The 72,089-nt window shown below is 32.6% G+C and overlaps 5 protein-coding genes across 8 annotated transcripts; 3 read left to right on the plus strand and 2 right to left on the minus strand.

Moving 5' to 3' along the window:
• Nucleotides 1-2,642: 2,642 nt before the first annotated feature.
• Nucleotides 2,643-11,270, plus strand: LOC114284661 (large ribosomal subunit protein uL30z). Of its 2 annotated transcripts, XM_028227601.2 has the most exons (7): nt 2,670-2,926; nt 7,107-7,147; nt 7,233-7,426; nt 8,597-8,694; nt 8,784-8,921; nt 10,587-10,689; nt 10,800-11,270. In XM_028227601.2, the coding sequence occupies exons 3-7, from the start codon at nt 7,244-7,246 to the stop codon at nt 11,013-11,015; spliced, it is 738 nt and encodes a 245-aa protein (XP_028083402.2). In that variant the 5' UTR covers nt 2,670-2,926; nt 7,107-7,147; nt 7,233-7,243; the 3' UTR covers nt 11,016-11,270. The 2 variants fall into 2 exon arrangements, with proteins under 2 accessions (XP_028083401.2, XP_028083402.2); XM_028227600.2 differs by lacking the exon at nt 7,107-7,147 and having other exon boundaries at nt 2,643-2,926.
• A 10,597-nt stretch (nt 11,271-21,867) lies between these two features.
• Nucleotides 21,868-29,413, plus strand: LOC114284663 (factor of DNA methylation 1). Its single transcript, XM_028227602.2, has 8 exons — nt 21,868-22,182; nt 24,434-25,339; nt 25,793-25,974; nt 26,701-26,790; nt 26,902-27,189; nt 27,689-27,904; nt 28,130-28,367; nt 29,105-29,413. Exons 2-7 carry the CDS (start codon nt 24,439-24,441, stop codon nt 28,355-28,357), a joined length of 1,905 nt encoding a protein of 634 aa, XP_028083403.2. The 5' UTR covers nt 21,868-22,182; nt 24,434-24,438; the 3' UTR covers nt 28,358-28,367; nt 29,105-29,413.
• A 410-nt stretch (nt 29,414-29,823) lies between these two features.
• Nucleotides 29,824-32,773, minus strand: LOC114284664 (putative CCR4-associated factor 1 homolog 7). 2 transcript variants are annotated; one of them, XR_014356790.1, is made up of 3 exons: nt 32,424-32,773; nt 30,378-32,297; nt 29,824-30,291 (listed from the first exon to the last, which is right to left on the minus strand). XR_014356790.1 is itself a non-coding variant. In XM_028227603.2 (2 exons), the coding sequence occupies exon 2, from the start codon at nt 32,172-32,174 to the stop codon at nt 31,350-31,352; it is 825 nt and encodes a 274-aa protein (XP_028083404.2). In that variant the 5' UTR covers nt 32,175-32,297; nt 32,424-32,773; the 3' UTR covers nt 29,824-31,349. The 2 variants fall into 2 exon arrangements, 1 of the variants encoding a protein (XP_028083404.2); XM_028227603.2 differs by having other exon boundaries at nt 29,824-32,297.
• An 11,373-nt stretch (nt 32,774-44,146) lies between these two features.
• LOC114284665 (small ribosomal subunit protein eS12) lies at nt 44,147-47,132 on the plus strand. Of its 2 annotated transcripts, none has more exons than XM_028227606.2 (5): nt 44,147-44,459; nt 45,504-45,548; nt 45,714-46,014; nt 46,731-46,796; nt 46,875-47,132. In XM_028227606.2, the coding sequence occupies exons 2-5, from the start codon at nt 45,541-45,543 to the stop codon at nt 46,932-46,934; spliced, it is 435 nt and encodes a 144-aa protein (XP_028083407.1). In that variant the 5' UTR covers nt 44,147-44,459; nt 45,504-45,540; the 3' UTR covers nt 46,935-47,132. The 2 variants fall into 2 exon arrangements, with proteins under 2 accessions (XP_028083407.1, XP_028083408.1); XM_028227607.2 differs by having other exon boundaries at nt 45,507-45,548.
• A 1,414-nt stretch (nt 47,133-48,546) lies between these two features.
• On the minus strand, nt 48,547-52,984 carry LOC114284666 (stromal cell-derived factor 2-like protein). Its single transcript, XM_028227608.2, has 6 exons — nt 52,315-52,984; nt 50,281-50,421; nt 49,999-50,139; nt 49,397-49,446; nt 49,182-49,311; nt 48,547-48,925 (listed from the first exon to the last, which is right to left on the minus strand). Exons 1-6 carry the CDS (start codon nt 52,408-52,410, stop codon nt 48,842-48,844), a joined length of 642 nt encoding a protein of 213 aa, XP_028083409.1. The 5' UTR covers nt 52,411-52,984; the 3' UTR covers nt 48,547-48,841.
• Nucleotides 52,985-72,089: the final 19,105 nt, after the last annotated feature.

Raw genomic sequence — 72,089 nt, forward strand, 5'->3', positions numbered from 1 at the left:
TTTATTTTCTCACCAAAGTACAAAATTACAATTATCTCTTTTCCTTTTTCACCTCACAATGCAACCAATCCAACTGGAGTGTTAATGATGAAGTAAAATTGTAAATCTCAAGAATTTTTATTTGAGATAGGTTTCGCTCTAGTCCATAAAATGGACTAGACCATATTGTTGGGCTCATTAAGCTTATTACGGGTTTTGTTTTGATAATTCGAACCGTACAATGTGTAGAGCTCGTCGAGTATTTCTTTCTAAAAAAAAAATCACGTTAATTAGATATCGATAACCTGTTGATCGGAATACATTTTTGTTAATAATTTATTTTTAAAACCATATGTGCTATTGAAAAAAATGTGTTCGATCAAGGGATTATCAATATTCGATTAACGTAATTTTTTACAGGAATGAAATACTCGAAGAGCCCTACATATTGACAGTTTGAATCATTGAAACGGGACCTGTGATGCACTCCACGAATCCAACAGTACAATCCAGTTTGAAGAGAAGCCGATCCCTTTGTATTTTTAAGAAATTTTTAGGGATGTATTTGTAATTTTTCTTAAATAAAGCCTTCGTTTGGCATAAGCTAAAATGAGGTGTTTTGGCCAAAACAGCCACAAAAAGATAAAATAGATTTTTTAGATCAGTAAGACAAAATGTCACATCTAAATTATAATCATTTCATTTATTTTTTTTAAAAAAATCCAAAAAACTAAAAAATATATTCCAATCAAATTTTTTTAACCTTAGGCTAAAAAATTAAAAAGCTAAAAAATCATGGCCATTTCCCTAAATAAGCCAAATTATCAATTCAATTTCCAAACTAAGCTTAGTCTTGAAAGAATTCCCAAAATAGGCTAAAACGTGGTTCACAACCACGCTTTCAACGTTTGTCCCGTGAAAATGGCGAAATCGTAAAAGCGTGGTTACAAACCACGCTTTTAATTAAAAAAACGTTGTTCTTAATCACGCTATTAAATAAATAAATAAATTTTAAAAACGTGATTTCTAACCACGCTTAAAAAAAAAAAAAAAAAAACCCGTAATTTCTAACCATGCTTTTAAACAAAATTGTGTTATAAAGAAAGCGTGGTTAGAAACCACGCTTTCAACACTCACAACCCACGCACTCACTCACAGCCACACCACACGCTCTCTCTCCCTCTCTAACACATCACTCACACACAACTCACATCAAAATAAATATAAATAAATTTAAAAAATTAAATAAATATAAATAAATAAATCATATTTAAAAATAAATAAATTTTAAGAATTAAACCCTAAATCTTAAAATAAAATAAAATAAAAAATTTATCCCTAAACAGTAAAGTAACGTTTGATAACATTTACGTTTTTAGTTTATGTTTACAAAAATAATTAAAAAAAATTTAATTGAAAAACAATTGAATTGAAAAAAATAATAATATTTGAAAAAAAATATATTTCAAATAATTTTTTTTCAATTATTTGAAATATATTTTTTTTCAAATATTATTTTTTGTTCAAATAATTTTTTTTTTCAATTATTTTTTTAATTAATTTTTTTTTCAATTTAATTTTTTTCAAATATATTTTTTTTTCAAATATTTTTTTTTCAATTAAAATTTGGCCTAATTTTCAAATAATAATTTTTTTTTTCAAATAATTTAATTGGAAAAAAATATATTTCAAATAATTGAAAAAAAAATTATTTGAAAAAAAAATTATTTGAAATATATTTTTTTTCAAATATTATTTTTTTCCAATTAAATTTTTTTCAATTATTTTTTTTAATTAATTTTTTTTTTCAATTATAATATGTGTGATCTCATTGTCATAAATAATAAATATAAATATAAATGTTTTAAGCTTGAAAAAAAAATTATTTGAAATATATTTTTTTTCAAATAGTATTTTTTTCCAATTAAATTTTTTTCAATTATTTTTTTTAATTAGTTTTTTTTCAATTATAATATGTGTGATATTATTGTCATAAATAATAAATATAAATATAAATATTTTAAGTTTGAATAAACATATTTTTTAGTTTATGTTTTTAAATTTTTTAAAATATTTTGTTCAAACTAAACGCATTTGTAATTTATGTTTTTCTAAAAATAAACAAAAATCAGTTTATAAAATTTTTGTAAACATAAACTAAAAACGTAAACGTTATCAAACGTTACTTTACTGTTTAGGGATAAAATTTATTTTTTTTATTTTAAGATTTAAGGTTTAATTCTTAAAATTTATTTATTTTTAAACATTATTTGTTTATTTATATTTATTTAATTCTTAAAATTTATTTATATTTATTTTGATGTGAGTTGTGTGTGAGTGTGAGTTGTGTGTGAGTGATGGGAGAGAGAGTGTGTGGTGTGGCTGTGAGTGAGTGCGTGGGTTGTGAGTGTTGAAAGCGTGTTTTCTAACCACGTTTTTTTTACAATACAGTTTTGTTTAAAAGTGTGGTTAAAAATCACGTTTTTTTTTTAAAAAAAATTCTTTAAAAACGTAGTTAGAAATCACATTTTTTTTAAAAAAAAAATTATTTAAAAGTGTGATTAAGAACAATACTTTCTTAATTAAAAGCGTGATTTGTAACCACGCTTTTATGTTTTCGCCATGTTCACAGAACAAATATTGAAAGCGTGGTTGTGAATGACGTTTTAGTTTATTTTGAAAATTCTTTTAAAACTAAGCTTAATTTAGGGATTGAATTGATAATTTAGCTTACTTAGGGAATGGCCCAAGAATCAATCCGCGAATCCAAAAACGAGTTGGGCTTGGGCAGGCTAGGGTTTTAGGGTCTTTCCTCATCCCTTCTCCGCTGGCTACAATTGGAGAGTGATTGAAGGCTCTCCAAACTCTACACTGAAGTCTCTCCCGCGAAATCGATCTTCTCCTTCGGCGTCGTCTGCAACTCCCTCCATCTGACCTCTTCCTCAAGGTATGGATCCTTCTATCTCTGCGAAAGCCCCTTCCCAAACCCATCTTCGAACCTCCATCCATGCTTGTTCGTCTATTATCTGCATGTTATTTTCTTTGTTTTTCACATGTATGTATCTGAGATTGGCAGTCTTGTATGCTGCTGTTGCTTAGATTCATGTATGTGAAAATATCGCTGATTTTAATTGGTTGAAATCTTTTTTTTTTTTCTACATTCAATTATCTTAAGACGCCAATTTGATGGGTTTTGGGAAAGATCAAATTGGGTTTGTTTTCCTTTTATCTAGTTCTTTGATTTGCAGGTTATGTTTACGTGTTTTGATTGGGTTTTGAGTAAAATTTCTGTGATATTTTGAGGTGGTGTTACCCTAGTTCCTTCAATATAGATGATGTTTAGTTTGGTGGGGAGTGTGTAATAGATAGTTCGACAATTGTTATGTCTAGTTGAAGAGGCTGTCCTAATTGGTGTGTTTTACTTTCAATGATCAATGTTAGTTTTTGATGTGTCCTTGATAACCATGGAGAATATAGCCAGTCCTATGCAAATCTCAGCATAGTTTTTTGGCCTCCAAATCAGAGAGAGCAATGCCCTAGTAGGGAAGGTTGGACAACACATTGAACTAGGGGTGAGCACCGGATGTACCGATCCACCAAAACCGACCGAACCGAACCGATCCGCCGCATTTTGGACGGATGCGTGATGACGAGCGGATGGTTGCGGATTGATTTTCTCCAATCTGCCAATCTGGCGGACGGATGGCGGATTTGAGATTCCTTTGGCCACAACCGAACCGCCAAACCGCGAGCACCCCTAGTAATTTATAAGATTTTGTGTTTTTAGTTTATTTAAATATTTTGTTTGTGTTTTCAATTAAAAAAGAGTTTAAATATTCTGTTGAAAAAAAGTTTACTTGAATATCTTTTTTGAATTGAAAAAAATAAATGTGTTATTTATCTATATTTTTTAGTTTTTAAATCTATCTCTAAAAATAATAAATAGAAAATATGATATATGCTGGTTGGTTTTTGTTTTCAAAAACAGATATAGATGTAACAATACAGAGACATACAATCTCTACTACTGCTATGTTTATGGTTTTGGTGGTTTGAATTGTTTTTATATTTTAAGAACCACAGATTGTAATACTTTATGTGGATGAGACATGCGGTGATTATGATATTCTAAAGTTTCAAACTTTCTTACTGTGGATGAAGCATGCAATGATTGTAATATTTTTTTAAATCATTGATTGTAATACTTCTTCTTCTTTTTTTTTCTTTTTTTTTTTGAGGAAGTGCAAAAGTTGAATTATATTGAAAATTTATAAAATTTTAAACCGCCAAACCGATTCGCATCCATCCACCAATCCGCTCAATCCACATCCGCCGGATTGGCGGACGGATGCGGATTGATTTTCTCCAATCCGCCAATCTAGCGGACGGATGGCGAATTGAAGGTTCTGTGGCCGCAACCGACCCGCACAGCCAGCACACAAATGTGCAGCCCCAATATAGTTTAAGCATTGACCTGTTCTTGATATTCTTGATAATCACTTCAGCATTCGACTCAATAATTACTTGTCAAAAATTCCATTCGAGGACAGAATGAAAATTGCAATCCTTGATGACTGGAATAGCAAATATGGAGATCATTAAAATGCAGGGAAACAATATGGACAATGCTTCACTCTCCCTCCCTCTATATCTACAAAATAGGTTTCTCTCTATAAAAATTGTATGCTCCATTTAATTTTTTTTTTTCCCCCCATGCGTAATAAGATCTCTTTCAACATAGATAGCTAAATATATGAGGAACAAATTACAGAGAGACACAATAGCTAATCAATTGCTAAAATAAAATTTGTTTAAAAAAAATTACACTCTTTCTCCAAAATTATAGCAAGGCATGAAGAGAGATTTATTGTTATTCATAATTTGCATAAAAAGAAATGTCAAACAGGTAAAGGAAGAAACCAAAAATAGAAAGAAATTAAGGGAACAAAAGGAAATTTTTGGAATTCAGAAGATCAAACATAACTATTTATAGATTTTTTTAAATTGAGAGTCAAATCGGATTCCAAGCATATCTTGGAAGCAGCCTAGAGAGAGAGAGAGAGATAGATGAAAAGGGTACCAGCAATTCCAGCTGCATTAGTGAAAGCCGAGTAAGTGGAGAGCAGCACAGTTGGGAGTCATTGATCTCTATCTGTTCAAACTTCATTCATCACCCAAACAAATCTCTCTTCTCTGCTCTCTCTCTCAATTTTGAATATGGAACATTGCTGTTAGGCTTTGAGATATATATATATATATATATATAATTTATTATAATAGAATGGAACAAATTAATGGTGTAAAGCCAAAAGATAATAATTAATGGTATAGATTTCTTTTTAGCTTAGCTAGTCCATTGGAGTTTTTCATGGAGTTGTTACATGGCCAACATTTTAACAAGAGTCCCATTTTTATTTTTGTGTATACTTTAGCATATTTATTTTTTAACTTAGTACATAGATGGTCTTATGAAGTTTGAGGTCTCAATTTTTAATGTACAAGCTTGATATTTATTTCAGCCTTTGCTTGTGGAAGCAAAGGCTGGAAAGGGTTCAGCAACACTCTCAATGGTGTAAGTTTGGGTTGATATTTACATGTTTGTTTTATGGGTTCTTAGATACACAGGAATCTGTATGATTGGTGTTATGACTTCAAGTTGATATTTTGATGAATGGATTGGACGGTGTGATGGGATTTTGATGACCTTTGCCCAGATTTTAAATATTTTGATTAGAGCTTGTGAATAATCTACAGTGGATGATTGGAAGGTTAAACACTAGTTTTATGCTCCTGAATACATTTTCATTTTACTTGCTTATGTTTGAGATTTTAAGAGACATTGAATTAGCAGTCATTCATCATGAATTTTGGTGAATTGTGGCTAGCTTTAAGGTATATGGTCAACTAAATTGTGTCACGGGATAATACTTGCAGACTAGTTTGAATAGCTGAAAAACATGCTTCTCTTTTCTGAATTGTCATAAATTGCTAAAATCTTTCATGAAAGCTCACTCTGGTTTAATTTTTAATTTTTAATTTTTATCTCTTGAATTTTCTACACTTCCTGTGTTGATGTTTGGTTGCTGCATTTATGAAGTGACACTAATCCATGAAGTATGTTATTCATTTAGTTCTGTTGTTTTTCCCCTTGTGAATTGGTACTGCTCTTGTTAAATATCATTAGAGAGTTGGTTGCAACTGTCATTGAAACCCTTAAAGTTATTATGAAGGCATATATAATATTGCATAATAATAATATGATTGTTGAGGATGAGCGAAATGAACAAAATATAGACTGTAATTATGATGCAATCGATGAAAGTCTCCCTTCAGCAGTGTCGCATGAGTGCACACCCAAACTTTATGAATTCATTCAAAATCATCATCGTATCAGAGATAGACAAACTTATTCTAAACTCCAAGCCGACCTAGTTGAGCATTTGTGGCATCAACATGGAGATTTGTAACAACTTGAATTAGAAATAGTTTATTTATTTTGAAATTTATTCTTAACTTTGCTATTTATGTTTTTTTTTTTTTTTTCTTATTTTATTCATTGACCTTTGTAAGGTTTTTGATTAGTTAATTTGTGTTCTTTCGGTTCTTAATTTGATAAATTACAATGATTGAAGAACTTCCTTTGTATTGTTATTTTTTAAAAAATTCTTTATTGTTTTCTTTTATTTTTCCCCTCCCTTCCCCTTCTAGATGGTTCCACAAAATTCATATGTTATTATACATTTTATAAAAAAAAATTAAATATTAGTTAAAAATTAATTTTTATAATATTTTTAAAAATATTATCGCAAATGTCACATTGACAACCATATTAGCATTTGGTGCGTATGTGGCATTTTATGAAAAATACAGTATATATATAGCATTTTTTATTTTGAAAATTGGTTAAGTTAGTTTGAATGACTAGTTAAAATAAAGAGTATGGTTGAAACACACAATAGCTAAACTAATTAGGTAAAATAAAAAGTGTACTTTTTTTATACTTTAGCTAGTGAAAAATAAAGAGTGTGGTTGGAGTTGCTCTAACAACAGCTATCGTCTTGCTCGTCATCGAGATTTAGGGCTTAGCAATCATCGTCTCTCTCATATCTATGTTCATTGAAATCTAGGGTTTGTATCGAAGGATTGACGTTTGTTCTGTAGAGAAAAGGTACGTATATATGTATAAATATATAGATCTATTTTGTTGTTGATTGCTGTGTTTTTTATTGTGTGATGTGTGGTTGTGAATGAAGAGTAAAGAAACATGGCTGATGAGGAACCGAAGCAGCTGAATTATATACCGGAAGTGATATTGAAGAAGAGGAAAAACAATGAAGATTGGGCTATTCGAAGGAAGCAACAGTTGGAGCAGAGGATTAAGAAAAGCAAGGGTGATAATTTCGTTATCAAGAAGCCTGAGCAATTCATTAGGGAGTTCCGAGACAAAGTAATCACTTCAATTTTGCTTCTTTGTAGTAGTTTGTTTTTATTATAGTATCTATGAATTTCGATGATTGTATGAGTTTATTGATTGATTGATTTCTTTAATTGCTTGAATTATCATTGTTTGTGTTTGAAAATGTGAAAATTTTGGATGGTGGAGATTGATTTGGTCTAGCACATAGCATGTTGAACTTTGATTATCAATTTTAATGGGATTTCAAGGCATTAGGTGTAGGTGTTCTGGTGTTAAATTTGTCAAATTCGATTTATTTTTTCTTTTTTATTTTTATTTTATTTTAATTTCTAGGAAGATATACATAGGTACATCATTAAAAAACCCTCTCTTTTTTTTCTTCATTTTTTTTATTGAGTTTTGTGCCCTCGGAGTAGGATGTAATGAACTATCTATTAACTCTGAGGGTTGTCCTAAGTGGTTGGTGGGTGTGTTGCTTTCCACACAATTACTCAGGGTTCAATTCTTGGAGCGAGGATGTGAGAAAGTAATTCCTTGTGAATTCCTTAGTCCCAGCATGAAGCCTTTGACCGGACCAAGGAGAGGATTAGTCAAGGTTCACGTAAGTTGGCCCAGACACCCTTGACCACTGAACCAAAAATAAAAAATAAAATGAACTGTCTATGTAATACATTGAGCTTGATGTAGGTATTGTGTGAAAGGTTGGCATCTACTAGACGTAGAGGAACAAATTATAAGTATTCTCTTATACGTATTGTGAACATATTGTGTGATCCATACATACTTATATGTCCTGTTCTAAATAACACATCTAATAACTTCTTTTGTTTATATTATTGATCATACCATCCAAGTTTATAGGCATTACATAGGGTCTTTTTCACAATTAACAATTGATTATGAAGAGTGATAGTTGAACTTCTAAAACTGTTCAAGTGGCATGTTGAGAAGATTGTAGGCTGTACTTATTTACAAATTTGTTAATTCATAACTCACTTTGTAGATTATTTTTACAAGAAATACGTATTCCGTAATAAGATGGTGCTTCATTTTATGATGCACACACCTTTTCTATTTCTTAAGGCGCCTGTCTTGTTAAACGAAGGTCAATTGGAAATCTGATACCAAGTGTGTTTTTTTCTACATCGCTAGTCTTTTTATGTTCCAATTCAGCCCCTGATAAAACCATATCTCACCCAGGAATTGGACCTCATCCAAATGAAGCATAGGACAAAGCGGCAAAGACGAGCACTTGTAACACCAGAATCCAAGTTGCTTTTCATCATCCGCATACGGGGGTAAATTTATTGTTGTAATGGTTGCAATATTTTCCCGAGTTTTCTGCTATTTGTTACTTTTAATTCTGATATCCACTAATTCTTTTCAGGAAAAATGACATGCATCCCAAGACTAGGAAGGTTTTATACTCTCTAAGATTGAGGAAGATATTCAATGGTGTCTTTGTGAAGGCAAATGAAAGGATTATGGAAATTTTGCAAATGGTGGAGCCTTTCATTACATATGGGTATGACAAACAAATCTTTATTGCTATTATTTGCTACAATAACATGTGATAAGGGATTGCTCTCATGCTTATTTATGTTTTGCTCGTGAATTAATCATCCTATAAATCTACCTGTGGAGATAATGGAATGATTCATATTGGTTGTTTCTACGACTTTTATCTTTTTTGTATCCACTATTTGCTTGTATTGCATATCCTTGCTTGTGATATGATAGAATATATAGTTCTGCTTAGTATAAGGCTTCCCCCAATCTTGATATACACCCTTGATTGGTTCTCGAACAAACTGAATGAACAACTTTCTTGGGTAGAGCATCAGATGCTTTTCCCAGCGTGATGATGCAAGGTTGTTCAAAATTAATAAATTTCAATGAAGTCATTATACTAGGTTTGAATTCATGGTTCTTCTTGAGGCTTACATGGGTGCCTTTATGCTCTTTGTGCTACGCTACCCCCTTTGGATTACCTAATTTATTTTTATCTTCTCTTTTCTTTTTTGTGTAATGAGCAAAGGCAATCTGATTTTTCATCTAAAACTCAGCTTGATTTAACTTGGTTTGAATTGAAGCCAAGACCTTATCTTCATGTGTGCGCACTTGCAACCATGCTGTTGGGTGTGTAGTAGATTTCGTCAAGTTGGAACCTGTTCATGAGCATATGCTATAAATTTAATGAAATAACTACTAAACAGGTAAAACTAGATAAGTAGATATGCTTCATGGAAAATTGATGCAACATTTGAGGACTCCTATCTCAAAATTCTTCTTCTCTAGCTTCTTCAATTGGAAAAAAAAATATTTAAAATTTTTTTGTGAAATCTATTGCCGTAATGTATGGAAATATGTAACAATTTTATTGCTTTCTTAACATTTTAAATATTTTAATTTTTAGGTATATAATTTGTTGAAGTGATGTGTTTCTACTTCCTACAACAGTTCACAAGCTTGGTCAGTTTGATCGCTGTCTAGTCTTAAGCTGACTACTGTTTCTGCTCATGAGTGTATTCAACATGGGTTGATTGTTTGGGCATGTTAACAAGCTTGAATGAGCTATGAATGGTCCATGTGCAGAGCGCTTCTATTCATCATGCTTATAAACTAATTTCATTTTTTTTTTCCGATTTCATTCTCTTATCCTGATATTATAACAAAGGAAATAAAAATAAATAAAAAATTAAAGTTTTCTTTTTGTTCCTTGCGTCTATATTTCAATTGAGTAAATACTGCTACCAGGAAAAGTAGAAAAGCATTGATGTTCATCTACAATGCAGAAGTCGTAATGTTATTGATGACACAAGTCTTATTTTCTTGAATGATTTGATATTAGATGAATGGTGTTAGGCAACAATTAGTTCTGTACCAAACCTATTGCTATCATTGATTCCCCTATTGGTTTAACAGATTTATAGTTATGGAATCAACTTATAAGAAAATAATAATAAGCAGCAAAATAAAATAAAATATAAAATATTTATAGCTGGGAGGAAACCCCCTAAAAAGTTGTTATTTGAATGCCGTCATCTCTAGACCTTGCATTAATGCATTCAACTCAGAAAAAATTAGCTAGCTGAGTGTTAGTTACTGCAAGCATCTTTGTGTTTTCATATTTTCCCCATTAAATGATGCCAGGGTTTTTAAGAAGAATTTTTATTTTTTATTTTTGAAGATGCCCCAATCTGAAGAGTGTGAAGGATCTGATTTACAAGAAAGGCCTGGCTCAAATTAGCAAGCAGAGAGTTCCTTTGACAGACAATAACATCATTGAGCAGGTAATCAAAATATGTCACTAAATTGTGTTGTATGGTTTGCTTGTCTCACTTGTTGGCAAGTTGTCTGATGTTCTAATATTAGCATTATTATTATTTTCATTGCTTGGCAGGAACTGGGGAAGCATGGTATTCTGTGCATAGAAGATATTGTAAATGAGATTGCAACTGTTGGTCCACATTTTAAAGAGGTTACTAGTTTTCTATGCCCTTTTACTCTCAACAGGCCTGAAAAGGCATTGCAGGGGAAGAAAAAGCTTTACGAGAATGGAGGAGACTCTGGAGATCGCAAAGACAACATCAATGAACTAATCAGTAAAATGAACTAGCATTTAAGCAAATCGGACCTACTTAAGTGATCAAATTATGTTGACTGTAGTTCATGTATTTGAGATTGAACCTCAAATGGGTACTAGCATTAAATTCCTATTTTTTCTTTTTCGTATTCTTTTTGATATCATCTGACAGTTGTGGATGTCTTGGAATAGTGTAACCATTGTAGTGCCTTATCTGAGGGACTTTATGGATCTTGGTGAATTGATTATCTGTGGGTGTTTTAAGATAGCTTAGCATTGGATTTCTTACTCTCTTTTTCTTTTTCTTTTTCTTTTTTTAATTATTTTTTACATATATAAGTAGAATGGAGATAAATTTAGGTCTTGTTTATTAATTATACATTTTAGTCAAAAAGTCATCATAAGTTGTCACATCATTCTTTATTTTTTTTAAATTTTTTTTTTATTTTTATAAAAAGCTAAAAGGTTACTAAAATATCTTATTTCCAATCAAGGTCTTAGAGTAAGAGTAGCAAATTCACATCAATTAGAGGTTGGGGTAGGCGCGGGTCGGTAGCAGCTACGGAACCTTCAATCTGATATCCGTCCGTCAGATTGGTGGATTAGAGAAAATCAATCTGCATCTGTATGTCAATCCGACGAATGTGGATTGAGCGAATTGGCGGATGGATGTGAATCAGTTTGACGGTTTAAAATTTTATAAATTTTTAACATAATTCAATTTGTGCACTTCATTGGGAAAAGAAAAAAAAGTATTAAAGTCAATAACTTAAAAAAGTATTATAATCATGGCATGTCTCGTTCAAAGAAAGAGAATTTGAAATTTTAGAATAGGGCAATTTACACAAATAGTCCCTATAGTTTGGGGTTTGTGTCACTTTAGTCCTTGACTTTTCAATTGTAACACATTTGACCCTGAATTTTGAATCTTGTTCAAAATAAAGACAATTGAATATATAATTAGATTTTTCAAGAGTAAAATTGTCAATTTGATAAAATATAAACTAATTTGACAAAAATAAATGCAAACAAATATTTTTGAATTTTTAAAAATTATTTTTACCTACTAAAAATAAAATTATGTGAAATTGATAAATCTTTTAGACATTTATTTTGTTTTTACCAAATTAATTTTTATTATGTGTTTGGATGATGATCATGTAAAATTAATTTTAAAAATTAATCATGTAATTTTTATTAATTTTACATAATTTTATCATTGGTAGATAAAAATAATTTTAAAAAAATTAAAAATATTTTTTGATATTTATTTTTGTCAAATTAATTTATATTTTATCAAATTAACGATTTTACCCTTGAAAAATCTAATGATATTTTCAATTATCCTTATTTGGAACAAAATTCAAAATTCAGGGTCAAATGTGTCACAATTGAAAAGTCAGGGACCAAAGTGACACAAGTCTCAAACTATAGGGACTATTAGTGTAATTAACCCTTTAGAATATTACAATCACTAAATGTCTCATCTACATAAAGTGTTACAATATGTGATTTTTAAAATATAAAAACAATTCAAACCACCAAACCATGAATAGAACAGTACTAGAGGTTGTATGTATCTGTATTGTTACATCTATATCTATTTTTTAAAACAAAAACCAACCAGCATATATCATTTTTTTTATTTATTATTTTTAGAGTTAGATTTAAAAACCAAAAAATATAAATAAATAATACATTTTTTTTTTCAATTCAAAAAATATATTCAAGTTGAAAATTTTTTTTCAATAGAATATTTAAACTTTTTTTTTCAATTGAAAACACAAAATCTTACAAATTAATAGAGGTGTTCGAGGTTTGACAGTTCAGTTGCGGCCAAAGGAATCTCAAATTCGTCATTCGTCCAAAATGTAGTGAATCGATTCAGTTTGTTGATTTGGGCGGATCAGTATTGTATGAGAGGGTTCAAGAACGTCGTTGGAATATTCGAAGACCTTTGAAGAAGACTCGAATTCCTTTAGAAATGGTGAGAGGCTTAGATTCTTCAATAGTTTCAACTAAGAACACAAAAAAAAGGAAATGATGGAGATAAAAGATTGGGTGAAGAAGAAAGCAAAGTAGCTAAAAAGAGAATAATGGCAAGGCTTTTCCATGGATATCCCACTTTCACTCTCAAGGTTAATAATGGAGAAGAGAAATTAGTTCTTTCCCAAGAGTTTTCTCTCCAAAATCCATCCCTTGTAAAGTTATGGGTGGGTGTTATTTATAGGCATCTCATGATGTAGGATGGAGCCCATGTGCGAGGCACATGGGGAATATTCTCTAACCACCTTGTCCAATGAGGTGACCTCTCCGAGGATGGGGAAAACCCCGAAGAGGAGATCAACCTTTCAGCGAACCCTTCTTCTTACCCACACCTAACCAATGATCCCCAATCATTCCAAAGGGTCAGAGGTAGTCTTAGAGGACGTTCTGCCGTAGAAGGGTCAGGAGTAGTTCAAGAGAACGCCCTGTCGCAAATATTACCGAGTCTCAGAGACCCCCTAGATCGTGCCACCTCGCACCAGGTATAGGCTAGTTTAACCGAAGAGCGAATTTATCTCCACTCACCGTTCTCGGGATCAGGTCCTTTGTTCGGACTCCATTACGCTTATGGTTCTGGTACGTAGATCCCGGAAAGCTCCGAGTCCGCAAGTGTTTTGGGACTCATTAATGGAGCGGCTTCTAGATTGCGTCTGAATCCGTTCGAAGCCAAGTGCTTCGGATCTCTAGGTTCGTGGATTCGAACCCTTTCAAGTCCGAGCCCAAATAGTCTCTAAGTTCGTGGATTCGAACCCTTTCGAGGCTTAGAGCAATTCGGCCCGTTTGATGCCGATAAATTCGGGCCCACCAATCTTGGACTTGCGATAAACTCGGGCCCACCAACCTTGGACTATTGGGCCTTATTAATTTAGTTGGCTCAAATTGACTCCTCTTACAAGTATATCAACTGCTTACTCCTAATTAGAGGATCATCCGTTACAACACAAAAGCGAGGGAGGGGGGGAATGTTAGGGACAAAAAAGATTGGGGAACACAGTAATAGAGAAGACTAATACAATATGTACCAATTAGTACACTAACTAGTATACCAATTGATGATGTGATATAATTTAAGATATTTTTGATATTTATAATTTGTATAATGAGTGAGGTCAATAATAATATTATAATTAATATTAATATACTAATTGGTACATGTAATCTCACTTAATAGAGAAAGGTGATAAACATCATCATTCAAATCAAATGGTTTCATTGTGATTAATACTCTTCGTTTGGCTGAGATTTTTAAGTTTGTTTATTAATTTAAGGTCATATTTGATTCATGAGACTAATAGTGAAGTATTAATAATCCTATTAAATTAGTGTGGTATTCACTATCCAATTGGATTATTATCTATTGGATTAATAATCTCACCCCTACCCCATTACTAATAATCCTATAAATTTGTTGGATTAATTATCCATTGGATTAATAATCCTAAACCAAATTGTTAAAACAAATATAGGATAATTGAGCCCACGTATTAATAATCTCAATCCTATGTTTCAATCCACCCAATCAAACATGCCCTAAAAGAACTATTTTTTTAAATAAAGTTAAAATTCATTTGATAAGCTTAATTTCCCGTCAAAAAGTTCACTTTAATTAGGCTGCGTTTGGTTATGTATTTGTAGTTAAAAAAAATTAGTCTAAATTGTCATCATTTTGTGCATATAATTTTTGTAAAAAATTAATTAAAATAGTTAATTTTCAAACGAAAATTTACTATGAAAAATTATTAGGAAAGAAAAAGACAAAAGAAAGAGTAAAGAATATATCAACTTATAAAAAAAAAAATTAATAATAATCTATACTATTATTAAGTGAATACTTCAATTAGTATAGTAAAGTTTTACTTTCATCGTGCCACGTGATAATATTTTTTAATTTTTTTTTTTAAAAAAAAGTTTAACAAAGAGATGGACAAAACTTAAATCGAATTTAGGCCCTGTTTGATTCTAAGATACAAAAGGCGGGATTGAATATTATATACTGTGGGATCCATATATCCCATGTTTGTAATTTTTTTTTAAAGAGGATATAATATACTATGAGATTGTATATTTCAAAAAATTGGAGGATGTACAATACCACCATCCCCCATTATATCATATCCTATAGGTTGTGATATGATTTAAAAAGTCCAATTTATCCTCTTGCCTATCTAATATAATATAATTAATTTTTGAATTTAATATAATGTTATTATTGAATTGAATAATTATTGAATTTAATTTAATATTATTGAATTTAATATAATATAATATAATTTAACATAAATTTTGAATTTAATATAATATAATATTATTGAATTTAATTTAATTTAATATAATATAATTTAATATAAATTTGGAATTTAATATAATATAATACAATTTAATATAATTTTTGAATTTCATATAATATAATTCTTTTATCATTATCAGGTTGACATTAATATAATATAATTTATTTTTTTCTTGAAAAAATTATTGAATTTAATATATATCTTTAATTTATTCTAATAAAAAATAATATGAATTTTTAATTTGTTTATTTGCATTAGTTCCAATATGGGTATTTAAAAGATATTATGAGCGCAAGCTTGAAAATTACTTGTTTATATCCCACAATATATTTTATAAAACAAACATGAATAATACATATCTAGTCTTATATATCAAGTCAACAAACATAAATTAGGAGATATATTATCTAATACATATATCATATTCATTATATATCCTAACTAAATCACACATCATATTATATCTCTCATTTTGTATCTAGCGAAACAAACAGGGCCTTAAGGTAAGACGATGTAGTAACCCAAAAATTAAATTATCCTTTAACTTTCATATTAGTATTATTTAATTATAAATTAAGCTTAAAAAAATAAAGAAAATAGATATAGATCAAGATGCTTATCCTTGCGGATAACCATACAATAAGGAAGAGTCATGTGGTGGATACATGTGGTTCGTTGGGGAGGGAGGTAGTGGCTTGGAGAAGAAGAAAGACACCTATATAAGGGTGTCTCGGGTGAGAAATGAGAAGCAAAGAAAAAGTAGTCGGTTAGTAAAGGAGGATGTTTCGGTACGATATTAATATACATGTGAGTTATATTATATATTGATTTACCATTATATGTTTTACGCATGTTTTGAATTATTATAGTTTACTTTATGTAAATTGTGTTTTATAAATTATATTCACTTTGCTTGTTTTCATTTTTCAAAAAATAATTTTTAGAAAATTCTACTATCTTATTTTCCCTATTTTTTTGTTTTTACTGAATTTTTTTAATATTTTAAATAATTTTTTTACTTTTTAGACACACCTAACATAAATACACCTAAAAATTAAAAAAATTATAAAAAAAACATTTTAAAAATTCACTAAATACCAAAAAATACAAAAAAAATTACAAGAATTCAGTACATTTTTTGTATTTTTATATATTTATTAATTTTTTAAAATATTTTTTCACAATTTTTTTACTTTTTAGATACATCTAAGTAAGGTGCATCTAAAAAAGTAAAAAAAATGCTTAAAATTTTAAAAATATTCACTAAAAATAAAAAAATACGAAAACCAAAAAATTTAGTTTTTAAAAAACTTAATTCAGAAAACTCAAACCAAACACACTGATTAGCATTTTTAATTTATGAATCTTATTTTATATAATAAGGAAAACACATGGATATAACTGTTTATTAAAACGTGTTTTGAGTAATTATTTTATAAGTACCACCACGGGGTTTCATGCCTCAAGAGACTTAAATAACCATTGGCCCTCTAATTGTTCATTTTGTGACACTGTCTGTCACGAATCCACTGACACTCTAATTTATAGTGTGGAGTAAAGTGTTGTACGGAGCTAAGTATTACACTATTGTGGAAGCCACCTCTAGAGTTTGTACGAGCTACCTCTTGAGTCCATACATCTGTTCTGTTTTGTACTGTGGTTATGATTTCTAGTGTGAAGCAAAGTGCTGTACGAAACTAAGTGTTACACTATGATGGGAGCCACATCTAGAGTTCGTACGAGCCACATCTTGAGTCCATACATCTGTTCTATTCCGTTCTGTACCGTGATTATGATTATTTTGTTTATATGATTTCTGTATTATATGTCAAATGATATCTGTATTATATACTCTGTATTTTAATATCAAGCTTTGTTTAGCCAATAATTATCCATGATGAATTTTATGCCTTTATGCTCTTAGTATAATATTTCTCACTTTGTCATGTGCTTATAGCTGTTTACCAATTTTCAAGAAACAATATAATTTAGAAATAGTTTTTGAATAGTCTTAGACGCGGGGCTACGGAATCGCCACCCTCACCGTTTCACTCGAATTCATTACTCTCACATCTCCATTTCTTCAGATCTACCACCCTCCTCCACTATCTCTCTCAAATCCGTCGTCTCATCTACTATTTCCTCCCTCAAATTTGTTCAATGCCGTTACCATAATACAACCTGTTGTGACTTGACCAACCGCACCACTCTTAGTTTCGAAACGGATTCCTCATACCTTTGATCCTTTGTTTGGCTCTTGTTGGGGATCTTCTTCTATAAATATTCGAATTCAACCATAGCATCTCAGAGCTCATACACCTTGATCAGCGATCTCCTCTTGACTGGATGGCTGATGATTCTCTCACTTGTTGAGTTCGCCATTCCGACGATAAAAAGGTGGTTTAGTTGGGCGGTCGATCAATGGCTACATCGGCCTAACAGAGAGAGAGAGAGTATAAGGTAGAAAGAGATTAGAGAAAGAGAGAACAGCGAGAGAGAGAGAGAGAGCCGATAGAAAAAAAAAAGAAAAGAAAGTAATTTAGAAATAAAATAATTATAATAATTATGAACGAATCAAAAAGTGACATGTGTATCAAATAAGTATAAAAAGAACCGAAATAAATGGAACCAGACGGAGGGTTAATATTGGAACACTTTTAAAAATTCAAATTTTAAATTGTTAAAATTAAAATGTTAGGATTTAATGTGAAAAATATTGGGATTTTTTTTTATTTTTTTTTTTATAATTTGCCCTAATAGTAGTTAAGTGGCCAACATGAGTGACAGAGTAGTACAACCCTACTGCATGCGCGTGAATCGATTTGTAAATGGATTTTTGTCACCACATTATTTTTTGTTGACCTAAAGGCTATTGATAAAAATATATTAGTGGGTGAAACATGATAGGTGTATAATTTAAATAAGTAAAAATAATAAAACAATAAAAGTTTAGCCTTTAGTTAATAACAGTATTAGCGGATGAGACACATGATGCCTATATAATTCAAGTAAGAATAAACTAAATATTATAAAGTATACTTATCTTAAGTAATATGAGTTTTTCTACCTTAATGTCATAGTTATGGGGGTTAAAGCCTTATTCATCTTTTTGTATAATTTTTTTAAAAAAAATAAAAAATACTGCCACGTAACATGAGGAGAGCAAATACTTCACTACACTTAATAATAATATAGATAGATAGATAGATAATGCCAAAAACACTTTTAATTTTAATACACGTTTCACATATTTCAAAATAATTTTTTATGTTTTACACATTTCAAACAATAATTCTAAAAAAAAAAAAAAACACTAACCATTTTTCTTATTAAATAACTCATTAACTTATATGTAAAGTTCATGTCATTGATGTTTTAATTGAATAATGCTATGTGTACTAATGTATACACTAGTAGGGGTGCAACTCGGGCGGGTTCAACCCGAGCAATCCGTGCCCAGCCCGAGTTTTTTTAGGACTTGGGCAACAATATCTTGTAATTTGGACGAGCCTGGACAGATTTTTGATACTTGAATTGTAATTTGGGTCGGGCCTGGGTAGAATCAGTGGCTAAGCCGAGCAACCCGAACCCGAATTATATTTAATATATTATATAAATTATATAATATATGTATAAATTAAATTAAATAGATGCCTTTAATTATTTATTTATTTTTTGGCTGGTATTTCACCCTTGAATTGACATCTTTTATTTGGACCATTAGATTAAATTTAAAAAGAAAACCCTACCTTATGTGTGGAATAATGAAGCACTATTTGTTATATGGAATAATAAACCATTGTTTGTTAATTAATTGCAATCGAAGAAACTTTCAATTCTGTTGAAGTTTGTGGCTGGTCTACCATTTCTAGCATATCTAGCATTTATATGTACCAGTGTTTTATGCACCAGATGTGAATGGACTTGTGTATATATATAATGAAGCATTATGATGCTGTTTGTGAATTTCGGGCAATTCGAACTAACCCGAGTTCAAATTATAAAGCTTGATCCGGGCTTGGGCAGCCATGCTCGGGTTGATGGTCGGGCTTGGGCACTGCCAAACACAATTCAGACTAGACTTGGGCAAACTCCCAATCCGTCCAAACCCGCCCGAGTTGCACCCCTATACACTAGTCTACTAACATATAATGGCACCGTTTGGGAAGTAGTTTTGTGGGCTTTTTTGACTAATTTAGTCACAAAAGACAAAATAGGCTATTTTAACCACAACAAACAAAACATCACATCCAATCCATAATCATTACACTCTTCTCTCACAAAAAATGTCAAAAAAATCAAAAAGTCAAAAAGTCCTTCCCAAACCAACCTTTTTAGCCCAGGCTAAAATAGCCAAAAAAGTCAAAAAATTAAAAAGTCAACCCACTTCCCAAACCAACCCAATGTGACATCATTTATATAATTTTAAATATTTGTAACTTGTATAATAAATATGATCAATAATAATATCATAACACTAATTAATTCACTAATTGATATATGTAACACTACGATTTTTTATTACCAAAATGTTGATATCAGTTTGTGTTTATGAAACCACACAAAACGCTGACTTCATGTCATTAATATTATAGAGGGTTTTAGAGCATATCCACTAAAACTTTTAAAAATTGGTAGGCTAATTTTTTTTGACTGTTTAGGTGAAAATTAATATATATATATATTTTTGACATTTATAAAAATATATAATAAAAAAAGCACTTCAGTTAATATGTTAAATTTTTATTTTATTATATTTTTACTTTAATCAAGTCATATTCACATGCCAAATTTTTGTAAGAATAAAAAAAAAATCATAAAAAAGAATTGACATCCATTTTATCGTATACTAAATTTAACATTGAAGAAATCATACGTAGACATTTGGCTATTCAATTGAAGCTTATTGCAATATTAATTTTTACATATTTTTTAAATGTTAAGTAGAATTTCAAGATATTGATTAATTGGGTAAATTACATTGTTCTCTATAATACATTTCAACATAATTATATTATATATTTTTAATATTTTAATTTATATAATATTATTTATTTTTATCAAGAATTTGTTAGTTTATAATGATTAAATAATTTTAAAATATATATATATATATAATTAATTTTGTTTATCTTTATATTTTTGTACTATTTATATCAATTTTAATATAATTTAATATTTTTTATAATTATATTAAAATTATAAAATTTATTAAATTTCAAAATAAATTATTTTGAGTGCTGGTCACATCACATCAAAATTAACTTTACATGACATATGTATGTACCTTTGTAGGGTATATCACATCCATGTACTCTTGAAAGGAATATATTCATCTATTTTTACTGTCCAATATAATCATGATTAATGTTTTATTCATACAAATTTTCTCGCTCAATTTCTTTCAAATGTGTTTCTCATCGGTAAAAATAAGACTTTTACCAGTAAAAAATTATTTTCTTATTGACCAGAGTCTTATTCAAGATAATTTGAGAAATTTTTTTTTGTGGATTTAGCATTAGGATAATATTATTGATGTTAAATTTTTTACTAAATAAATGATTAAATACCTTATATGGGTGTGGGTTTACACTTTTATTACTCCATATCTATATTAGACATTTGATCATTTAGATCTTGTTTGGCAAGTAATTTTTTTAAAAAGTCATTAAAAAAATAAAAAAACTAACAATCTATATCAAAAAGTCAAAGATTCTCTTTTCTCTCTACTTTTTACATATCTTTTCATAAAAAATTAAAAAATCATTCCAAAATACTCATTTTTTTGTATCATATTTTAGTTCAAAAAATTACTAAAAAAATTTGTTCCTAAACCAGATCTTGTTTAGTAAAAAATTTTGTATTCCAAATATTATCCAGAGCATTATTGTTTAATCATTTACTAATTATTTTATGACTCACTTTAAAAATCAACATCAACAACATCATCTATTTCTTTTCCAACACTGACACAGTCAACGCTATTCCACTGACGACGGGTTATTTTCAGAATAGGATTAAAAGTTAATTTTTTTTTAAAAAAATAAATAAAAAATATAAAAAAAGATATGATTTAAAATAAATTAAGCCCCCATTTGGGAAGTGGGTTAGCTTTTTAACTTTTTGACTTTTTTGGTTATTTTAGACTGGGCTAAAAAGCTTGGTTTGGGAAGGACTTTTTGATTTTTTGACTTTTTTGACTTTTTTTGTGAGAGAAGAGTATAATGATTATGGGTTGAATGTGATGTTTTGTTTGTTGTGGCTAAAATAGTCTATTTTGTCTTTTGTGATTATTTTAGCCCAACCTTGCTCGCCAAACGGACCCTAAAAATTAAAAGATTACTATTAAATATGGGTTGGCTTACGGTATCCTAAATAAATATATTTTTTAAAATTTTTATGAAATATGGATTGAGTATGAATTGAAATTAAAATTATATGATATAAAGGTAATGTGATTTAAATAAGATGATGTAATTTAAATAAGATAGTGACTTTTTAACTTTTTAAATTTTTAAATTTTCTAGTTTATGCCAAACAACGCCTAATTTACTGGTCACAACAACTTTTCATTTGCTGAGATGTAGAGCATTCTTCCCCACCCCCCTCCCCCTCCTCCAAACCCCAACTCTCCATTTACTAGAGCTTTCTCTTCTTCTTCTTCAGAGAGAGAGAGAGAGAGAGTGTTCTCTACAGAGAGATCTCTCTCTCTGAGGTAAATATGAGTGTTTGTACAGCTGATCTTTTTACCATTCCTTGATTTACAAGATCTCTCTCTCTCTCTCTCTCTCTGTGTAATCGCCATTGTTGAGCTCAGGGCAAGTACAGAGCTGGTGGTTTATATCTCAATCCTTTCGCTAATTTCGGTATGTATTAACATTCCTGTCACTCACCTCGGTCTATCTCTAAACGCATATCTGTGTTTTAAACGATCTGAGTGATTTTGTCATGTTAGTCTCTCTGATGAAATGTTCCTGTTTTGGTAATTAGAAGGCATAGATGTCCTTTTGCGTTAGAGAATCGATCTGCTGTTTTGTGTATATGTGATTTAGGAAATTTGGTTCGTTTGGATGGATAATATGTGATTTCAAATACATGAATTGGATTTTTGTTAGCTAGTTTTTTTTTTGTTTTTTTTTTAAAAAAAAAAAAAAAGAGAAGAAGCTAATATATGAAGAAACTCCACTAAAAGAAACACTGAAAGCAATTTGGATTTTTTAAAAATAGTTTTTTGAGTTTTCAATTCATATTTTTTTTATTGAATTTTTTAAACATTTTAATTTTTTTTTTCAAAGATCTAGATACACTTAAAAAGTATTAAATTTATAATAAAAAAAATTATTGAATACAACTAAATATGAAAATATACTGAATTTTTGTATTTTTTTTGTATCAATGAAATTGTGAATGATATTTGTACAAATTTTATACTTTCTAACTGTATCTAAATAAATTAAATCTAAAAGCTTTAAAAAAAAATGATTAAATTTTTTTAAAAAATCACAAAAAAAATGGATTGAAAACTCAAAAACTAATTTGAAATTTGATTTTTGTATTGACTATATGAAGGATTTCCAATAATTACATTTATGTAATTATTTCAAATCCATCATGTGAAATCAACCATATTCAATCTCAAAATCCATATCTAAAATATCATACTTAAATTTGAACTATTCTCCATGAATGATTAAGTGCTCAATCCCATTCCATTCCGGGGTAGGCGGCTAATACTAATCTAATAAGTGAAGTAGTCGTCGTCTGACCAATAGGCTCGGACAATAGACCACTCGTGCCTGCCCATTTTGTCTCGCCCTAAATGGAATGGCTCTCTTAGTTACGCCGCGCCCCGACCCGAGTCCCAAATTCATTTATTTCAAATTCATAAATCCAAATATAGAGTCTTAATACTGGGAAATAGTGGGATGTCAGATGAATTTTTTTTATATTATTCCTATCTTAACATTTAATTTCCACTAAAAATATTTTTTGAGAAATCTTTTCCTCCCTTACTGTGGTTTTGTTCAGTATGTTCTATTTCAATTGATCAAACATGTAACATTCTCTAATCCATAGAATTTTTTTATGCAAGAGAAAATTTCAAAGGGCATTGTATTATTGATTGTTCTTATATTACAGAATTTATTTCCCTGGAAGTTCTTTAACCTGTTACCTGCATGTGATTCACTTACTTTACACTTGCTTAGTGAAGAAAAGCTTCATTTTTTTCCATGAATGAACTCCCTTTAATGTAAGCCATTTTGCATGCTATTCTTTGAGTTGCATTAATATGTTGCCATGTAATATAATATACTATGCACTCAAGTCCAGTCCAGGTTTAGACATCTTTAGTTCTTAATCTTAATATTTGCTTCTTTCATGACTATGATGTTCATGTCAAAAATTTATTAATATTTCGCTATATTCAAGGAAAACAAGATTATTTTATCCATTTACCATAGTAGTGACATTTTGTTGGTAAAATGTATGGTTAATACACAAGCTGGTAGTAACTTTCTGGCCTTTATTTTGTTCTCAGAACTTTTTTATTTTATTTTTATCAATTGAAAACTGAATCAAACGTAGGCATTGCTTTAATAATTTCTGGTGTTCAGTGAGCCAAGTGAAAAAAAGAGAGGATTTGGTTTGCCACACCACTAGTCAAGATAATTTCTTTCATTAGTTGTATAAAAATACATTATATACAAGAATGTAAATCAATAAATTTAGAACGGTCATCTCTTATTGCCTTTTCAATTATTTCATAAAATTTTCAAGCTATATGATCAGGATCTTTACATAAATAAAAAGTCTACCACAATAATTTTGTATACTAAATGCAAAAATAAAAAAAAAATAAAAAAACTGATATCTACGCATCTTGTACAAAATTAAAGCCACGTGGAATTGATGCAATATTATTTGATCTCTAAAATTGGTGGGGGCATCCCATTATATATTTTAGGAACACTTGTAAATAGACGGCTAGTAAAGGGATTTCCAACAACTTGGAGAGGCCATGGCTCCCCCCTTGGCCTACATATACATAGATCTCCAGCCATTAATACCGATTATTTCATGAAATTTTTTCCTAAGAATTATGATTTTCATCTCTAGGTCTGATGGACTACAGCTCTGATGAAGATTCAGATTTGAGCGAGTCAGAGATCAATGAATACAAAGAGAAACCTTATGAGGAACTGAAGGCTGGGAAGTACAAAGTGAAGCATGTAAATGGCGCACTCAGGTGTCCCTACTGTGCAGGAAAGAAGAAACAAGATTACAAGTATAAGGAGCTTCTCCAACATGCTTCGGGAGTGGGTAAAGGTTCCGCCAACAGAAGTGCAAAACAGAAGGCAAACCACCTTGCACTTGCAATGTACTTGGAGATTGACCTAGTGGACGAGGCAGAGCAACCACAGTGTGTGATTGAACCGGCTCCAGTAGCTGAGAAGTCTGAACAAAATGATCTATATTGCTGGCCTTGGACAGGAATTGTCATGAACATTGTTGATGAGCCAAAGAATGGAAAAGCTATAGTTAGCAATGAATATTGGTTGAAGAAGTTCTCTAAATTTAAACCTCTGGAAGTTGAGATTTTCTGGGATGACCAGAACCAAACTTCGCAAGCTGTTGTGAAATTTGATAATGACTGGACTGGTTTTAAGAATGCAATGGAATTTGAGAAGTCTTTTGAAGCTGATCATCACAGTAAAAAGGAGTGGAAAGCTCAGGAAGGACTTCATGGTTCCATTATTTATGGATGGCTTGCTCGTGAGGATGATTATAAATCAGAAGGGCCAGTTGGAGAATACCTTCGTAAAGCAGGAGAGTTGAAGACAATCTCTAACCTTGTCCAGGAAGCCACTCAAGATAGAAACAAAATTGTGGCTAACCTAGCCAATGAGATCGACATCAAAAATGAAAATCTGAATGAGTTGCAGTACAAGTACAATGAGAAGACAATGTCTTTGAGCAGGATGCTTGAGGAGAAAGACATGCTACATCATGCTTTCTATGAAGGTTTCCCTCCCTCCTGTGTGTGTGTGCATATTTGTATGCCCATCCATTTGAATTTCATATGTTTCAGGCTTGCATATGTATAGGTATTTTGCATCAACCTATTTATATTTCATGGCTGGGTTATGTTTGTTTAGCTCAGAAAAGGGGTCCTCCTCAGGCATACATATTTCTGTCCCTCTTGCATTTGTTTGGATTTTCACCCCTTGATGGATCCACACCACATGCGTAGCGTGCCATTTATTTCCAATAATCAGATATAAGTGTTTCAAAGTTGATACGGCAAATTCAATATAGGGCCCATGAGTTGCATGTGAATATAAGAAATGAAAATTTGGTTGATGCATCCAACTGCAGGACATTTGAGGCTTACTGGATTCAAAATTGATGAGTATTTCTTTTTGATTCATTAGAAGAATTTTTGAATTCGTAATATATTGCTATTCTCTGTCTCAGAAACAAGGAAGATGCAGCGTCTAGCACGAGAGCACATTCGAAGAATTTTAGATGAACAGGAGATGCTGAATTATGAGTTGGAGAACAAGAGGAAGGAACTTGATACTTGGAGCAAACAACTAAACAAACGTGAAGCATTAACTGAACGTGAGAGACAGAAACTTGATGAGGAGAAGCAAGAGGTGATATAAGTTCAATTTATGCATACCTACACGTACAGTAACACGTGATGTCCATAGCATACTATGGCATCGAAGAATTAGCTTCTGTGTCATTCATGCGAATGTTGTCCACATTGATTATATTTCTGGGAGGGATTCGACACATCTAGAAAGTATTGATTGATAAACAAATTGTCAGTTTATCCTTGTTTTATACGCAAGTGTGAAACCTGTGCAGACTCCTCGCCTGGAAAGATATAAGTGAATAAAATCCATCTGTCTTTTCTAGTATTTCACGTTTTCAGCTTGATGAGTTAAATGGAAACCAAAATATGTATAATAATAATCAAATAAAAGTTGTTGACTGTCCTTCACAAGTAAGCTGTTCTATTTTCATCTATGTTGCATGGAATCAGGTACAGGAGTCTGATGCATGTGTCTTAAGTGTCAAATTCATCTACTTCTCATGCCCAAGGACACCAAGATAGGGCCAAATTCCACATTTCGTAACTACTAAAATGTTTTCAAACTAACATAGACCCTTTTATGCATAGAGTGGGAGTCTTATGCATAGATTTAAAGTAAACTCTACCATTTAAAAACATATTTGTTAGGTGTGTGGCGGACTAGATATGTCAGACACATATACCTACGATAACCCAAGTGTCAACTGTACTTAGATTTTCATATATGATGTTTCTTCATGCTTGTTACCGATATAACTTCTTGTCTTATTGTCTTGTTTAGAATTCGACAAGAAACAATTCACTGCAAATGGCTTCCATGGAGCAGAAAAAGGCCGATGAGAATGTCTTAAGGCTGGTTGAAGAGCAAAAGGTGTGCCAACTAGCATCAAACTTTGGTCAGATACTGGAGTTTATACTTTTAACCTTTTCTCTTTCATTTACAACCTGCTTAGTCTCATGGAATAGGGTTTCACATGTGCAGAAGGAGAAACAAGAGGCATTGAATAAGATACTTCGGTTGGAAAGGCAACTAGATGCTAAACAGAAATTGGAGATGGAAATTGAAGAGCTTAAAGGAAAATTGCAGGTGATGAAGCATTTGGGAGATGAAGATGATGCAGCTGTTCAGGAGAAGATAAAAGAGATGAATGAGGAATTGCAGCTGAAGGTTGATGAGATGACTAGTTTGGAAGACCTAAATCAAGCACTGATCGTCAAAGAGCGCCAAAGTAATGATGAGCTGCAAGAAGCTCGTAAAGAATTGATTGTGGTATGATTTATTTCACGTTCTTATTATTTTGTTTGAGGCTGTGTTATATAAATGTTATGTCTGACTATTTGCATGAGCATTTGGGTGCTATGAATTCTAGCAGTGTCTTTTAAGGTTAATGTGAATAAGAGATCCCACTCAGGATACTTCTTAGATGAGGAAAGTTATCATCATTCATCATACAAATCTACCATGCTGTCATCATGTCTTTCCTGCAGATGGTGATAAAAATGGAGTGAAATTTAGATGTGAAGAAAACATGAAATGGTTCTTAGTTCTCAAATATATCAACCAATTGATTTGTTATTTGATTTTGATCTAAGCATCCAAGTGTATATTGTTTTACCTAGCTCCCCTCCTGGTACAACAATAGAGCAACCTTTGTTGAGCCACATAACTGTATGCAGCTAATTGTGAATAGTGACTTTAAATTTCTATTCTGTGCAGCCATATTTCCTCGTGATGCTGAGAATTCAATAATTGTTCTCTTCATTTTCAGGGTTTGAGTGAAATGTTGAGCAGTCGCACTCTTATTGGGATAAAGAGAATGGGAGAGATTGAAATGAAGCCGTTTCAGAATGCATGCAAAGAAAAATTTCCAAATACAGAAGTAGAAATCAAGGCCTTAGAACTGTGCTCCTTGTGGCAAGAGAGGATGAAGAACCCTGACTGGCATCCATTTAAAATTGTCTCTGCTGAGGGAGGAAATCATCAGGTATGCCTTCACTGTGGTTCTGCGCCTGTTCACATGGTCAATCATTTTACTATCAATTCCTAGTTGTGATTTCTCATTGTATGATGATGGGTTCCCAAACATTCAAATAGTTCCCACATTTTCTTTTTCGTGGATTGAGTTCTATTGAAATTTAATTGTTGCATATCCAGAGAGCTAGGAACTGTCAGGAGATTAATTGATTGTAAGTGATCATGCATAATGCAGGAAATTATAAATGAGGATGATGAATTGCTCAAAAATCTCAAGGAGGAATGGGGAGTTGAGATATATGAGGCAATCACAACTGCCTTGAAAGAGATGAATGAATATAATCCAAGTGGTAGGTATGTGGTTTCTGAGCTATGGAACTTCAAAGAAAAAAGAAAAGCCACATTAAAGGAAGTCATTGCTTATATCTTGAAGACTTTGAAAACACTGAAACGCAAGAGGTGATGAGGTTGAGGTGAGCATTTAATATTCCTTCTTTTTCTTTTCTTTCATTCTTTATTCTCCTTTATTTCTTTTCTGTTCTTTGGTCGGATTGTATTGGTTTAATGAATTAAAGATAAAACTAATAGGAATGAGTACATTTCAGTGGTCATCTGTCTATGGTCATTACAAAATAACAATGTGTAAAATGTTCAAGGACTTGCGATTTCCGCTTTTTACTATAAATTTATGAATGAAGAATGTGTGGAGAGACCATCAGATTGTAGTTTCTAGGGTTGATAAATTTGAATTCTGAAACTAAAAACATTTCTTACACATTTGAGAGTTGCAACTATATAAATAATTTCCTAGTTAATTACCAAATAGCGATTACCTCCAAATGACAACATCAAAGAATTTCTGACATTTGTGGACAGCTATATGTACAAGCATCAAGTGGAATCAACCTAGTATGATGTCAAAGCTGTTCCCAAAGTTGGTTCTTCATGGTTTACTATGCAAATTTTTATGTTTACCACTTGAGGTTTCAAATGGCATTATCTGAACTTGTATGTGATGATTTCGAAGGCTCTTCATGGTTTACTATTATGGAACATTTAAAATGTACATCCTTTTCATGCTAATTTTTATGTTAACTACATAGTTTCAAATTTTTATATTTTCATGCACACTGACGACTCACATGCACCTACATTTCACTATGGTTTTATGAATTACACCTTTTAATCATAAGATCTTTATGCTTGCTAGGTAATGAAGAGAGTTATGCAGGAGATGAAAGTATGGAAGGTGGAAGGTGCACTGCACCTGATAGAACCAAAATTTGAAACAGATGTCTTTGTAGGCGTACTTCGTTGCCAACCATTGGGTGTATGCTACGACAAAACTCATAAAAAAATTGGATTGAATGGTCTCCATTGTGGATGATATAGCATTTTAACATCCGCTTCAGTAGGAAAATCAGGGATGTTGTAATTTGTGTACTTGGCAGTTGGTTATGATATTCTTAATGGCACTCTTCCCTTAGTCAGTAGCAGCAAGGGCTTTTAATTTCAGAAACAGTGTTTTTTGTAATGTTTTGTTTTATTTTATTTTTAGTCTGCACCCCTTTACCTTTTCTCTTTCTAAATTTTTACTCAAATCCATGATCTGAACAGTCTACGCTTTGATGAACTTGTGTCATCCCATTTATGTTGCATGCAAAAATCAATTAGGGCTTGCCATTCCATGCCTGCCTCTCCGAAACAGTCATTTCCAAGAACCAAATACTATGTCCCGCTCTCCACTCCTCCAAATCCTCTATTTAACACAAGCTTACAGTCAGATTCATAAATCATGTGGTAGAGAGAATTTGAAACTGGGGGGCGGGGAGAGTAAGATAGAGAATCCTTGGCCGTGCTTTCATCCCTACCGGGATACCCTATTTGCAATATGAATTAAAAGGAACCTGAGTTTCCATACAGAAAGTCCAGAAACCACACAGAATATTATATAGAATCAGATCACTGCTCAAGCCTGAAAGAGCACATTTAAGTTTGTAGGTAAAAAAGTAAACTCAAGAAAAGAAAACCAACTTACATGTAATTCCAATGAGGAGAGCTATGGGTTTTGCTGCTAGAGAAAAAGAAATTTTCTTCACCTAGGGAGACCACAGGCCCGACAGGATGGTGCCAAACAAATGTTGTCAGTTGATAAATGGGATACTGATCTACAACAGATAAATAGCAGGGCCTGTCAGGGTGAGTGATCTTGCTACTTCGCGGACGCAAAAACAATTGACTGGTGGCGATGGATAGTCCCAACAGCAGCGTTGGCAATGGATGTGATTATGATGGTCCTCTGAGAAGTTGCAGCCAGCAAGTGGATATTTTGCCTCTCGGGTTCCAGCAGAAATAAGGGTAGCCAAGGCAATTGGTTGATTGAGGCAATGTTGTAAACTTTTCAACATTTGACAAATTCTCAATTAATCAAAACCATTACATGACCCAATGTCAAGCATATACAACAAGGGCAAGATAATTACATGAAATTTGAGATTGGCATTCCCTCAAGTGCATTGGACTAGCCTCCTGCCCTCGAAAGTGTCAATGCTCTGGCAAATTCCTTGTCCCGGTTGGAACCCTTGTTGGCTATGACAAATCGTAGTATACAACTAACCAGAAATTGAAAAAGAATTGAACTGACCCAATCAGAGACTTTGCCTGTGAAGTAAATCATTGTACAACCAATTGAAAGGGAATCTATTCAAGTAAATCGTCGTACTTAATAGCATAACGAATTGAAAGATAATCAATATATTAAATCACCATACTTACAGTACAACCAATTGAAAGAGAATCCATTGAAGTAAATCTTCATACTTAATAGTATAACGAATTGAAAGAGAATCAATAGATTAAATAACTGTACTTACATTATAACCAATTGAAAGAGAATCCATCTAAGTAAATCATCCTACTTAATAGTATAACGAATTGAAAGATAATCAATAGATTAAATCACCGTACTTACAGTACAACAAATTCAAGGGCGATTCATCCTTTTCTGAGAAGCATACAACTCTCCCTTGTACTGAGCTCAAAAGGAATACTAAACTGACCAAATAGGGGAACTATAAAGATCTAACTAACAAGCTATACCTGCGAAACACAATCAGCTAGCAGACTTAAAGATCAGAAGTAATTATTTCCGCCAATGAAAGATGCTTCACCTTGTTTATAGTTACCAGAAGGAAAATAGATGCAATTAAATTAAAAACCGACAAATATATGCATTAATTTACCAAATCCAAGCCATAAAACTTTTCAAGCAGCATAGCACACAAAATCAGAGTCATACTTGAGGGAAACAAAGAAGAATTAAGCTATCATAAGGGAATTTTTTTAATTAAAAAACATATTGGCCAAAAGGTGTACATGGATTTTGGGTATCATCATGCACAACATGTCGTGCAATGAGAAGCTATCATTTAATTTTTTTTTTCATTTTTTTTTTCTCAATGAGTATTTTGTCCATTTTCAACACCTAGACCATACAAGACACCGGCATACTTCTCAAGTGAGCAGCTAAAGAAATTCTCTTTTAACTTCCTGAATGTACAAGATGTGAGCAAACTATCTGAACCCGCCTGATGACAAACACCAACTCTCTCAACTTCCAAAAGCTCTGCGAGCTTGTTCAATCCACCATGAAGGCTATTGCAAAATTTCATCAGATGCTTGATGTCGTAAACAACAGGGAAGTACATATTGATCAAATCAAAGAATCCAGCTTGTGTTTCGGGCAAATTTTGACAAGCCAATAATTTAAGCAAATACCCAAAATCATAGCCACTATGGAAAGTAACCCAATAAACATTATCATTTAATACAATCCCAGAAGACATCAAGAGCTCTCCAAACCGATGCGCATCAATACCCATTTCGTTGTTTTTCTTGAAATCAATCCCACTTTGGCGCAAGAGTTCAATCGAATCATTCGCAAAAACATCATCATTAACATTAAATTCGCGGAAATTGAATTGCCAAATGCAGTAATTTCCAGTGCCACAGCTGGGTAAATTCCCTTGCTCATCCGAAAACGTAAGCCCTAATTGAATCAATTTCAACATGTCTACATTATCTTTCAAGGTTTGGTAATGATAATCATTACTGTTCTTGAAACTGCCCACAGGACGAAGAACAATCCCAGGAAACTCTGTATCCATAGCAATATACGGATAATCATCAACAATTTCCATAATTTTAGAAAACTGTTCCTCCAAATTATGTTCCCAAACCTCTCGAATTTCAATCGATTCACTTTTAGGCAAAAGCGGCATATCTCAGGTTATACAGAAATCGAATCAAAAAACAAATCTTTTGCAAAATCTGATCTGTAACAAAATCGAAAAACGTCGAAACCCTAATGGGTCTTTTACAAAAACTCCCGATTCGAACCAAATCTGCATATACAAACCCAACAAATTAAGACCACAAAGAACCAATCATCGATTCAAAGTAACCCAACCCATAAAATAAAAAAAATAAAAAAAAACTCAATTCTCAACAAATTATTACAAAATTCTTACCAGGATATATCAAAAGATCAGGCTTTGGATAGCAAATCTATGAGGGAGACAGAGAAGCAGCCATATATATATAGAGAGACAGCCAGAGAGAAAGAGAGATCCAAGGTTAGGGTTTCGACGAGGAGTAATCTAAGGCGGCGAAAGGGTGGTGATACTGAGAATTTTAGGTCAAAATTGGGGATTTTATGTATATATAGATTTAGAGGAATTTTTTTTTTTTGTTGGGGTTTTTTTGAGATGAGAGAGAAAGGGCTTCGATTAAAACGAGGTTGAGGCCCTTCTCCATTTACCTCCTCCTCTTCCTCTTAGCATTAGGGGTGCAATTTGGACAACCTAAATTCCAACCATTCGAATTTAGTCTGAATTTTTTAAGATTTAAATAAAATATTTTTACATTTGATATGAGTTTAGATAAAAATATCAAATAATTTGAGCAATTTAAAACTCAAATTATACATATATAGATATATAAAAATATTAAATATATATATAAAGGAAAATGTGTTGGACCCCCTCAAGGAGGCACCACTTTGACCCCCCTCTCTCTTATTGGTCAGTTTTTCCTTTTTCTTTTCTTTTTTTCCTTCTCCTCCAATCACCACCTGCCACGTGTATATGAGGGAGTGGTGGGTGTGATGATTGGAGGGGGTCTCAATCACTTCCTATATATAAATTGTTAGTCATCACATGATATTAAAGTAATTTAAATTATTAAATCATATTAAATATATATTATATATACAAATAATATAAAATCTTTTTTTTATTTTATTTTCATTCATAAATTATAAAAATTACTATAGCGACATCTTTATTACATTATATAAATTATAAAAATGTAAACAGAGTTAAATTTTAATAATTATAAAAATATATATATATTTTTTTTACAATTCAGGCAATTCGGACAACTCGAGCAACTCAGGTTTAACTCGGGTCAAGCTTGCGCAGGCAACTTCGAGTTATAATTGGGGCCTGGGCAGATCTCAGTATAACTTAGGTTGGACTTGGATAACCTCTCAACCCGGCTTAACCCGCCCGAATTGCACCCTACCTAGCATCAACAACATTGACAAAAGAAAAATAAAAAATAAAAAATAAAATTATCTTTTTATTTTCAGAAAATGTGTGAGAGAGGATAAGGAGGGAATAATTTTTATAATTTTTTATTTTTATTTTTTAAAGATTGTTCGTGGCCTTTTATTTATATTTTCAAGATGAAATATCTTGGTCTTGGTTAATTTCTCTCCTTTTGTTCAAAATATTAAGACCACTTGCTATATGTGGTGATGCACTCATGGTGGAGTTTGTATATTAGATTTTTTTCTATAAATTATTAAATTTTTAGTGATAATTAGCAGTTGACATGTATAATGCATGTGTTATTTTTTTAAATAATATTTGATGGTACGATATGTTTTATAAAAGAATAATTTAAATTTAAAATTAAAATTAAAGATAAAGTATAATATTAATTATTTATTTTGAAAATATTGGTGTTGTCATCATATAAAAATGTTACTTGAATACTTATATATATATATATTAATTTTAGTTAAATTATTAGTGTATTTTGATAATTTTAGTTATATCGTATTATCAAAATGTAATTATGATATAACAACTTTGTATGATATATATTAAATTATAAGATAGTAAACTAAATAAAAATAATAGTTAAATTGGAAGAAGAATTAGTAATATAAAATTAAAAATAATTCTAACTATTTATTTTTTTATATTCATTTGGAAAATAAAAATATGCAAAAATAGAAACTATATAAATTTTGTTGAAAAAAATTAAATATAAATATGTTATAGTTAATATGTTGTAGTTGGACTATCATACAATGATTTTATATGATATATATTAAATTATAAAATTGTAAAATAAATCCTCTTAATTAAATTAAAATATCAACTATATAAAATAAATTCAATAACGACTAATTAAAAAAGAATCTCATAACAATATCGAAACTCAAAAAGAAAAAATAAATGAAAACATCCAAATGATAAATACATCTCACTGTGTGAAGTAATTAATTATTTACAATATGATGTCAAAACATAGAAGAACTTACTGTTCAGCAATTGAAAAAGTAACTTAAGCAGTAAATTTAAACTTCAGAGGTTCTTCGAGTGTATCATTATTGAGTAAGTTTTTCTTCCTTTGAGTTGTGATTATAAAATAATGTATGAAAGATTTTGTACAATCAAAGTATAATTCATATAGAATATGTAGTTAGATTATGTAAAACTCAAATTGAGTTTGTGAAAGAAGTATTTCTCAAATATAACCCCTATAAAATTGGTATTGGATTTGTAGATTACTTGAATTTATGCTGGATAATATATGTAAAATAAGTATTTTTCAAATAAAATCCATATAAAATAGATAAAGTTAGTATAGTTTAAATTAAGATTGAATTTATGTAAAACTTTATATGTAAATGGAAAATGTATTTTGATGTGTCTTTATATATATATATATATAAAGTAAGTTTTTGGAATGTGTCATTTAAGAAAAGGAAAAATTTGTAAATGAAACATTCATCTAATGTGAGTTTTTTTTTAATTTTATTTAAAAAAGAGTAAATTCTTAGAATATGTCAAATACTATATACATATATATATATATATATGATAATGATGATAGGATGATGATATGATGCAGAAGTATTTAGAAAACGGTTTGTGGCAGTTGTTGTGCATAAAAGCACAAATAGCATTATTGTGGGAAAGACGACATCGTATATTTAGGGATGGTTTGATATGTTTGAAAAAAATTAAAAAATTATTATTATTTATAAAGAAAATATAAAAAAGTAAATTTCTCTAAAAAATGTATAAGTCAACTTTTTAATTGAAGTGATGTTTTGGTCTGAAGTGATGGTACAAACTCGTCAAGTGAGTGCGTGCACACAAAATTTACATAGGACGATATTGTTTGGTCTGTAGGGGCCTATCACGAGTCTCGTTTTAATAATTTGAACCGTTTAATGTGTAGAACTCATCGAGTACCATATGTTTGTAGAAAATCATATTAAACGATATCGATAACTATATGATTAAATCAGTTTTGTATAAAAAAGTGAATTGTATACAAAATAACGGTTGACAAAAAACTAATTCAATTAGATAGCTATCGATATCCGATCAACGTGATTTTTTACAAGTATACAGTACTCGACGAATTCTACACATTGAACGGTTCCAATTATCAAAACGGAACACGCGGTGGGCCCCCATGAGCCGAATAACACCGTCTAGTCCGAATAGTACCGTAGGCAATCTAGTTCTCTACATCTTGTTGCGAACCGTATGCATGACAATACCATCACTGCCAGTAGGCAATTATATATTTAGGGATAATATGATAATTTTGATATTTTATATAATATTTTAATATACATTTTTTCGTAAAAAGTTAAAAATTTATCCCAAATATACATCTTTTTTCCCTCTACTTTTTTTACCAAAAATTTAAAAAGTGCACTTATTTAGAACACCCTAAACAACTCCACCCCTTAGTTTTTCTAAACATTGATTTCTCTTAAAATATTTTTTCATTGGCCTATTTTAAAAAATAAAAGCCAGTTTATTAATTTTTAACTTTTTTGAGTCATGCTATCTCTTTATTTTTTTGGTATATTTTTTAAAACAAAAAAATCAAAAAATTAATTTTTAACCTATTTCTCAAAATAGGCCAGTATCGTTTTGTCTTTATTCAAATCAAGATCCAGCTCCCTATGATGGCATTCTCTCTTACAAAGTCCCTCTCTCTTCTATCCTAGTCCCAAAATAGTAGCCTTCCTTTTATTTCTCTTTCATGGTTTGTCACTAGAAAAATAGTTCTATCAATTCGTCCAAAGTAGCCACTACAGAACGCAGTTAAAAGCCCAAAATAAGACCAACTCGTTGTTGCAATTTTTCTTTGTGGTTCAAAAACAAAAATCAACATAATTGTTTTAAGAAAAACAAGTTTGTTGTTGCTAGATTGTGGTTTGCTTTGGTGGTGGTGGTACTGAGCCACCAGGTCGAGGTGAAACTTGCTCAATACAAGCAAGTCCTGCTTGCTTTCCTCTCCTAAACCATTTGTGAGAATCGCCTCCACTATGATGTCCAACTTACTTTCTAGCCACAATTCCATTGGCTCAATGCCATTTGCTATCAACAATCTAGTCCACTTGAGTCTGACCAAACTTTTCTTGCATGACTTTGTAGATATAGCCTTCAATGAATCTCTAGTAAACATGTATACCCTTGGGGCCATGCATATTCTATTTTTGAAATTTTGTTTTGATTTTAAGAAGAGGAAAGTGACTTGGTGGGAACCAAATGGGATGTTAAAAAAATCTTAAAAAATGGTAACAGCACTGTTATACTTTCGTGCACATTAGTCACTTCAAACCCTTTAAAAAATCAAAAGTAAATACAATGATGTTGGTGCTTTTTACTTTGCCTCTTCAAAAAGAAATTACTTTAACCTTTAGCATTTCAATTTTTTTTTTTTTTTTACTTCAATAATTAAGCCCATCAATTCCAGACAAAACATCTGATATGACATAATAACATATTATTATATAATCTGAATAAATTAAGCTTTATCCACTTAATTTTTCACTTTTATTTTCTTTTATTTTCTTTTTTTTTTTTTTTTTTTTACTACAGATAAAAAAGTCACATTGATAGTCTTATAGTGGTGTGTTTTGGAAAGTGGGTTGTCTTTTTAATTTTTTTGTTTTTTTGACTATTTTAACCTGGTCTAAAAAGTTTGGTTTATGAAGGACTTTTTGACTTTTTTGACTTTTTTTGTGAGAGAAGAGTGTTATGATTATGAGTTGAATGTGATGTTTTATTTGTTGTGACTAAAATAACTTATTTTATCTTTTGTGACTAAAATAGCCCCAAACCTATCCAAACCCACTTGCCAAACCATGGCACTGTATAAACCTAAATCTATAACCCATAACCAATATAATTCACCACTCTTCACCAACACATTGCAACCCTTTGTGTTGCATTTTTATTCAGATTTTTATTTGTTTTAGTTAACTTTTTTCATATTTTAGTTATTTTCTCTTAATTTTTCAAATACATCTAATTTTAATGTATCCAAAAAGTTGTTAAAAATTTATCAAAAACACAGTAGAGCTAAAATGTGAAAAAAAATAATCACTAAAGATAAACAAAAATCCATCCAAAAATAGTTTCTAAAAAATAAACCAAATAAAATCATTTTTTTTTTATGACTTTGCCAGGACCAAAACATATATTGCAATGCCCTTGAAATAAATACAATAAACCATCCACGATAATAAATAAATAACAATATGAATCAGAGTATAATATCCTTCCAATACATAAAACTCGGTTGAACAAAAGGGTGACACATGCGAATATACATTCATAAGTCTTAACCCTGAATTTATAACTTGTGTCAACAACAAATATATGAAATAGAAGTTAAACAGATAATTAAAATGCCTTGAAGGCTATAACTTTCCAAGACGGTACTTGGTTACATCAAAATAGATTTAAATCTAATATAGATAAAACCCTAAGCTTGTATAAAATAATTACAATAAGTAAACAAAATAAAGCTCTTGCTCCAATCCTCCCAAGCTACTGCCTTAGTGGAGGCATCTCACTGACACTTGAAAATGGTTTTCCCATATAGAGTGAACCAAATCCCAGTAGAAATAATCCAACACGATATATGAATCTTAACAAAGATATAAATGTGAAATGCACATGCAATGCTCATGACCAAAACGTCTCATTTCTCTTTCCAAAACCATGCAAAGTCCGATTTATATCACAATTCATCATTCATTTCCTTTACATTAGAAAACAGGGCCACAAATCATAACCCTGGGAATTTCAATGTACAACCTTTCACGGATATTTCATCTGCGGAAAACAGTAACTGGCACCTAGGTAAACGCAAGTTATACAAGCACCACTCCCGTCATTTCATAGATATTTCATCCGCGAGAATCGGAACCCATGTATACGCGCGATTTTTGAGACTTTCACCCTGGATACATAGGCCAACTTAATTCAATGGAATACTTCCCCTTCCCAGATTCATCATTTTTTTCTCAAAAACGCTATACATATACAATGTATCAAGATGTGATAATGCTCAATGAAAATGGATGAGAAATTAGTTTCAATTCACCTAATATTCATGCAATTTCTATAACAATCATAGTTATCCTCCATCAATAGCTCAAAACAGATATTTTTAAACAGATATAAAATCTCTAATATAGATAAACTTTCCAAATTTCAAAATGTGAGTGATAATACATATCCAACTCCACCATCCATATCAATATCCATCCAATTTCACATTTCCAATGTCAATTCCATTTAGTTATACAAAATAAACATTTTAGACATTTAGGGCAAAACCCCTTTTTCTTCCAAAACCCATACCAAGTATCAAAATCAATAATTTTATCACAACTCAATTTCATTTTCACTCTCACAACCATTTTCAATACATCAATTTGAAAACCTTTCTTTTGATTTTAAACCAAAACTCTAGGTTTGTTTAAAATTCCCCAAAACCATAAGATCGTTTTATAAAAATAAATAGTTAAGTTAAAAATCATAAAAGAGTGTAGAGGATTCCTACCTTAAAGCTAGAAGATGGGATACATACGAATGAAACTCAGATGAAGCTGAAACTCAACTCTATTCAGATGAAAACGAAGCTCTAGGTGAGCCTTACATTTTTAACAAAGGGAGTAGAGTGTAGAGATCAATGGATGATAGTGTATTTGAGAGTTGAAGATGAGTTTTAGAGAGAGAGTGAGAGATATTAGGGTTTTGAAATGTTTAGAGAGAGAAAGAGATGAAAAAGTGACTTAAAATGGACTATTTATGAACTAATATACACATAGTTTACTCAAGCACAAGATGTATCGCTCGAGCGACTAGACACAATAAATTTTACCGCTCGAGCATAAAAAGCTTTGCTTGAACGCAGAATACAAACTCCCAATAATTTTGCAGACAGAGGTCGTCGCTTGAGCGCAAGAAACTTTGCTTGAGCGTAGAATACAAACTTCCAGTAGTTTTGCAGACAGAGGTCATCGCTTGAGCTCAAGAAGTTTCACTTGTGTTCAAGCGAAGAATACAAACTCCCAGTATTTTTGTAGATCTGCAAAAGTACTGGAGTTTCACAAAGACCGCTAGAGCGCAAGAAGTGTCGCTTGAGCAAAAAAACAAAAATCTGGGCAACACAAGTTTGAAAAACAAGCCACCAACCTGTCCCAAACACAATTAACACAACCCAATTGCCAATTTCAAGGAAGGAAAAGAGGAATAAAACATGAACAAAAATACAAAACAATAAAAACCGAATCCATAATGTCAAATGGGTCGGCTCTTAAACTAGAATCGCTATATATATAATAGATGGGTAAATTACACTGACACCTCTTGAGATTTCTGTCTAATACAGATCTTCCCTCATATTTGAAAAATTACACTTATCTCCCTATTAGATTAAAATGATATATTTACTTCTTAGCCTTTATATATATAAAATAATAAAATAATACAGATATTTTGTTTATGTCATTTTAAGAAAAATAACAATCATCTTTTTTGGTTTAACTCACACAAAAAATTGAGTTTTTTCTTCATTTATTTTTTATTTTTACTGAATTTTTTTAATATTTTAAGCCATTTTTTATTTTTAAGATACACCTAATCTAGATATACTTAAAAAGTATAGTATAATATTTTGTGATTTTTTTTAATTCACCAAATACAATATATATATATATATATGATAGTGTATTTGAGAGTTGAAGATGAGTTTTAAAGAGAGAGTGAGATATATTAGGGTTTTAAAATGTTTAGAGAGAGAGAGAGAGAGAGAGAGAGAGATGAAAAAATGACTCAAAATGGGCTGTTTACAAACTAATATATGCACAGTTCGCTCGAGCGCATAATACAAACTCCTAGTAGTTTTGCAAACAGAAATCGTCGCTCGAGCGCAAGAAGTTTCGCTCAAGCGCAGAATATAAACTCCTAATAGTTTTGCAGACAGAGATCGTTACTTGAACGCAAGAAGTTTTGCTCGCGCTCGAGCGAAGAATACAAACTCCTAGTATTTTTACAAATCTGCAAAAGTATTGGAGTTTCACCAAAATCGCTCGAGCGCAAGAAGTGTCGCTCAAGCGAATGAACAAAAATCTGGGCAATACAAGTTTGAAAAACAAGCCACCAACTTGTCCCAAACACAATCAACACAACCCAATAGCCAATTTCAAGGAGGAAAAAAAGGAATAAGACATGAACAACAACACAAAACAATGAAAACTGAATCCAGAATATCAAATGGGTCGGCTCTTAAACCAGAATTGCTATATATATAATAGATGGGTAAATTACAGTAACACCTCTTGAGATTTCTGTCTAATATAGATCTCCCTTCATATTTGAAAAATTATACTTATTCCCCTGTCAGATTAAAATGATATATTTACTCCTTAGCCTTTATATATATATATATATAATAAAATAATACAAATATTTTGCTCATGTCATTTGAAAAAAAATCAGAATCATCTTCTTTGGTTTAACTCACACAAAAAATTAATATTTTTTTTCTTGTTTTTTATTTTTATTTTTACTGAATTTTTTTTTAATATTTTAAGTTATTTTTTATTTTTTAGATACACCTAATCTAGATATACTTAAGAAGTATAATATTTTGTGATTTTTTTTAATTCACCAAATACAAAAAAAAAAAAAATAATAATAATAGATAAATAAATAATAAAAATATAAAAATTCAATACATTATCTTATTTTGTTGTATTCAATGATTTTTTTATAAAAATTTGTGTACAAATTTTATACTTTTTAAATATATTTAGATTAAATTGATCTAATCTAAATATAATGGTGGAAATAAAAATGAAAAATTATATTCATATATAAAAATTTATACAAAAAATATCATAAAAATGTTGTAATAGTGATATTGTTGTAAATATAAATCATGTTTATGAGTGTTTTGTTTTAAAGTAAAAGGTCACAATCAAACTATATTATTGTGTTTGAAAATTCTATATAAAATTTATGAATGTATATTATCACTTAATAAGAATATGTTCAAGTAGAATTATGAAAAGTTGCAGAATGTAATCATGATGACAGGAAGAAGAAATGGTAGGAAAAATGGTAAGATGATCATTTAGAAAATTTTAGGGCATGACATAAGTAATTGAGTGGACAATTTATAATGAGATTACAAACTTCAAGGAAGAAAATGTAAATTTTCAAATGTGAGGGAGGATCTGTATTGTAATTTACCCTATATATATATATATATATTAAAATTTTGTTTGGAAAATTACATATGTTTTCATTACATATATATTTATTTTATTGAAAAATTACATATGTTTTTCATTTGGAACATGAACAAAATAACATTTGACTCAACTCATAAGCCAATTTGTTTTTAGGGATGAATGATGAGATTGAATTAGTAATGAGGTGAAACTCTCAAAAATCATGTTTGTTTTGGAAAGTTGTCATGGGATTGAGTCCCATGGGGTTTTGAAACCCTTTTAAGGAGGTGACTAAGCAATCCTAAAAGAGACTTGAGTTTGTTAATCCAATCACTTACGTTGGAGGTAAAAAGACTTTATTGCCCGCCATTTTACAAAACACAATAAAAGTCACATTTTATATAATGAAGACTTTTATAAAATTTTATAGATTACCAATCAACTAATACTAGCACATTAATGCACAAACAAACACAATCTATTTTACATTTCTAACGTAATATTACCATACTAGTAATTCCTTAACTCAATCCTATTATACTAATAATCTCATTTAACCTAATTTAAAAAACAACCTAATACACACTTACACGACATGTGGTATATGAATTTCAAGACTTTGGTGTAAGCTTGTGATGGTTTTTTGGTTTGACTGTTTGTTTTTACCAAGAAAGAGAGAGAAAAACATATAAAAGGAATGCCGAGAGTTGAACTCCTTGACTTAGGGATGACAATTTCTATCCCTCAATTAAGGGTGTAATTTTGGCCCGACCCGACCCATTCGGGCTAGGGCCGGGCTCATGTCGGGCCTTGCGGGCTCCCGTCAAAAAAATCGGGGCGGGCCAGGCTGGCCCACGGGCCAGAAAACTAGGCCCAGGCCCTAGCCCAGGCCCAGGGATATTCGGGCTTGGGACAAGCCAGTAGGGCGGGCTCATGGGCTTGGGCTTGGGCTTTGGGCTTTGGGCTTTGGGCGGACCTAAACATTTTTTAAAATTTTTTCCACCAAAATTTTATTATTTTCCATTTAAAAAAACTAGGCATCGGGTGGGCAGGGCTTTTGGGCGAGCCTTGAGCTGGCCAATAGGTCGGGCCTGGCTTCAAAATGATGGATCAGGCTCTAGCCCAAGGCATCAGGATGGGCTCGGGCTCGGGCTTTAACGGGCTAGGCCCACCTCGGGCCGCTCGCAGGTCATGGACCAAAATTACACCCCTACCCTCATTCTACCCTGCCTTAATGATGATCTACACCACCTTGATGATGAAGTAGGGCAAGAACAAGTTTTGCTCTCCTGTCACTACCTAGATATTAAAAAAAAAAAAATTTAATATAATTTATTTTTTAATATATTATTATTAAATCACTAAAATAATGTACCTGACATTCATTTTTATTTAACGGTAGTGCTACGTAGCTCGAAACCCGTGGCTCGAACCCGGCTCGACACCAAAACGACGTCGTTTTGGTGTCAAATTTTTTTTTTTTTTTTTTTTTTTGGTCTTTTTGTTGCAGAAGAAGAAGGAGATGAAGAAGAAGGGAGAAGAAGAGAAGGAGAAGAAGGGAGAAGAGAAGGGAGGAGGAGGAGGAGGAGGAGGAGGAGGAGGGAGGGGAGGGGGCCTAAAAATCTGCTGGAGGAGGAGGTGGGGCGAGGCGGTGGCGGAGCTTCCACCTGCGACGATCGGCGAGAAGCAAAGGTGCTGCGACGACGGCGGCGACGGTCTGAAGCTGCGACGATCGGCGGCAAGGCAACGGCGGTGGTGCTGCGCGACCCTCTCCTCTCTCTTTCTCCCTCTCTCCTCCTCTTCCCTCTCTTTCTCCCCTCTTCTTCCATTTTCGAGCCGTTTCGAGCTCGACCCTCTCGAGCTACGGCTCATTTCCGTTTATTTAATCATTTCATCTTACATCTTTTAATTCTCTCCAATTATAAATCATTATTCATAATTACTATATTATTTGTAATTTTTATTAATATTGCTGTGTCTAAAGCTAAAAGATTAACGAACCCCTCTCTCCCGCTCGGTCAACTCTCTAATTTGCCCCACTCCCAATATAAGGCTAGGGTACGGCACTATAAGTCTGCACTTTCCTATTGCCAACTTGTTAGGTTGATCCTCACTCCGTTTGGATCATAGGATGAGAAAATAAAATAAAATATTATTTTTTTTACTAACATATTTTAATAAGTAAGAAAATAAAGCATAAGAGAGAGAAATATAAGTAAGATATATATATATATATATATTTTTAACCTTTATACTTTAATGGACAAATCTTAATATTATAAATATTTCATAACCAATCAACTTATTTCCCCTGTTTCTCTCATTCAACTTATAAATCAAATATGAGAAAAAAATATATATATATATATATATTATCATTTTCCATCAAATGACTTCATCCAAACGGAGTGTAAGTGTCTGTTTCTTCTGTATCCTTAGTTTTGTTTTTTGGGTTCAACTTGACATGGTTGGGCTTCGATTGACAAAGCTTGGCCCATTATTATCAAAGAAATTATTAGGAAAAGTAGGATTGGGCCTATGTGCTGGAGGTTTTATTCACAGAAGAGGACATTTCGGTAAATTCGTACAGAAAGCCCTAGGGTTTTAGGTTTTGCCGTATAAAGTCTGCGCAAGCTTCCATCGTCGTCTCCATTTCCTTCGCAGACAGAGAGAGCAGCTCGAGTTCTCCAAACCACTTTATCAGCATCAGGTACTCCTACTCTCTCTCTCTAAAACTGTATTTGATGCTTTTGAATTAATTTTCCTTAATGCGTCGATTGTCTTGAAGATCTGGATTGCTTATCACATAGTTTTATGTTTAATATCCACTAAGATTGTTTCGCTGTTGTTTCTATATAACTGTTATGATATGCGATGATTTGAACTGAACAAAAATGCGACTTTGAATAGCTTCAGAGCGATATCAGTTTTTTTTTGTTTTTTTGAACGAAGCTGTAGATAATTTTTATGACCTCGGTGATTGTCGATCGGTTTTCATTGCTAGAATGTGAGAAAATTCACTTTGTGTATTATCAACAAATTTAAATCTGGAAATAATATAATTTGAGCTTGAAGCTTGGTACAAGAGAGTTCTGTGGAACTCTAATGTCAACTTAGATCAGCTGATTCTTGTTTCACTAAAAATGATACTCACAAAAAAAAAAAAAAAAAAAAAAAAATTAGAAAAGAGAACGGTTATGATTGTTGAATCCTAGTTTTAAGGTCGTTAAGCATTTATATTTCCAAAAACTAGTCAATGTAGATATTGTGAATTGAACGAATTGAGAAATATGAAGAGTGAATCCAAAAATCTAGACTAACAAGACATTGTGCATGGTTGTACTAGCTGAGGATGCTATATTGCTATGTAAAAGGAAACTAGAAAAACACAACGGTTAAAGATGTTGTGAAGCTAGGTCTTATGCTATGCTGATTCATGGGTTCATCAGATTAGGTTAGAGAGAAATGTATATCATAGGGTGCCCATTTCTATTATTCTCTTCTTTTGGGAAAATATCAACTAGTCTTGTCTTTGGGAGTTGGTGATAATGACCTGGTCAGTGGAAATATGTTTATTTGTTTTTGTAATTGTACCTGAAACATCTTCGAATGTAGTCTTATGTTTCGAAAATTAATATTGGCTTCTGAAAATTTCATTGTATATGTGTTTTTTGATATATGGGATCTGAGTTCTTAAATTTTTTTTGCGTCATGGCTGATTTGCTTTACTGCCTTGTGCTTTTTTTTTTTGCAGCAGTTTGGAGATAGAAGGATTTTGAAGCAGAAGAAAAATGTCAGGGTATGCTATTTTCACTTCTTAAGTTTGTTCTTCTTTCTTCTGCAAGCAGGAACCTAACAAAGAGCATCTTTAATTTATAGTAGGATATGGTAGCAGTTTCAGAGTACATGCTGCCTTCTCTTTTTGTTATTGTTATTCATTCTTTTCAATCAATTTCTTTTGCAGGGAAGAGGGTGTTGTTGCAGCTGAGGCACCTGCACCTGCACCTGCTCCAGCTCTCGGTGAGCCTATGGACATCATGACTGCCTTGCAGCTTGTGTTGAGGAAATCATTGGCTCATGGTGGGCTTGCTCGAGGACTTCACGAAGGTGCCAAGGTGATCGAGAAGCATGCTGGACAGCTCTGTGTTTTGGCTGAGGACTGCAACCAGCCGGATTACGTTAAACTTGTGAAAGCACTTTGTGCTGACCACAATGTGAGCTTGATAACAGTTCCAAGTGCTAAGACTCTTGGCGAGTGGGCTGGTGTAAGTAAAAATCTAGTACTGCTTTAACTGTTTTTAACAATCATTATTTCTTTTGGTCTCTCTTGTAATATTTCTGCTGATTGTTTCTTTCGTGCCTTTGCTAGATTTGATTTTCTTATGGAAATTTGCAGTTCTCTTTTGAATTTTTTTACTATCAGAATGATAATTCCTCTGTCACCACCTTGCTCTTGATTTAAAAGGATGATAAAGTTGGAATGGATTTGTGGGTTGCTAGGAATAAATAATACTTGAAAAAGAAGTACGAAATTGGGATTATTTCTGATAGGCTTCTACGAAATTGGGAAAGATGGCAATATTTCTGAAATGCATTTTTTCCCTTACGAAATTGCTAAAGATCATGTGAGGCAACAAATTCTTTGCACCCTCCATTTTTTTACAAATTATCTGATATGCTGATTTTGGTTTTAAATCTATTTGTTTGTTTTGCTGAAATAAGTTAAATAGTAGCCCAGTGTGGTAGTTTGAACTAGTGATGCAACCAATTGATATCCTGAACTGAAACACATTATATCTATCACTCACTTTGGCATTAGATCTTCCACAAGAAGTAAAGGGTCATCGTTTGTTGTCCTGTGAAAATTAAAAATTATCATCTAATGTTTGTTAACCACATTTGATCAACTCGTACTTTTCATTGGTGAACTGTAAAGTTATGACGGCTTTGTTTAATGTTTTACGGTGCTCTTCGCATGCAGTTGTGCAAGATTGATTCAGAGGGAAAGGCAAGGAAGGTTGTAGGTTGCTCTTGTGTTGTTGTGAAGGTATCAATCTAAAGGAATTATGCTAGTTATTTACTTTTATACCTTTTAGCATCGAGCTTACCTTGCTTTGCTATGCAGGATTATGGGGAAGAAACTGAAGGTCTCCATATTGTTCAGGAGTATATCAAATCTCATTGAGTGACCAGAAATGGATCACTATTTGATTTGGCTTGAGTTTTAGTTTTCTGTACCTTGCCCCTCTTAGTTGTTTGAGAGATTGTTTTTAGGATTTTTTTTAAAAATGTTTCGAGCACCAATATTTCTAGAAATATAAAAGATTTTGCTTATTACAGTGATTTGTTTTTAATGAATGTTTCTGCTTGTGGTTCCCCAAAAGTTGCACATGATATGTTTAATGTTGTTTCGGAACTTAACTCATCCAATTCATACAGACTAAATCTTGTTTTCTATATGAAATTTATTCACAGGATTTGCCTTTGCTGTCAGATTGGATGAGTTTATGGTTACCTTTGTGAAAGTATTAGTTGAAACTACTTGGCAATAAGTTTATAAAGAAGTCGTGGATGTTGTCATATTTTTGGTCTCACTGTTTTTGGTGTCTTAATTTCATGTTAATTTGCCCCTGGAGTTGAGCAATACTCTTTGATTTGAATTGCTGTTGAATTCAATGATCTGTTTTCAAATGTTGCAAGTATAGTGGGATAAGTTTGGTGAGTTGAATTGAATGAAATTGAATCACAGTACTTGCCTGCATCATAGAAAAGAATAAGATTAGCAACTTTGGCAGTTTAGTTGTTAGTGACATTTGACAGTTGTATGTTTATACTTTTTTTTTTTTTTTTGTTGGAGAACTATTATAACAGATTATATTAATAAAAGAAAAAGTAGTTTAAGTTTAGATACAAAATATTAATCCAACACAATCCCTTCGTTGTTCCCCTATCCTAAAATATTGCCAGAATGGTGGTGCTCAAGTTCTGCCACAATGTATAGAGCTGAGTAATTCTTAATTATTGGCCATTTTGTGAGTTAGGTCATGACCCTAGGTGTTGTGGCACAAATTTAAAAGAGGCATTGTTTGGATCTAGCAAAAGTATCCATGAGATTTTTGTTGTGATGGAGGGGTTGTACTATGTCCAAATCCAATGTCTAAAGAATTAGACTGGATTGCCGGTACAATTGGTAGAACCAGTGACCTGACGTACTTCCAGTTTGGACGAGTCTCATAAACCGAATTAGGCTAAAAATCGGACTTGTTTGCGAGAACCAAAAAAATTGGTGAACAGGTCCCAGTTTTCAACAAACCTGCCGGTTGAGGAAGAGTCTCATTACAAACTTTAAGAGATTATGAAAATCTATTTCTTTTTATAGGAAACAACTGTTCAAAGAGAACCTAAAAATTTTATATGAAATTCAATCAAATTGTTTGAATCACATTTGATTTGAGAGAGTTAAAATTTTCATTTCTCTTCAAAATTAAATAACATTCAATCAATTTGTCTGATGAGAGTGATAAATTTTTTCAATTTCTTTAAAATTAATAGCTTCTTTTTTCTTTTTCTTTTTTTTTTTATCACTTATGACCTGATTGAATATTATTAGTAAATACTATTCAACAATTTTTATTTTTATTTCAGTACTTATATATATATATATATATATCTATTTATAATTTATAATTATATATTATTAATTATGGCATTACAGTTCAACCGCAATTGAACCAGTAACCTATCCACCCCGCCTCTTTTCCGATTCGCTCCCCCACCAATGTATAAACAAATGTCAATGAGAAAGAAAAAAATATATATGTCTGAAGTTGAATATCCGTAGGCAGTTCAGAACAAGAAATGTGACTTTCTTATGACCAGAGATGCACCATATTCATATTCAGATCGATGCACGATACATTGAATAGTAAATACTAAAACCATTATAAAATGAGTTGTACCCAGAATTATAATAAACCAGTTGCTCGAGAATTAAATCATTAGCATGTACAGCTAAGATGACCCAGCAAAAAGCCCTTTAAGAAACTGAAAACATATGTCTACTGTTTAAGGATGCCGAAACCTAGGTGACTTCTACTTGCTTTCTGTAAGTGGGAGGTAGACACCCTCTGTGGCCAACCAAATGTTATCAGTACGCTTTTCTCGTACACCACAAACCTGCAAAATGTATACAAGAAAGTTGTAACAAAGACATTCAACAGACAAACAAATTGTTATTACAAGCCTACTTTAGTATTTGGAAAAGCCCATGGAAATCTAATAGGTATATGTCAGATTGAATACGCTCGAACACACATGCATATCAAGTTGTCAACCCTAGGACAGTCCAAGGAGGTATGTAAAGATCATTTCAAATGTGAGCAATGGCTTTCTTGGTTTGTAATCCCAAAGACATTACAGGTTTTAACTTTACCTCTTGCTGACCCCCAGCTATTCGGGTGTATTTCTTGTCGTGACTGTGTAGGTAACCACCAGTGTCCACATGATGAAGCCTGATCCTTTGATCTTGCCTCCAAGATTTCCCACTTCCCTCTATTTCAAGTCTGATGAGGAAAAACCGTGAGCAATGTCATGCAGGGAACCAATATACATGAATATTATTTTTAACATGTCACTTGTAGGTCTCACCTCCAATAATCCCCAGTATCAGATTCGCCATCCCCTCCAAAGCAACTTACCTGCAAAACATTACAGTACAGCTCAACTCAGTCTTCAAGGCAGAGACAGGTAGCATAGGCCCAAAAGGGGCAGCTCTCCCCCCTCAGTTTGATAAAAAATAATGTTCAACCGGTATTTGTAAAATAGTTTTCAATTTGCGCACTCTGAAAATTTGTATATGCCCAATCACCTTTTGCATTTCAAAAAATTCCCTGCAATTTGCCCCTTTAAATGTTTTATTTTGTTGTAAAACCCCATTAGGTTTCAACTATTGTTATGAATGGTACTAGGGTTTAAATTAATCTAGGATGTAATTTTTGTTGCCTTTTTTCTTTTTTTTTTTTTTTTTTTTTGTAAAGCCAATGAATCTGCAATTGCATATAAGTTAATTTTTCTGGTAAATTTTTTTTTTTCTTTCTAAAAAGAATAAAATTTTGCAACACAAAAAAGAAACTATAGTATTATAGCATAACGTCCAGCAAAAGAAAACAGATTGTAACAATGACGATCAAGATAAGGATCATTGCTTCGGTTTAACAATTTAAGGACTGGGAGAGAGAGAATTCGCCAACCTCGAGATTTCCTGAAATCGGGGATGCATGCAAGTGGCTATGTAGCCATTTCCTTGACCTCATATGTTGCAATCGGATGATTGTTCCACTTTTGATTGCGTCCCCTTGCTTAGCATCTGTGTCTGGCACAGGCCTAACAATCTAATCCAAAAAGAAGTCACCAAATAAATGTTAAAACTTTGAAGCTGATCTCTAATCTATATTACAACCAAAATACTTAGTTTAATTAATTAATACGAAATGATGGACAATATAAGAGAAAAAATAATATAATTGGCATACCCAGTAGCTATTGGAATCATCAACATTGGGGAAGCCAGTAACCGACTGCTGCCCACTGCCAGAACCATATGGCACATCATGTGAATGCAACCGGAATTTTGTCCTTTCATGCATTAGCTTGATGGCCGAACCATAAGTAATCTGCCAGTATCAAATAACCCCAGACAGACTAAGACTGATGAATATCATATATCTCCAAATATATATCATAAAGTCATACATACTATCACCAATCCTTAGACAAACCTATATCAAACTTAAACCTGACTTATTCTAATTTACTAGATTTTTACCCAAATTAAGGGAGACTCAAAATTTTCAAGACCATATTTTGTAGCTCTCAAATTTATCACTTTGCCATTATTAGAGCATCTCCAATGGTGCAAGGCAAAAGCCATTTTTTGGCTTGCTATAGTGCAAAAATAAATAAATAAATAATAAAATATGCCATTTTTTAGCTATACCACTCCAATGGTGACATTCTATTTTGGCACAACCAAGTGCCAAACTCAACTAACTTTCAAAATTTTCATTAAAGTAGTAGATGCAGTGAATTGAAGTTAACTACTCATAAGAGATGAGTGAATGTTTCCCCTATAGAGAGTAGTAGGTCTTGAGATGATTAATTGTGAGTAATTAACCTATGTAATTATAATTATATTTTTTAATACTATTGAATTTTTGTAATTTGTAGATTTTCTATGGTTTTAAAATTTTTGTTGCAGTTCTGATTTGTGAAAATTGTGAAAAAAGAGTCTGAGTTTTGGTGAGAAATGGCTTTGCCAAACTTCGAGCCAAATTTGGATCAAGGTTCAGGTTGCCGCAAGCCATTTGGCTAAACCATCAGAGAAGCTCTTAGTGAAAGCTTTCATTCAAATTTATGCTCAAATAAGAGTTTGTCCATTGGAGTGGTTCATATCAAATTAGAACTTCTACTGAGATTAGGTAAAATTGTGATCTCACAATTTTTTTTTTATCAATTGATAAGAGAGTAATTACAAATATGAGAAATATTAAATCATCAATAATGAAACATACTATTAACCCGCAATAGCTAAAAAGTCATACTAGTAACCTACAATAGCTAGAAAGTGAACAAAGCCTAATAAACCCTAGCCCAACAATCACTCCACTACTACTTGCATACATAATGGGGGACAAATAAATACCAAAATAACTACAAACTTGTCTCCATACTAGTTGAGCAAGAGACCTCTCATCACTAAGCCAATCTCACAAATCACTAACACCGCTTGGATAGAGGGGTTTGATAAGAAAAGAAAAAAATGATGAAAATAGAAAATCCCTTCACTTATTTGGATGGTTAATAAGTATGGTATGAGAAGTTGGGTTAGCTTTTTGGTTATTTTAACCCAGGTTTAAGTATCGTTTAAGAAGTTGGGTTGGCTTTTTAGTTATTTTAACCCAGGTTAAAAGGTTCGTTTGGATTTAAAAGTGAAATGATTATGGTTTAGACGTGACATGTGTTATTGACTTTTTAACTTACATTTTCGTTTTGTGACTAATTTAGCAAAAAAAACAACCCAACCCAACCCAATTGCCAAATGACACTGATTAGAAAATGACTCTGTTTTGTTTCCCACCACCATTTTGGTGAGATATGGTGAAAAAAAAATTGAATTAAATAAAAGTTTTCTAAAATACTAAAATAAAAAACTTTTCTTTCTTTTTTTTCTTATTTCCTCTATCCAAACAAACAAGATAAGGATTGTCTTCAATTTCATTCATCCAAATATAATGGTGATGAACCATAATCATTTCATTTCATCTCAATCACTTGAGAAACCCAATCATTTCTTTTCTGACAATTCAATAAACCCAGATAGAAAACAAATAGATCTCCCAAATCACTGAGCTACAACGAATCCAACAACTAAACCAATAAAACAACCAATCCGTAAAAAAAATAAAAAAATAAAATAAAATAAATGAAAACCTATTATACAAAACAATGAAACCATCACGTACCACGAATTTCACAAAGTGCAAATATAAATAGAAAACAAAATTTACCTGGACGCCCTCAGAAGCAGCGGAAACAGGGGAGGTGAAATCGGAGTCGAGGGTAAGGAAGAGGAAGATGGCGAGGAAGAAGAGAGAGAAGGCCATGATGAGGAGTAGTACAATGAACCAAGTCCGTTGCCAGAAGGGAAGGTTGAGATCCGACTCCGAAGACTCGTTTAGGGCTTCTCTATAGACTATGCGAGTCGGCCCAGAAATTACAGTCGGATTAGACGACGAAGATGATGGCTTTCGACGAGAAAGGCTTTGTCGTTGTTGTTGCGCCGCCGGAGCCACGGCTGCTGATGGCGGAGATCGGAGCCTCCGGCTGAGGATCCGAACCGTCTATTGCCAGTAATTCGGGTCAAGTATGCGAGAGAGAGAGAGAGAGAGAGGGGGGGGGGGGGGGAATCGATCGAACCGTTTGATTTTGGGGTGTGTGAGGTGCGTTTTTCGTTACCTTGACTGTTTCGGTAGAGAGAGAGAGAGAATTTGGGGGGGGGGGGGGGTGTTGTACTTTCATGCCACGTAAGGTGTGAAGGTTGGAACAAATGAGATTGCTCCACGTAGTGAACTGAATACGTGGAGAGCAATTATTGGATAGTTTAATCAGACGTGTACCATCTTTGCATTCATTATAGGGGCAAGGATGGATCTGGGCCGCCTCCGGAAAGGGGTGCCTGCTGTACAGCAGGTACTGCAGCGCAGTAAAATGATACAATTTTGTGCGTTTTTTTTTTTAACATAATGGTTTATTTTGAGAAGATGGTAAAAAGTAGTTTTTTGATTTTTAATTAAGTTTTTTATTTTTTTAGACAAATGATTTGGAAAATTGATAAAAAGTGACTTTGACTTTTTTAATTAATGTTTGTTTATGATGTCAAATTATAATAAAATGACCAAATTATCTCTATTTATTTAAAATATTTACAACTTCACCTATGTAACACATTTTGACCCATGAGGGTAAAATTGTAATTTCACCGTTGGCTAAAAACTAACTTTCCAAATAAAAAAAGACAAAAAAACCAATTTTTAACTTTTGTTACAAACCAAAAAAAATGAGTAAAAGCCAACTTTTCAAAATAGCCCAATATTTCTTTGTTTTGTTTTTTTGATGGTGTGTGCTGCTATTAGTTAGTTTCTGGTTTGAGCACACTGTCAACATTATATTACTTTAAGGAAAATTAACAAAAATAATAAGGGAAAATTATAAAAAAATAAAATAAAATAAAAAATCTCAAAATTCATTCTTTGTAACAAAATAAATTATGAATTTTTAATTTTATTAATTTAAATTTAAATTTTTTATTTGTTTTTAATTTAAACTGTTGACCTATTTTCGTTTGGTAAATTGATAGAAAATGATAGTTTAGACATTTTATGTATATCTATATTGAGTTTAATGACTAAAAAAAAATTGTGAGTTTTACCTAACAAAAATAGATGAATTGTTCAGATTAAAAAGAAATCAAAATTTTAAAGTTTAAATTGATAAAATTAAAAATTCATAATTTATTTTATTACAAGGATCACTATCTGAGATTTTTTTTTTATTTTTTATAATTTCTTCAAATAATAATAATAATAATAATAATAATAATAATAATAATAATAACAACAACAACAACAATAATAATATTGTACTCATTCAGACAAATCAATAAAAAAAGAGAGTGTAAAACCCTCAAAAAATTACTGTTAAATTTACTTGCAACGATGTGTATTATTACATATTATTTATTGATTTGTTGAAAAATCAACCAATATACTCCGATAAATATCCATGTCAAATAAAATATAACTAGTTTCATTTAATTTTTAAAAACATTAAAAATATAATAATCAATAAGTAATAAATTTCAATTCATGTGAATTTTCAAAAATAAAATAAAAAATATGCTAGTAGATATTTCTCCTTATTACAATAAATGTCTATGAAGATTTGTAAAGTTTTATTTTGTTTTGTTTCAAACCAAAAAAAAAAAAAAAATGAAAGAAGAAGAAACTGTGCCGTTTGGCACGCACAGCACACCCTGCTGTGCTTAGAGCACAACAGGTACCCGTTGTCCGCTAGGGACTAGTTGGGGCGGACCCACCACTAAAAATTTGAAAAATATTATATATTATATTAGAAATTTTAAAATAATTTAAAATTATAGGAGTTTGCACCTTTAAATTTTTTTAGATAATTTTAAAATTATATAGAGTAGCTCTCCATTTTTTAAATTATTTGGAATTTTTTTTTTTGAATTAGTTAATATTGAAAAAGATATTGCTCGAGGGTTTGATGTAAACTCTATCATTCATGCTTTTGATATTATGAAAGAGCGTCAAGCTCAATTGAAGATGCCTAATTTTAGTAAATAAATGCATGTAGAAATAATTACTACTTTTTGTAAGTGAATATGGTTAAAAAAATATTCTCAATTGTATGGTCATCTTTTTATACTCAACTATGTTGACAATAAATATATAGTTCAATATTTTATCATAACATTATTGATTTTTTTTCATATTAGTAAAAATTGGTATTGAATTTCAAATTTTATAAGTTAGAGATTAAACGTACTTTGGCTCTCCCAAAGTCATAATCATGGATCCGTCCTTGATAGGGGTACTTAAAGGATCAGAAAGTCCAAAAAAAAAAAGAAAAAAAAGATTACTAGTACATGATAGGGCAAGTGTGTTTATGGTGGGTGTAAATTAAAGATTTTGGGGGTGTAATTGTAACTTACATTCCACATGTGTTAATAATTATATTTTCTTTTTGTCACCTCTATGTAGTTTTTTTCATAATTATATGTATTAATTGGTGTACTAATTAGTATATTAACAGATGATATGACTTAATTTTAGAGATTTTAGATTTTTATAATTTGTATAATATATGAGATCATAATTTGAAATGATAATATTATAACATATATTAATACACTAATTGATATACCAATTAATACGTATGGCACCACCATTGATTAATTATTGGTGGTTCACATGGCGCTTCCACCCAATAACCTAATTACAAAAGGTTTACAAGTGAAATAATATGGGATTGGAGTGTCTCCAGTTTATTATCTAACTGTGCCATTCATTTTGGTTCATTGGATTCACTTTTAAATTTTGTTTTGATAATTTTAATCATTTATATTTTAAGATTCATTAAGTATATTATTGTTGTAAAAAATTAAGCCAATCAAATAATGAAAACTGCGTGTGTGGATCAATTTTGTATAAACTAGTTGACTTAATTTTTTGTAAGAATAATATATTTGATAAACCTTAAAATGTAAATAATAGAGCCAAAAAATAGGCCCAATGAACCTAATAGTATCTCTCTGGTCTGATTTGGGACTAGAGAGAAACTAAGCCCAAATAATATTTTGACCATCCTTAAAAGTATCTCCAATCCGTTCTTTACTTCTTCATTTTTGAAAGATTTTCACCTCTAATTCATTCTTTATATCCATCTCTATCTGGGAGGAGGATAGGTTGATCCTCCATATTTATAGGGAGAATGAAAAATAAAATTCATTATATATTTTTTATTATATTATAAATAAATTTTAGGATGTAAATTTAATTTTTATAAAATTAGTATCATTAAAAATAGTGAAATCATACTTTTAAAATGAGTATAATATTAAATGTATTTAACAAAAATTTGAAAATTAAATATTTATTAATTAACAAAATTGTTAGCTTTTTGATGAAAATATTTGGATAAAAGTCTTTAGAGAAGAAAATGATGATTTGTAGTTAGAGTTTAGGTGATAAGTGAGATACTCTATATTTATATTTTAAATAAAAAAAATACGTTTTCATCATTAATAAAAGTGTTGGGTTGGAGATGCTTTTCATCATTTAATAAAATTGTTGGGTTGGAGATGCTTTAAGTGGTAATGAACGGCATACATAGCGGTTGTTTGGAAATTTTTAAATAAATCATATTACTTTTTTGTATGTTTTTATTTTTAGTATTTTTTTAAATTATGTTAAATTTTTTTACTTTTTTGCTCCATCTTATATAGACGAATTTAATTTTTTTTTAAATTCAAAAAAAAACCCAAAATAAGTATTTAATAAAAGTTCACTATTGTTGATTTGTTTTGATCTTTTATGAATTTTCTTTTAAATATTAAAAATAATAATTTTATGATTTGTCTCGTCAAGTAAAATCTAAATATTTAAAACTTTTTAATTTTTTTTTATAAAAAATTCACTAAAGAAGAAATAAACCAACAAAAAAGCTACAACAAAGCAAACATCAAGCACCCACAACAAATGTGGTTTGAGGTGTGTCCAACCACATGAGACACCATGTGGCATGTCCAACACATGGGCACACATGTCTGCAACATGTAGACGTTTATGCATGTTGGACATAGGCACATGGACACGACACTTGTTTTAAAGTATCCATGCTTTTCTAGGTTAGATTACCATTGAATTAAAATGATGTTTCTAATCGACAATGTTAGGGATACTAACACTTCCATTAACAACCTTACTAAAACCAACGTTGACTTTGGGCACAAGCGGTCACTTTGGGCCCTCGGAAATAGGTTGAAAAAATGGCCACAAAAAATGTAAAAAGATATCAAATTAATCTTCTTCTTCTTCTTCTTTTTTTTTTTTTTGGTTATTATACTTGCTCAAAAGCGCTCCTAAAAAAACAAAAAATCTTATTGATATGATGAATTATTTAAAATCAATTGATGGATGTTTTCCAAATGTATGGATTGTATATAGAATATTATTATAGTTATTATTTACAATCAATTGTTTATGGGGAAAAAAAAAAGAGTTTCAAATTTGAAATTGATTAAAATATACATTCAGTAAAGTATGTCACAAGAAAGATTGAATGGATTTGATTGATAAGTTGGTTAAAACAAACTTGATTAGTAATTTTACAATTAAAAATGTGAAAATTCAAAAAAAAAATTAAATAAAATTAGAAATACTTACTAGTCCGATTCTGCCAAAAAATAATTCAAAAATCAGTTAATATTAGAATTTTGCTTTGGGACGTATATATATATATATATATGTATGTATGTATGTATAAAAGGCCTCATATTAGAAGCTTGCTTTGGGCCTTGGAAAAGGTAGAGCCGACCTTGCTTAAAACACTCTCAAGTTTTGATAAGATCTACCATCACTTGGCAAGGACACACATAAACTTGTGAGTGTGTTAGTAAGATTGTTAGTAAAAATGGATATCCTTAACAATGGAAAGCTTATGGTGTGCACCCTTGTATATCATATTGTAGACGTCCCTGAACGCCCCGGGAGGACGACTCCCATTCTGTTCGTTTTGGGTTCACTACAGTTCAGGACTCTCAAATTGTCACGGTTCTTAATTTGAACCAAAGAGTCCAAATTCGGCAAATCGTTTTGAGAAAATAGATTTTTAGAAAAGAAGTGCCAAACATGGACTGCTTTGCCAGATACAAAATCGCCACCTAAATATTTTTTATGGAGGAATTTAAGAAACCCTGACTCGGTGCCAAAGGCCACATGTCCGTCATCACCAAAGTTGCCTTGGATTAGGAACTTGGGTACGATTGGGGAAGGTCAGCTATGAGCACCCCCTCTCGCCCGATCCGAAGATCGGCCTCTACTAACCGTGATATCCTATTTTGAAAACGTTATGTGTTCTTATTCCGGTTATTAGCTTAGAATTATTATGTTATGCGCACAGCAAATAAGTATAGACCAAATCGCCTAAATTGGAACCAAACATTGCATGTTTGTTTTGAAAATTGTTTGCTACTCGCAAGCAAGCTAAAATGCAAGTTTTGCCACCCTTAAGTGGGCTTTAGAAAAGATGGTTTTGCCACTATCTAGTGGGCTTAAAACTCACAGTTTTAATGCATTATTCCAATTTAGGTAATTCGACCTCCACCCACAGGCACTCAAGCAGTTATATCACATAAGCAGCTAGCCTCATGGTAAGTATGCTGTCATGGCAACACTCATACGCATGCAAGGATGCTAAAACATAAGTGCTTACCGAGTACTCCAAGCCAAAACAAAAACTAGTTAGTAATCATATGCATAATCCTAGTTCATGTTAAGATGGCTAATGCAACACATGCAAGATGCAGCTACAATAGGCTCGGCTAATCTACGGATGGCATATGAAATGCAGCAACTAACACGTATTCAACTTGGAATTGAAATACAATGCAGTTAGTATGATGTGCCGAGCCCGGTGCATGCAAGACAAATGTATGGATGCGCGCATGCATAGCATAAGGCATGCTAATTAAATATGACCTAATACTAACCATCAAAAGCAGGTAAGTAAAAGGGAGAAAGAAGTAGGGGTTGGAAGACATGCACACACGCACCCACACTTATTACAAATTCGCCTTCGCTCGGAGGGACCAAAAGAATAATACAAATTAATTAACCTACAAGCTAATTAATTATTACAGACCACTTAATTAATTAAGCAAATTAACTAAGCTAAGAAAGCAGTAAAGGCCTCAAGAAGAGGATCCAATGCGCGCGTGCTCGGGTTTGCTCGGAAATCCAACTCCATGCACAAGTTTGCCTCTGTTTTCCCTGCTCTGCTCCTCTGAAAATTGCACAAGTCCCAGGAAGCACTCTATGGACACTGTGGAACACCACCGGCTAAGGCAGAACACCACCGGCCATGTCCGGATGGTCATTGACCATCTGTAAAGCTATCGGCCAACAATGGATGGCCGGTCGGCAGTAAAGATGGCCGACCGGCCGGCCAAAGCTTCCTGCAGAACCTGTTTTGATAGCAGTAGAGGGCAAAACATGGCATGACAATACATTTCAAGCAAATGTGTGCACTACCACATCCCTTATCATGTTTGTGACTCAAAGGGGCATGGTGCTCAATTCTCGGACCACCAATCGCGCATTCAATGCGTGATGGCCCAAAAGTCAAGTGTGCAATTTCAATATGGAATGCAATGCACAAAACAAACAATGGGCCCCAACCTCCATCATAATCAATTCAAGAGGCAAGAGATACATGCTTAATGTTATGCAACCTAGGCATGGAAGCTAAGCATGCAATATGAGCATGTGAACAAGCAATGTAAACATACAAGCATGCAAGTTATGCAAACTAACGAACATGCAAGCTGGATGAGCATGCAACGACATGTGGGAATGGTCTTAAACCAAAATGGGCAGCTCTCAAATAGGCCCAAATCGGTGGCCAAATGCCATGGAAATGAGGGCCAAAACACATACAAGCATGCATGCACACAAGGTCCAACACTTAGGCACCAAAGAGCAACTTTTAAGCACACTTAAGAGAGGATAAACATGGATACATGGCATGCATAGAAAGCTCTGAAATCATATTATAGAAGGTGTAAAACCAAGTAAACAGGACAAGCTAAGCATGCAACAATGGTCTAAAACTTAAGGCAAGCCAAGGAGGGGTTACATGGTAGCTATACACATGTTAAGGCAATTCATGGCATTACTTATACAAGGCAAGCATGGTGTGTCTAAACCAAGTAAAAAAAGTGCTATATCATGGCAAAATAAGCACAAATAACACTTAAGACATGGCCAACATGAACTTAAAAATGGTGCTCACACATGAGGCTAAAATGACACTTTTTGAAGACAACAAAGAGAGGGGATGGCCCTCTCCTTTTTAGGACCTTAAACCACCATCCTCACCACTGAAATCCCTCAAGATTTCAGTGGTGAGGAGGCCCAAACAAGGTGGTCCCAAAGCTCACCAAAAATAGCACAAAATGGGGCCAAACAAGGCCTAAGAGGGGGTAAACGACCCCAAACACAAAAGTGACCTTAATGAAGTATCTTAAACACAAAAAACAGAACTTTTTTATGTTATATGCAAAGCTCAAAACAACAAGCAAGATAGGTTAAAAGTGTGTGCAAAAATGGAGAATAAAGAGGGAAAGAGAGTTACCTTTGTAGCCAAAAGGGGACAGCAGGCCTCTTGGTCCAAAAAAACAGTCCCTTAGCCTCTGAAAATGGCCTCCAAGCTCCTTAGGTTGATGATTGAGGTGTTGTGCTAGGAGGTGTAGTTCAAATGGCCAAGAACTAGACCCTTTTGCACCCTCTAACCCACACAAATGTAGAGAGAGAGGGAGATATAGAGAGGGAGTGATATATATATGATATATATCAGATTTTTCTAACCCCTTAAAGGGGAGGAGAGGCCCACTTTTTATAGAGAAACCAAGGGGGCAAAGCTTCTCTTAGAAACTTGGAGCAAAAGGGCCAAGCTTCTTGGAGAAGCTAGGCAAAGGGGTCAAGAGGTTCAAGCTTCTTCAAGAAGCTAAAAAAAGGATCAAGCTTCTTGGAGAAGCTAAAAAAGGGTCAAGCTTCTTGGAGAAGCAAAAAAGGATCAAAAGGTTCAAGCTTCTTGGAGAAGCTAAAAAATGATCAAGCTTCTTGGAGAAGCTAAAAAAAGGGTCAAGCTTCTTAGAGAAGCTAAAAAGGGTCAAAAGGTCAAGCTTCCTCAAGAAGCTAAAACCAAGAGTTCAAAAGGTTCAAGCTTCCTCAAGAAGCTAAAACAGGGGGTTTAAAAGGTTCAAACCCCCTATTCAAGAAAAGGTCTCGGCCAGAAAAAGTGGCTAATCGGCCAACAAAGTTGGCCGACCGACCACAAAATGTGCCGACCGACCATCAACAGTGTCGACCGGCCATCACCAGTGGCCAGTGGCAAGGAAACAAGGCCGGTGGCCTCAAGCCATGGCCAGTGAGGTGTGGGGATGGCCTACAAGCTATTTCCCACCCTCAGAAGCAAAACAACAAGTATTTGATGCAAAACCAAAAACAAAACAAACAAGTCGAGAGGTCTCGAGGTAAGGCGCGTAGCCGAAACCTCCGAGAACTCAAGACGAACACAAACAAGGGTAATCATCGAGTGTTCAAACGATGACGTTCAAGTCTTAAGGACGGTCAAAAATGGGTGTCTACACATATGCATCCTATCACAAATTGGCGTAACTTTATCACCAAATTTCGTAATATTAATCATAAAATGTATAACCTCATCACAAATTAGCGTTGCAAAATGTCTAAAATTTTGTAATTGATGTTACAAAAGTTTGTGACTTGGTTACAATATTTTTTATTATGCCAATTTGTGATGATGTTATGCATTTTGTAGTTGATTTTATGAAATTTTATGGTAAAGTTATGCCAATTTGTGCTAGGGTGCATATATCATTTCTAATAATGAGGTCAGCAACGAGTTTGCATTGGATGGGCCACATCTGGATTATTTAGACTCCACAAAGGTAGTGAATCAAGAAACAGAGTCAGAAACCAGAAATCTAATTCTTTGATAAGACCAGAGGAGGGTTGTGATCGTGCTTGGTTTAGCAGAGGAAGAAAAGCTCTTAAATTACCATTAGAACCCGGTAGTTCTTCTAAGGTTGTGTTTGGTTGAAGAATTTGGAAAGGGAAAAGGAAAATTAAAAAGGTGGTGAAATGTGAATAAAATACACATTTCACTTAGTTTTACCTTTTCTCTTTCCCTTTCCAAACCTCTCTCTAAATCCTTCAACCAAACATAACTTAAAGATGTGCAGTACGAGGTGGAAGCTTTGCCATTGGAACCTGAAAAATAGACTAAACGTCAAGTTTTTCCTGCTAAAACATCACATTGGAAAGAATATAAGTGGTTCCCAATCTAGCAAACAAAGGAATAAACTATTGAACAATGTAGTGGCGACGAAGGAATATATGGTTCCTAGTGATTCTAAAGATAAACAAGAGCCATCGGGGCCACAAATGGATGTCAAGAAACAAAATAGGGGCAAAGCACATTGTGAACGAATCTGATGACAAGGTAAACTGAAAAAGACTTTATAATTGCTATTTGCAATCTATGCCAATATAAATATTTCCTACGCGTTTGAGTTCATGATTCATACCTTGTATTTTTTCTTTGGTAACCTGTATTGCAAATGGGTTCATTTTTCTGCAACTGGTTCATTAAATGAAGATGAAAGTCAATTAGTAAAAGGTTCTACGATAAAATGCAAGAAGAAGCGTACTCTATAGAAGGAAGATGCATTACTTTATCAGTGCACTAGTGACTAGTACATGTTTGGTAGGATATTGATTCCTTAACCTCTTTAAACAAAAATTCTGACATTTTTAGTGATGAAATCTTTTACTATATAGCTGGTTTATTTGGTGAAATGCAGTTTCTTGGGAAGAAATCACAATGCACCATTTGTTTTCTTATCCTCTAATTAGCACAGACACCTCTAAGAAAGTAGCATGTCGTGTTTGACACTAACATGTCATGACACTTGTCGGACACTTCCCTACACTTCGACACATGAAACACATTACAATTTTGAATAAAAATAACTTATAATTCAATGACAAAACAAAAAAAAAAAATGTAAATTTATACCTATTAACCTTGTTTAGACTTTGAAAATTGTTACTTTTTGACTTAAATATTCATATATGTGCCATATAATAACTATCTATGATTATATATGACATATAATAAAATATAAATTATATATTTTGCTTGCATGTGTCCATCATATGTCGTGTCTTACATATTTTGAAAATTTGTTTGTCGGTGTGCCCGTGTCGTGATTTGTCTGTGCTTCTTAGCTTATCTCTGATTAATATTTCTATTAAACTTTTATCAAGCTGACACAATAATTGAACTCGAGTTTGAGTTTCATTAAAATGATGCTCATATCAATATTAAAAAATAAAAGAAAATGTTACATATAATTTCATTTTTTTACCTCTTTTTCTCACTCGTAAACACAAGTGAATGAATCTCATGTGCATTTATTGATGTGAGCCCCATTGCTTTTTTGTCTTTCAGTGAGAAAATGAAGTAAGGAATTAGATTATGTAAAGCATCACTCATTAAAAAAAAAAAAGACAAAGTTTACAATTGTTGGGGAAATTTGGGAATTAATTACATGCACAATATCATTAAATAAACAGCCACAGATGGACCGAAAATAGAGCACAAACATAGCTATCAACAATCTGAATTTTCTGTACAGATTTTCAGCGTTAAGCAAACAACATTCAGCACAAATAATCAGAAAAACAAAAGTATCAGTAAACACTTATCTGGGTATCAAAAATCTGTGTTTTTCCACTAAAAATCAGCTTTACAAAGCTTTTTCCTCCACTTTGTACATAGCACCATACACACACAAAAAAATCCTTCTGTTTTCTTGCTCATCTTTCTGAGTGTTTTTGTCTTTGTGTTTTTATTTAAAAACTAAAATATTCTAGAACAAGTATAAAAGCATAAAAATTTTACAAAAAAACCCAATACATACGTAACCAAACACCCCAAAATAGGTTTACAATATCTAACATTTTCCCTTAAACCCAATTTTCAAAATTCTTCATACCAAGCATCATCTTCAATCTATTGAATACATCATGTTTCAAAGGCTTTGTGAGAAACAGTGGCATTAGCCGCTACATACTCTGTTTCACAAGTAGACAAATTGACAATTTTTAGATGACCAAGTAAATGCAACATTTCCTAAGTAGAAAGCATTACCTAAAGTACTATTTCTTTCATCCAAATCTCTTATTGGAACAATCTCCTATGTAAAACAAATAAATTGAAACCAAATCAAACAAATAAAATAAATAACTTACTGAATTTATTTTACCGAACCGAATGAAAAATAAAAAGATCAAGTTCAGTGTGTGACACTCTGTCCTTAAGACAGATTCGTCCCGCTACGGTACTTACGGTTAAGTGGCGTCTATCTCCTAGGATTCAATGATTTTCACAAATTGTAGTAGCACTCCAAACAATTTGTTCGGCGAACTAGAACCTGTGTTCTATACTCTCTTTAATTTTCCTAAAAAACTAATATGAAGAATATATGCAGCAAAGCAGAAAATTGGACAGCAAAAAAGTAATTTTCAGACTGTTTTTCGGATGATTCAACTGCTGGAACAAAGTCGGTGTTTATAGGCAAAATAATCTGCCCAAATAGGTTAAATTTTGGACCGAACAGATGCAAATTTTGAATGAACAGATGCAGTCCAAAATTCAACAGATCTGCTGGACAGATTGATCTATTTGAACTATGCAGTTTGAATTTGTGTAACTGCAGCAGTTTCTAGCAGTTTAAAAACTGTAAAACCAGTTGAATTTATTAGGAAATTTAGGATTAAAGGAGATAAAAATGGATAGAAAATTAATTCAATTTTTGGCACAAAATTTGAATTTGATTTCATTAAAAATTCAAATAAATTTTGTCCAAAAAATTAATATAAAAACCGACTTGACCTACATTTGCGCCCGGCACGGCTCGGCTCGACCGGTGGAACGGGCGGCGGCGGCGGCGCATGTGTGGTGGTTTGGGCTAAGGTTCACTTTGTCCATAACTCATCTCTTTTACAAACTTGGGGTGCCCCTTGGGGCCCAACCTAAGTGTTGTAATCTAGAGCTTATATACATACACAAGCTCTTTTAAAGTTTCAATGTGGGACAACTCATTTCAAGGAAACCCACATATACTTATTTAATTGTCCATTTCACGAACCCGAAAACGGCGTCAACTTCCCATTCACTCATAAATGGTTTTGACGAACTGTTTTCACCGTGAGACTTGCCATGCGTTAAGGAACACGTTACCTCTTCGGATCCACCCCAAAAGACGTTTGGGACCCATTCAATTTTGGGTTCAAAGTTGGCCCAAAATAAGTCTATATAAAACCAATTTTCCAACATCTCTTCCCTAACCACTATCAGAGTATCCAACGAGTGTAAAATCATTAGTCCATGAATAAAGTAAACCATCATTGAGTGTACCTTTGATATAACGAAGAATCATCTTTGCCGTATTGAGATGTGATTGATCTGGTGCTTCCATGCATCTACTAATCAGGCCAACTCCATAAAGTATGTCCGGTCTAGTGCAAGTAGGGTACTAGAGACTTCCAACCAAACTTTTAAAGTAAAGTTGGATCAATATTGCCACCATCGGTGCTCTTCCTTAGCTCTAACCCACTCACTACTAGAGTGTTTACCGGATTACAAGACTTCATCCCAAATCTTTTAAGTATCTCCTTTGCATAGCCACTTTGAGAAATGAAAATTCCATCTTCCCTTTGCATAACTTCAATGCCAAGAAAGTGAGACATCAAACCAATATCTGTCATTTCAAACTTCTAAATCATACTCATCTTGAATTCCTTGAACATCTCAGGATTGTTCACCGCGAAGATCAAATCATCAACATAAAGGCACACAAGTAACACATTTCCGTTGGCATTCGTCTTCATATATAAAGCATGCTCATAAGGACATTTTTCAAACCCATTCTCATAAAAATACTTGTCAATTTTAGCATTCCATGCGCGTGGTGCTTATTTTAACCCATAAAGGGCTTTTTTCAACTTATACACCTTATTTTCATGCTCAACTTTGACATACCCCAAGGATTGTTCGACATAAATTTCTTCTTCAAGAAAGCCATTTAAAAATGCTGATTTCACATCAAGTTGATAAATACTCCATTTATGATGGGCAGCAAGAGAAATCATCAATCGAATAGTCTTTAAACGAGCCACGGGAGCAAATATTTCACCATAATCAATTCCATGTCTTTGCTTGTAGCCTTTGGCAACCAATCTTGCCTTGCATCTTTGCACTTCACCACTTGCATTCCTCTTTGTTTTATAGACCCATTTCACACCAATTGCTTTATGGCCTTGTGGTAAGCTAGTGAGCACCCATGTGTCATTTTTCTCAAATACCTTGATTTTTTCATTCGTAAATTTCTTCCATTTCTCTTATTTGATGGCTTCTTCATAGCTAAGTGGGTCATAATCCATGAAAAAACAAAACAAGTTCAGGTTGTCTTTATTAATTTCAGCAACGTCATAAATCTCTCGCAAGTTTATTGTCTTCCTTGGCCTTTCACTTGAACTAACCTCCGATGATGATGATGATGATGGTGATGAGGAATCACCTCTATAAGATGAGGAGGACCCATGTGGAGGAGTTTGTGGCTCTCTTTCAACTTCATTTGGATTTTCAACCTCTTCTTCTTCAAGCATAAGTTCAATATCCTTAAGGGCTTCTTTTTGCTTCCAATCCCATATTTTCTCTTTTCAAAGATGACATCTCTACTCATGATCACTTTCATAGTGATGAGGTTGTACAACTTGTAACCCATTGTTCTATCACCATAGCTAAGAAAAATGCATTTTTCACCTTTGTTATCAAGTTTTGTTCTTCTAGCTTTCGAAATTTTAGCATATACAATGCACCCAAATACACTTAGATGAGCAACACTTGGTTTGAATGAATCCAAGCCTCTTTCGGTGTCTTCAAGTTAACATTTTTTGTTGGACATCTATTCAATAAGTAAACAGCACATGCAACGGCTTCAGCCCAAAACTCTCTAGGTACACATTTCTCTTTCAACATGCTTCTAGCCATATCCAAGATTATTTTATTCTTCCTCTCAACATTCAATTGTGGCGTATATGATGGTGTTACTTGATGCTTAATTTCATGTTCTTTGCAAAAATTTTCAAAAGCATCGGATGTATACTCACCGCCTTGATCGGATCTCCACACCTTGATGTAGTAGCCACTTTGCTTCTCAACTAGTGTCTTGAACTCCTTGAAAACATCAAACACCTTGGACTTCCTCTTTAGAAAGTATACCCACGTCTTTCGGCTATAGTCATCATAAAAGTGAGGAAGTACCTATTCTTCCCATCTGACATAGGCTTCAAAGGTCCACATACATCGGTGTGCACAAGCTCCAAAGGCTTTGATGCTCTCTACCTCACTTGTTTTGCAAAGCTCAATCTATCATGCTTACCATGAATGCACCCTTCACAAACGTCATTTGGATGATTAATATTTGGCAAACCTCTCACCATGTTCTTACTTGATAAAAGCTTCAAGCCACCAAAGTTGAGATGTCCAAACCTCAAGTGCCATAATCAAGCCTTGTCTTTGACAATAGCATTCAAGCATTTTATAGCATCATGTTTAATATTCAAAGAAAACATCTTGTTCTTGGAAATTTTCACATTAGCAATCAAATTACCACAAGCATCTTTAATAGTAAGGTAGAGATTTTTCAAGCTAATATCATAACCCTTTTCTAAAAGTTAGCCCAAATTGAAAATATTATTCTTCATATTCGGAACATAATAACCATCGAAAATAAAATCATGATTTTCATTATCGAGTTTGATTAGAATTTTACCTTTGCCTTTCACTGGAATTTTGGAGGAATCACCAAACGTAACATGGCCTTGCACCGCTTCATCAAGTTCAATAAACATATGCAACAAACCACACATTGCTTTGATCATTTTCAGATCCATTATAAGCTAGCAACAAAGTAGGCCCCACTTCATTACTCTCTTTTTCAACATTGTTCACTTGTTCACCAACTTCATTGCTTGACTTTGCTCTACATTCATAGCTAAAGTGCCCAAAGTTGTGACAATTGTAGCATTCTACATTTCTCTTGTCATAGCCATGCCTATTGAATGAACAGTTGTAATTTCATCCTCCTCTTTCTCTTCCTCTTCCTTTTCCTCTTGGAGCATATGAATTTTAGCCTCTTTCACCTTCAATAATGTTTCTTCCACCTCTACCTCTACTTCTATGACCTCTACCATGGTTCTCATAGCCTCTTCCATGATTTCCATAGCCTTTACCACAACCTTCATAGCCTCTTCCTCTTCTTCTTCCTCTTCCTCTTTCTCTTCTTCTTTGGGATGTGCCTTGCTCATTTTCTTCTTTGAAAGAAAGCTTGGATTGGACAGCTTGCTCAACGGAAATAGAGGCTTTCTTGTTTATCCTTTGCTCATGTATTTCAAGCGTGGCCATCAATTGATCAACTGTTATGGTATTAAGATCCTTCAATTATTCAATGGCAACAACCACATGCTCAAATTTGGAACTTAGTGACCATAAAACCTTTTTTACCACACGCACATCATCAAGATTTTCACCATACCTTCTAATTTGATGTACAATACCCAAAGTTCTTGTAAAGTAATCTGAAACGGACCTATTCTCATTCCTATTCAACGGCTCAAATTCAGCCCTTAAAACTTGAAGTCGCACTCCTACCATTTTATCAATGCCTCTATGTGAATTCCTAAGAATTTCCCAAGCTTCTTTAGAAGTTGTGGCGGAGGAGACCTTCTCAAAAGTTGACTCATCAATGCATTGGTAGAGTAGAAACAATGCTTTCTTGTCTTTTTTTTTACAACCTTTTAGTGTATTCTTTTGATTTTCTGACAACTTGTCTTCATCTTCTTGTGAGTTGGGTTCTTCATACCTTTTTCAATTAAATCCCACAAATTTTGAGAGGCCAACAACACTCATTTGGATACTCCAAACCTCATAATTGTCTTTACCTAATTTAGAAAATTGGGGTTGAAAGAAATTAGTAGTAAAATCCATCATAACATAAGCAACAACAAATATCAACATAAGCCCTAATTTCACCAGAGTATTTAAGTAACACACCCAAGGCTCTGATACCAGAATTTGCTGGGGAAATTTGGAAATTAATTACATGCACAATATCATTAAAAAAACAGCCATAGATGGACCAAAACAGAGCATAAACACAACTATCAACAATCTGAATTTTTTGTATAGATTTTCACTCCAAGCAAACAACTTTCAGCACAAATAATCAGAAAAACAAAAGCATCAGTAAACACTTATCTGGGCATCAAAAATCTGTGCTTTTTCACTAAAAATTAACTTTACAAAGCTTTCTCATCCACTTTGTACATAGCAACACAAAAAAAAAAAAAAAAATCCCTTCTCTTTTCTTTCTCATCTTTCTGAGTGTTTTTGTCTCTGCTTTTTTATTTATTTAAAAACTAAAATGTTCTAGAATCACATTTTACTTACAAGTACAAAAGTATAAAATTTTTACAAAGAGGCCCAATACACATGTAATCAAACACCCCAAAATGGGTTTACAATATCTAACAACAATCCCATCCATTTTTAATTACTCTCCCTCTCTCTCTTTCCCTCCTTTCTGTGCTGAGTTGATTTCACTTGATCATTGAACAAATGTACTCATAGCATGCTTTGCCTTGTTTAAATTCTAGTTGGCACTACATAGTTTCCATATATAAATTTTAAACTAGAACCAAAGCAAATAAAGAAAAAATCAGATTCTTCAATATTATGAACAATAAAATGAGTTTTTGAATGACAATCAACCACTTCTACGTTGTCCTTTACCGCCTCATTGGGTGGTTGCGTTAAAGATATTCGTGATGTAACAAGTGACAATGGTCACACCATAGGTGAACGTGAGCATTTTCGAGCATGTTCATGCCAATATTTGACACGAAACTTTATAAGCCTACGTATTAAGAATTTGAGTTTCTAGGTTAATTATCAATTGGATGGGCGCATTCAAGATTTGTCTAATGTAACAAAACAGAATGGTCATACCTTCGGTGATTGCGTGCATTTTCGACATTTTTTGCCACTTTTTGACCTCAAACTTAATAAGTTTGTGTATTATGAATTTGAGGTTCTAGGCTAATTGTCAATTGGGTAGCCACGTTCAAGATTTGTGTGATGTAATAAGTCACAATGGTCAAACCCTAGGTGACGCGTGCGTTTCTCATCACGTTCGTGCCATTATTTGACCCCAAACTTTATAAGCCTGTTGACGATTTGCATTTCGAGACTAATTCTCCATTGAATGATCGTGCTTAAGATTTGTGTCGTCTAACAAGTCACAATGGTCACACTTTAGGTGATCGAGTGTATTTCTGGACACGTGTGCCATATTTGGACCTCAAATTTTACAGGCCTATGTATTAAAAAATTATATTTTTTGGCTAATTCTGTAACACCCTGAAAATATTACAATAAGATCATTCCACAACAGATATTAAATAACAGCAGATGTCTAAGTATAATCATCTCCCATTCATAAGGTTTCATCTCTTTACAAAAGTATAGCATATGCAGTAATACATTCACAAGTCCTAACCCTAAATCTATAGCATGTGTCATCATTAAAAGTTATGGAATAAGAGTAAAACAAATAAGGTAATGCCCTATAGGCTACAAGTTTCCAAGCCAATACTTGATTACAACAAAAGTGAGTGTAAACCCAATACAATTAAAGCCCTAGGCTTGTATAAAGTAAATACAACAATAACAAAATAGAAACTCTTGGTTCCAAGTGCTCCTAAGCTATTGTCTTGGCGGAGGCAAATCATCAGCACCTGAAAATAGTTTTCCACATAGGGTGAGCCAAAGCCCAGTAAAGATACTCTAACACATTGTATGAATTTTAATAGAGTTGTGAGGTGAATGCATATGCAATACTTGTGTCAAAACATTTTATAACCCTTTCCAAAACCATGCCATACCAAGTTTATATCACAATTCAAGCATCCATTTGTTTTACAATAGAAAACAGGGGTCGTGGATACAACACTGGGAATCTCTAGGACATATCTAAAAGTATGCTATAAGCACTACCAATTTGTCATTTTTACCAGTATTAACCGAAATGCTCGACACCTAACCACGTGGGTTTTTGAACTTTCACCAAGGACACACATGCCAACATAATACCACACTACACTCCTACCCAGATTCACCAAGGTATTCACCCATTTTTTCTTAAAACGATAACCATTTTCAATGTGTTAAACATGTTACAATGCTTAATGCAATAGATGAGAAAATTAGTTTTAATTTATCTAATTCTCATGCAATTTCTACAACAATTATAGCTATCTTCCACCGATAGCCCCAAACAGATATCTCTAAATAGATAAATAATTTTCAACACAGATATTCTTTCCAACATTTTCAATTAGTAGTGATAATTCATATTGAATTCCATTCCTATCATCATCATTGTTCCAATTCCATAATACCAACGTCAATTTCATTTTCTCATTACAAAAATCAAATTTCACAATTTAGGGCAAAATTCTCATTTCTTTAAAAATCAATCTCCATGGATAAAATCCATCATTTATCACAACCCAACCATTTTTATAAAGCCACAATCATATGCAAGAGCTCATTTTGAAAACCCCTCTTTTGATTTCAAAACCAAACCCTAGCTTTTATCCAAAAAAATTCCCAAATCACTATCTTGTTTAAAAAACAAATAACTAAGTTAAAAGTCATAAAAATGGTCAAAGTAATCCGTACCTCAAAGACAAAGAACAAGAAGAACAAGAGTTGAAACTTGATGAAATCGAAAATGAACTTTGGTCTGATCAAAACGAAGCTCTAGATGAGCTCTACCTTTTTATCAAAGGGACAATGGTGTAGAAATCAACGGATCAAGATGTATTTGAGTTTTAGAAAGGGTTTCTAGAGAAAGAGAGAGTAAATAGATCTAGGTTTTGGAGTGTTTTAGAGAGAGAGAGAGATGAGAAAATGACTCAAAAGTGACCCATTTCGGACTGATATATACGCAGATCGCTTGAGCACAGGAATGGTCGCTCGAGTGACTAGACATAACGAAGCCACCGCTCGAGCGCAAGAATGGTCGCTCAAGCACACAATGCACTTCTCTCAGTAGTTCAGAACTACAAAAGTTTGCTCGAGCGCAAGAATCGTCGCTCGAGTGTAAATATCAACTCTCAGTAGTTTGCAAACTGTAAAAGACCACTTGAGCGCAAGACGCGTCGCTCAAGCGAACAAGCAAAATTCTGGGCAATTAACTCTTTGAAAAACTAACCTCTAAACCTATTTCAAACTCAACCAGACTTCCAATAACCAAACCCAACAA

This window comes from Camellia sinensis, chromosome 15 (genome assembly GCF_055761805.1).
Source record: "Camellia sinensis isolate YWXY chromosome 15, ASM5576180v1, whole genome shotgun sequence".
Classification (NCBI taxonomy): Eukaryota; Viridiplantae; Streptophyta; class Magnoliopsida; order Ericales; family Theaceae; genus Camellia; species Camellia sinensis.

What these genes read in the sequence shown, in the direction of transcription:
- LOC114284661 (XM_028227600.2), top strand. Translation starts at nt 7,244, where the DNA reads ATGGCTGATGAGGAACCGAAGCAGCTGAATTATATACCGGAAGTGATA. An exon ending in TTAGGGAGTTCCGAGACAAA is followed by an intron (nt 7,427 to 8,596) that starts GTAATCACTTCA and finishes TATCTCACCCAG; the next exon opens with GAATTGGACCTCATCCAAAT. An exon ending in ACAATAACATCATTGAGCAG is followed by an intron (nt 10,690 to 10,799) that starts GTAATCAAAATA and finishes ATTGCTTGGCAG; the next exon opens with GAACTGGGGAAGCATGGTAT.
- LOC114284663 (XM_028227602.2), top strand. Translation starts at nt 24,439, where the DNA reads ATGGACTACAGCTCTGATGAAGATTCAGATTTGAGCGAGTCAGAGATC. An exon ending in ACATCATGCTTTCTATGAAG is followed by an intron (nt 25,340 to 25,792) that starts GTTTCCCTCCCT and finishes TCTCTGTCTCAG; the next exon opens with AAACAAGGAAGATGCAGCGT. An exon ending in TTGATGAGGAGAAGCAAGAG is followed by an intron (nt 25,975 to 26,700) that starts GTGATATAAGTT and finishes TGTCTTGTTTAG; the next exon opens with AATTCGACAAGAAACAATTC.
- LOC114284664 (XM_028227603.2), bottom strand. Translation starts at nt 32,174, where the DNA reads ATGCCGCTTTTGCCTAAAAGTGAATCGATTGAAATTCGAGAGGTTTGG.
- LOC114284665 (XM_028227606.2), top strand. An exon ending in CTCTTGGCGAGTGGGCTGGT is followed by an intron (nt 46,015 to 46,730) that starts GTAAGTAAAAAT and finishes CTTCGCATGCAG; the next exon opens with TTGTGCAAGATTGATTCAGA. An exon ending in GCTCTTGTGTTGTTGTGAAG is followed by an intron (nt 46,797 to 46,874) that starts GTATCAATCTAA and finishes TTTGCTATGCAG; the next exon opens with GATTATGGGGAAGAAACTGA.
- LOC114284666 (XM_028227608.2), bottom strand. Translation starts at nt 52,410, where the DNA reads ATGGCCTTCTCTCTCTTCTTCCTCGCCATCTTCCTCTTCCTTACCCTC. An exon ending in CGATTTCAGGAAATCTCGAG is followed by an intron (nt 49,447 to 49,998) that starts GTTGGCGAATTC and finishes AATGTTTTGCAG; the next exon opens with GTAAGTTGCTTTGGAGGGGA. An exon ending in GATACTGGGGATTATTGGAG is followed by an intron (nt 49,312 to 49,396) that starts GTGAGACCTACA and finishes TTTCCTCATCAG; the next exon opens with ACTTGAAATAGAGGGAAGTG.